This window comes from Manis pentadactyla, chromosome 4, assembly GCF_030020395.1.
Source record: "Manis pentadactyla isolate mManPen7 chromosome 4, mManPen7.hap1, whole genome shotgun sequence".
Taxonomy (NCBI): domain Eukaryota; kingdom Metazoa; phylum Chordata; class Mammalia; order Pholidota; family Manidae; genus Manis; species Manis pentadactyla.
In genome coordinates this window covers 106,852,878-106,924,966 of record NC_080022.1, presented here as the reverse complement: position 1 = coordinate 106,924,966, position 72,089 = coordinate 106,852,878, and positions in this window count along the sequence as shown.

Sequence of the window (72,089 nt, the reverse complement as noted above, 5' to 3'; positions counted from 1 at the left end):
ACCTGATGCATGCTCAACAGTTTGTATATTGAAAGCACTAAATATTCATTAAGCATTTTTCCTAGTTTTTGGGTCCTAAGGCTCCTCATTTTTAATTTCAACTCTGCAGCTGTTGATACAGAAGATATAGGAGATTGTCCTGAAAATTTGACTTTTTCCTAAAAATAGAGTATTAAGAATTATCACTTGAATTGAAAGACATAATTATTTGAATCCTGATTAAGTAAAGGATGATATTAGGTGGTATTTTACTATTTTGATTAACTAATTAATTAAATTACTGATTGTTGGAATTCAAGTTTTCTAGTGGTAAGGCACATAGGTTGTCATTCATTCATTTATTCATTCATTCCCTTCATAAATATTTAAGGCATGCTTGCCATGTGTCAGGTACCAGGGGTACATAATGGCTTTAATAAGTTCCCTGCCTCCAGGGGATTCCCAGTCAAGTGGGAGATGTGGACACATAGGATATTACAACACTGATGCCATTTCACTAGAAATGTATACTTCTATAAGACATCTATTTAGTATACTAAATCCACTCTAGTGATCCAGAATAAAACAAGATTTTAGACACAAGTGTGGTTAAATTGGTATGGATCATGATGCTGAAGTTCTTTAATTTCACTAACTTAAATTATTTATAAATTTACCAATGTAAGATTCTGTTATTTCAGGCTGATATTTATTTTGACTCTTAGTTTATAATAATATGATTTGCTCTGACACAGTCATTCAATTTTGTGACATGAAACTAGTATGCTTTGTAATGTCAGTTAATACTCTGTACAGTTCTTTTCTGGTTTAATTTCCCATTAAGTCCCTTAGTATACTCTTAATTTTAGAGACTGTTATTCTCTAAACACATTACACCCCCATGCCTTTGCCTACGCTCTTTGCTTACTCTGAAATTCCCTTCTCCATCCATCAAACTCTTGCTTACTCTCCAAGAGCCTGCTCAGATAATGCCACTCCTTTGTTTAGCTTTTTTCCAGTTCTTGAAGCAGAATTTCAAGCTTTCCCTCACTTTGAATTCCCAAGAATGTTGCTAATCCATTTACTATGGTGTTGTATAGTACAGTATTCATTTAATTGTACCTTATAGTTAATTATTTATAATCCAAGTTAATCCATTATTTTAGGTTTCTTGAAGGCAGGGACCATATCTTTTTTGTCTTAGTATCTCCTCAATCCTGGAAGGATCCTAACTCTAGAGGAGCTTGTTGAATTTCAGAGAGAGAAATAGCACAACCAACGCAGGGCTCTAATCTTATGCCCTGAGCAGTGGGGGCAGGAATGTGGGGTAGGGGAGGGCACAGGGCAGGGCAGAACACTCAGTGACACACCTGCCTGGGGGTTTTCCCTGGGAACACAGGGTTTTCTCAGATCTCTTCCTTCTCTAAATAGTCACAGCCTCATAGGTAACTTTTAGTGACGGGTATGTTCTTGTTTGTTTCATGTTGGTGTACCTGCCTTGACTCTTCTGTATGTTCCTTCATAGGTAGGTAACATGTCTTAAGAATTTTTACATTCACCGCAATGCCAAGTATGGTTCTAGGGGGCTCGCATTCATTTAAATACATACTTTAGTGCATGAGTAATTGGGTCTTATTGCACTCATTATTTAAACCATCCATTTGACATAATACCCAGCAGGCTTTAGTCATCTATTTGCCAACAAAATCTAAAGATCATTTGAGAATAGAGAAATCACTTAACTTTACCAAGGCTGAAAACAAACTTTCAAATGACTCCATAGGTCAGCAATCAGGGTATGATGTGGCCTCAAAGCCCAAATGCGCTTGGGTGAGTAATAGAGCAAGAAATATTAAACAATTGCATTATTGTTTAATTTCAAAAAAGATATTAGTACTTAAAGATAATTAGAGTAACTTAAGGGGCCCTGGTACTGCTCAAAATGTCTTCCTACATAACTTAAGAATGTCTTAAATTTTACTCCCTTGGAGTGAAGGAATTATTCACTGTTTAAATGCAAAATATCCTTAGAAGCAAAGAGCCACCTCTCATCTAGAAGACTGGAACTGCTTCCTGATAGGTAAATCCTTGTTCACATTTCTCCCTTTGCTCTGTTTTCCACTAGAATGATTTATTGAAATGTAAATATGATCTATCTCTACCACTCTCCCCAATTAAAACATTTTATCATCTCCTAATTGCTCTGCAGACAAAGATCATGAGGGATGAGGAAGGATGAGGAAAGATGAAGAAACAGAACAGTAAATCCACTTAATAGTCTGGCTGAGTCTGAGCCCTTCAGTTCAATCATTTGTTCTAAATTTGCTCTTTTGAATCACATCAGCACAGCAAGGGACTCCTAATGCAGGGATTCATAAGTGAATGTTAAAAAAAAGCTTCAAGGTATTCTACAATGGCTCTAAGATTCTGACAGAGAAAAATTAGATGGCAGAAGGACAGCTGTGAGATCCTGGGGTGCAAAGTCTAATTTCCAGCAGATTATACAGTCAGCCAAAAATTCTCTTTGCAATAACAAAGTTAAACTATTTCCCTTGCTTGTGTGCTGTTTTTCTATTGCATCATCCATGTGGGAACCCAGTGACCCACAGGAAGGTTCCCAGCACATGCTGACTTCACCCAGGTGATGAAACTAAATTCTAATAAGAAAAATAACTAGGGTCTTAAAAAATATTCTTCTTAACAATTTCTTGGTTTCTGGCAAAATATATATTGTGTAAATGCAGTATATATATTTAATTTTAAAACTTTCAGTTTTTTTAAATAATAGATTTTATTTTTTTAACGGGGAGCTTTAGTTTTACAGAAAAATTGAGCTGAAAGTTCAGAGAGTTCCTATATATCCTCTTTAGTTCCCTGCACAGTTTCTCCTATTATGAGCATCTTACATTAGTGTAGTACATTTGCTATAGTTGATGAATCAATATTGATACATTATACTGACTAAAGGGTTATAGTAGGGCACACTCTTTACTGTTGTATAGTTTTATGCATTTTGACAAATGTACAATGTCATGTATCTACCATTATAGTATCATACAGAATAGTTTCACTGCCCTAAAAGTAGTCTATGCTCCACCTAAGTACTCCTATTTGCTCCACCTGAACTCCTGGCAAAAATCTAATTGTTCATTATCTCCATATTTTTGCCTTTTCCGGAATGTCATATAGTTCACTTTCTCTAAAATCTTTGAACATTTCTTGTAGTGTAACTCTGTTAGTGGTAACTTCCCTCAATTTTTGTTTGTCTGAGGAAGTCTTTATTTTTCCTTCATTTTTGAAGGATAATTTCACAGGATACCAATTCTATTTTGGCAGCTTTTTTTCTCTTTCTACACTTTACGTATGTCACTCTACTCTCTTCTTGCTTACATATTTTCTGAAGTGATGGCAAATATAATTCTTATTTTTTTGCATTTTTAAATTAAAGTAGCATTGATATGCAATTTTATGTAGGTTTCAAATATACAACAGAGTGTTTCAACTGTTACCCATATTATTAAATCCTCACCCTCTCTAATGCGGTTACTATTTATCAATGTAGAAAGATGTTACGGAATCATTGACTAAATTCTCTGTGCCATACTATTGTCCCTGTGATCGCATATAATTCTTATTTTTATTCCTCTATAGGTAAGGTGTTTTCTTTCTTTGATTTCTTTTTAAGATTTTCTGTGTCTTCAATATTTTGCCATTTGAATATGACATGACTAGTTACAGATTTTTTTTTTCCAGTATTTTTTCCTGCTTGGTGTTTTCTAAGCTTTCTGTATCTGTGGTTTGGTGTCTGTCATTCACAAACAAACAAACAAACAAATAAATAAATAAACAACCCTCTGAGCCATTATTTCTTTGCATATTTCTTTTGTCTCTTTCTCTCTTTCCAAGGAATCCTAGGAGGTAAAGTTGTTTGAGAGTCAGAATTAATAGTAGTTTTGATAAATTTCTCTTGTTTTCCTTCCCTTCCATTTTGTTATTCCTTTCTGTATAAAGATAGGTTTTAAAATTTTTTTCAGTTTTTCTTTTAAAATAAATTTCAATACAGATTTGAACGAGAAGTTGGTTAAATGGAGGAACTCCTGAGGAGTGGTTGAGAGATCTGGGATGGAAGGTAGCATGCTGCTAGGGGACTGGGATAAAATGAGATTTAATTATATATGAGATTGGAGTTTTGGACTAGACCAGACTAAATTTTTAATGGCTGAAAGTAATTGGGAAGGTGTGGATTCTGCCTAACATGTCACTAAAAGACAGATAGTCGGGGGATTGGAAAAAATAAAATCATTCCATATTTTTTCTCCACCAAGATAAGGCTGATCAATACTGGATATATTAAAGAAGAAAAGGAACTTTGGACAAAAAATACTAATAGGTTTAAAAAGAGATATTATTATTATTATTATTTTATTAAGGTATTGATATACACTCTTATGAAGGTTTCACATGAAAATGTGGTTACTACATTCACCCATATTATTGAGTCCCCTCCATACCCCACTGCAGTCACTGTCCATCAGTGTAGTAAGATGCCACAGAGTCACTATTTGTCTAACTGTCTTCCCCATGACCCCCCACACCAGGGGTACTAATCATAACATCCCCACCCCTCCCCTTTGGTAACTGCTAGTCCCTTCTTGGAGTTTGTGAGACTGCTGCTGTTTTATTTTTTCAGTTTTTGCTTCATTGTTATAATCCACAAGTGAGGGAATTCATTTGGCATTTGTCTTTCTCTGCCTGACTTATTTCAATGAGCATAGTATCTTCTAGCTCCATCCATGTTGTTGCAAATGGTAGGATTTGTTTCCTTAAAAAGAGATATTATATAATGATAAAATGAAACATCCACCAACTAACATTAATTATTATGAATATGTGTGCATCTAAAAAAGCATTAACAAACAAAAAAGTGAGTTGATGAAATTACAGAAATTATAAAATTACTAGATGGAAATTATCATGCCTTTCTGATTAATCAACCTTAACAATACAACATACAAGCTGGATATAAATCCAAGGAATAGATATTATACATTGCTTTCAAAATTACATTATTTATAAAAACTTCACCAGATACTAATCCAGAAAGGAAGTTTCTTACAATTTTACACATTTGTTGGCCAGTAGGCAGTAAGATTAGAAATCAATAGTAAAATAGCCAAAAAGTGGTATGTTAAAAAATATCACGAGGGAAACTTAAAAGAATCACACATCTGAATAATTCATATATCTAGGAAATCATGGGGAACTGAAAAATATTTGGAAGCTAAATGACAATGAGAGCATTACTTACCAGAACTTTGTGGGATACACTTAAAATAGTATTTGGAGGGGGAATTAAGGGTAGTACACACTAGAAAACAAAAAGTTAAAAAAATGATAATCAATAAATTGCTTAGCTTATGAAGGTAAAAGAAAGAATGATAGAATTAAAGCACTAGGGAGGAAATGATAAGGTTTGAGGAAAATAGTAATGCACCAGACAACAAATAAACAGTAAAGGTGATCCAGAAAAATAAAAGCTGGTACTTGGAACAAATAAGCAACAAGCCTCAAAAGACAAAAATAATACTAAGAACGAGTAGGGTGACATGACTACACATGAAGTAGGTAATGTTAATGATTTAAAAAAATGTAATGTTACAAATGCTGTATGCCTCAAATTTTGAAGATGTGGATGAAACCAATTTATAGAAAATATAACAAAATTGATGCACAAAGGACAAAACCTTAATGATAAAGCAATCATTGCAAACTAAATCAGTCTTAATTAAATAGAAAAATTCTTCTCCTGAAATAAGGCTTTATATTCAGAGGCTTTATAAACATATCTTACCAAGCATTTAGTAGATTTAAGTTCAATTTTTTTATCTATATATCTTATTTCAGTAAATAAAAACAAAAGGTCTTGACAGAAAATACAGTCAAGGATATCTCAAGAAAATGAAATGATAGCCCATTTTCATTTAGAAACATGGATATTCAAAAGTCCTAAAGTAAATACCAGCAAAATAAATCACTACTTGTGTATAAATAATATACTGATACATGGTAGTATTTAATCTGTGAAATGCAAGGATGGTTTCACATCAGAAAACATACCAATTTAGAGCAACACTTTCACAGATTAAAGCAGGAAACTATATAATTAATTCATTATGTTTAGAAAAAAAAGATTAAAAAGTTCAGTTTATTTATAATGACAATTGGGATTAGAAGGGAACTTTTTTTATATTGTTATCATTAATCTATAATTACATGAAGAATATTATGTTTACTAGGGTCCCCCCTTTACCAAGTCCCCCCAACAAACCCCATTATAGTCACTGTCCATCAGCGTTGTAAGATGTTGTAGAATCACTACTTATCTTCTCTGTGTTGCACAGTGCTCCCCATTCCCCCTCCCCACATTATAATCGTAATGCCCCCTTTCTTCTTCACCGCCCTTATCTCTTCCTTCCCTCCCTTTCTCCCCAGTCCTAGAAAGGAACATTTTTAACGTGACAAGAAGTGTCTACTCCAAACTACAGCCAATATTTTACTTGGAAAAAAAACTTCTGAAGCATTTCCATGAAAGTTAGTGTGCTAGCTGTCTTCTGTTTGCACCTCCAGATCCCCTCTCCACTCTTCCCCACTTTGCTCTGTGCCCCTGGAGGCTGGAGTTCCACATCAATGGGCTCCACTGCCCTCTGGTTTCTTTGCCATCAGACAGAGGCAACCCCAGATCTGAGAGAGGAAAGAGAATCAGATCAGAGTATTTATTGCTGTTTTCTTCTATATGAAGAAATCCTAGGCTGGCTCACTACTCTTCTCAAGGTGATATGCTTTACATGGCACAATATTTTCTACATACATCATTTCATTTATTCAGACACATACATGTGTGTTGTATCTCACCACTACCCTACCTAAATTAAGTAATCCTCATTCTTAGCAAATTATTTAGAATTATGAAACCATTTGTGTTTCAGACATCCGTGGCCACCTCTGATATTTGCCATATTTCTAACTTGTATATATGAGTAACCTGAAAGTAGCCAAAGAGCTGAAGTAGAGACTATCTTCTCATTTTTGCTGTTATTCTTACCATGTCTGATTTACTACTTAATGCAGAGTAGAGTGTTAGTAAATGATATTCATATCAGCGTAGGAACTAGCTATTTTCTGTTTTGCCCATTCTGCAGTAAAATAACTTGCAAATTCAAAACTGCTGACATATTTACACCAAAATAATATTTCTTTTCTAATTTTGTAATTTTTTAGCTTTATATTCTCTATTTCTGACTTAATACTCTTTTTTCCCTTACTTTATATTTGTACACCATCTCAAATTTGTGCTCCTTGTCTTTTCTTTTTCTATTATTTTCTGTCCATTTTCTATCCATTCTATCCATTTTCTATTACTTATTTCATCTATTCCTACTTTCAGTTTTAATGTAGTCTTCCCAGCAAAATTCCTGGATTCTGAGTTTAGCTTCATGCTCCTCCTGGGAAATGCTCAACGTATTGCTCTGACAAGCCTTTGATACATATGGCTCAGCTGCCGATTTCTTGGGTAAGCACATACCTGCACTTGCAAATTCATTACTTTTGTGATTAAAAAATAATCCTGTACTTCCTCCCCTACCTCTAATCTCATTGCATATTGACTTTGAAGGCTGGAAGATCTCCAGCCAGAAGTTTCTGGGAGATTTTTTTTTCGTCTAGAACTTTACAAATCAGAACCGAGAAAACAAGCTCAATAGTTTAGAGCAAATGAATGGTTCTTGCAGGTTATCTCTTAAAAATTGTCTATTTTAAAAGCCAATTTGTTAGTCCTCAGATAGCAGTGTCTAAGTCTAGGATATAGGGTCACAGACTGTGTGTGGTACTGCCCAGTTCCGTTTTCTAGAACCATGTTGGTTTTCGATTCACCGACTCAGTCTTTCTTTACAGCTTTCGGTGACCCCTAAGGTCTCATGTAAACCGGAGCCATAGGGGATGTTCTGTCAGTCCCCAGATGGGTATTTACTCTTAACTGCTGGTGATCATACCAGCTACATTTTTTGTACTTGAAGCTTTGATAGTAACACAGCACTTCAGGGGTCCCTATTGCTCTGTTGTCTTTAAAGATCTCCATAAACTAATGTTAATTTCATCTACACTCATTTCCCATAAGACTCTGGTTTGAAAAATGATTTTAGACAAATTTAGTAATTTCTGATTTACCTATCCCAAGAATTTTCTCCACTGCATCTGATAACTTGACTAAACTTTCCTGTATATATATCCAGAATGCTCCAGATTTTCCACTGTGTGTGTGTTTATGTATGTGTGTACATATATATATATGTATATACACATATATGTATGTATATATATATGTATATTTTTCTTTCACATCCATATGAAAGGGCAATAAAACATACTGGGATTAACTCTATCCATTCTCCACTCTGCCACCAGAATATTGGATTATTTTTCCTTCAGCATAAATAATTTTGACCATCTTTACTATGTACAGTGTAATACAAGTGTGTGACATAGAAACAAGAGAAATTCCATCTGTATCACAGAGATTATAAACTAGTTGGTAAAATACAAAACTATGAAAATCTAGCATAAATTTAAGCGTTGTCATAAAGAAAATTTATATTTATACATTTCTTTTATTGAAAAAATTTAGTGATTTTTAAAATACAAAGTACATTTTGTGAAAAATTTCACACAAAAGTGTATGAAGAAAAATCATATATACACATAATTTTGTAAAGTATATAAACTTCATACAGCTTTAATTTGTTCTGTAATTTATTTGATGCACATCACAGACACTGTTTCATGTCAATACACAGATATCAGTGTTATAATATTTTTTTTTAAACTTTTTTTCAGGTTTGAGATATAATTGACAAAACTGTAAGACATTTAATGTAAAATGTGATGATTTGGTATCTGCATACACTATCAAAAGTCTTATCACAATTGAGTTAATTAAACATCCACGACCTCACATATTCATCTTTTTATTTCCTAGCTGAAAATGCTTAAGTTCTAATCTCTTAGGAAATTTCAATGATACAATATGGGGCTATCAACTGTGGTCACCAGGTTATACATTAGACCTACAAATTGTATTTGTCTTATACAGGTTTCCCTGCTATCCAAAAGTAGAGCATTCTTATGAAACCTACTGTGAGCCTAAATGGCATAAAATAAAGAAGCAATTACCTTTTAATTTATATGGAAAAAATTTTGAGCATTCTCAGATCCCCAAAATAATCTCTCTAGCCTTTTCTGATACCTTGCATCACATCTGGCTAACGGATGCCCAAAATAAACTGAGGTAAAGCACAGATGCTCACAGAAACAGTTCAAAGCTGTGGCGGCTTGAGGCTGAGATGCTGAGTGTGGTTCCATGGAACGGAGGGGGCAGGGCCATTCTTGCTGCTCCGGGGGCGCTCTGCTTCTATTGCTTCTATAAGCGCTTGTTGCCGAACAAACGCTGAACACTTTTTCACTTTCAGCCTTTTTTCTTAGAAGTGAAAATCCTCTGTACATTTTTTGGTTAGTAAAAACAGGTACTAATGTCGGTTTTTCCATAACAGCAAAGTGGCGTAATGTGAACTTCTGAAAAGCAGGGAATACTGTAACTAGAAGTTTGTACTCTTTTACCAGCTTCTCTTTATCTCCAGTCCCTGGCAACCACTTTTCTACTGTTTCTATGAATTCACCTTTTCTTAAATTCCACGTACAAGTGACACCATGCAGTATTTGTGTTTCTCTGGCTTAGTGCTTTCCAGGTTCATATACATTGCATCATAAATGACAGGATTTCCTTCTTTCTTAAAGGCTGAACAATTTGCATTACATATATATATACACATACATATACATACACACACATTACAGATATTCCATTCATATATATAATTAATAATATTCCATGGACAAATGTTTTCTTTATCCATTCATTTTTTGACATTTAGGTTGTTTCCATAACAGTTATGGTGAATAATGCTGTGATGTACATGGGAGTACAGATATCTTTTCAAGATAATGATTTCATGTCCTTTGGATATATACCCAGAAGTGGGATTGCTGGATCATATGGTAGTTCTATTTTTAATTTCTTGAGGAACCTCCATATTGTTTTCCATACTCACTGTACCAATTTACACTTCCACCAACACTGTATAAGGATTCCCTTTTCTCACATTCTTGCCAGTATTTGTTATCTCATCTTTTTGATAGTATAGACATTCTAACAGGTGCAAAGTGATATCTCACTGTGGCTTTGATTTGCATTTCCCTGATGCTTAGTGATGCTGAGCACCTTTTCATGTACTGGTTGACCACTTGTATGTCTTCTTTGGAAAAGTATCTGTACAGGTCATTTTTATTTATTTCTTGGTATTTTTATTTTATTTTTTTATATACAATCACATGAGCAACATTGTGGTTACTCGATTCCCCCATTATCAAGTGCGCACCACATACCCCATTACATGCTATAGAGTCACTACTTGTCTTCTCTGTGCTATACTGCCTTCCTCATGCCCCACACCTATTATGTGTGTTAATCGTAATGCCCCTTTTTCCTCTTCTCCCTCTGTTCCCACCCACCCTCCCCAGTCCCTTTCTCTTGGCAACTGTTAGTCCATTCTTGGGTTCTGTGAGTCTGCTGCTATTTTGTTCCTTCAATCTTTGTTTTGTTCTTATGCTCCACAGATGAGTGAAATCGTTTGGTGATTGTCTTTCTCTGCCTGGCTTATTTCACTGAGCATAATACCCTCTAGCTCCATCCACATTGTTGCAAATGGTAGGATTTGTTTTCTTCTTATGGCTGAATAATATTCCATTGTGTATATGTACCACATCTTCTTTATCCATTCATCTACTGATGGACACTTAGGTTGTTTCCATTTCTTGGCTATTGTAAATAGTGCTGCAATAAACATAGGGGTGCATCTGTCTTTTTCAAACTGGGCTGCTGCATTATTAGGGTAAATTCCTAGAAGTGGAATTCCTGGGTCAAATGGTATTTCTATTTTTAGTTTTTTGAGGAACCTCCATATTGGTTTCCATAATGGTTGAACTAGCTTACATTCCCACCAGCAGTGTTCTTGCCAGTATTTGTTGTTCCTCCTCTTTTCTATGTTGGTCATCCTAACTGGTGTGAGGTGATAGCTCATTGTGGTTTTAATTTGCATTACCCTGATAATTAGTGATGTAGAGCATCTTTTCATGTGCCTGTTGGCCATATGAATTTCTTCTCTGGAGAAGTGTCTCTTCAGATCCTCTGCCCATTTTTTAATAGGGTTATTTGCTTCTTGGGTGATGAGGCATGGGAGTTCTTTATATATTTTGGATGTTAACCCCTTGTCAGATATGTCATTTACAAATATATTCTCCCATACTGTAGGATGCCTTTTTGTTCTCCTGATGGTGTCCTTTGCTATATAGAAGCTTTTTAGCATGGTGTAGTCCCATTTGTTCATTTTTTATTTTGTTTCCTTTGCCCAAGGAGATGCATACAGGAAAATCTTGCTCATGGTTTATATTTAAGAGATTTTTGCCTATGTTTTCTTCTACAAGTTTTATGGTTTCATGACTTACATTCAGATCTTTGATCCATTTTGAGTTTACTTTTGTGTATGGGGTTAGACAATAATCCAGTTTCATTCTCTTGCATATAGCTGTCCAGTTTTGCCAACACCAGCTGTTGAAGAGGCTGTCATTTCCCCATTGTATATCCATGGCTTCTTTATTGTATATTAATTGACCATATGTGCTTGAGTTAATATCTGGGCTCTCTAGTCTGTTCCATTGGCCTATGGGTCTGTTCTTGTGCCAGTATGTTCAGGTCCTTTTTAATTGAGTTCTATTTTATTTTTCCACTTCTTTGAGTTTATGAGTTCCTTTTATATTTTGACTATTTTAAAACCCTTTGTCAGATATGTGGTTTGCAAATATTTTCTCCCATTCTTTAGGTTGCCTTTCATTTTGCTGGTTTCTTTTGCTGTGCAGAAACTTACTAGTTTGATAAACTGTCCCATTTGTTTATTTTTGCTTTTTTTGCCTTTGCTGTTGGTGTCAAATCCATATCAAAGTATTTTCTCCTGCATAAGGAGCTGCCATGATATATACATTTGGCCAAGTTTTTATTGTTAGTAGGACTCAAACTTAAACTCACTGTAACTTCAAATGTTATGCTCTTTTCTGTCACTCTGCCTCAAATTAACCATTTATTAATTTACCCACTATTTAGAAAGCCTTTACTGAATACTGCTATTGCTATATAATATGCTAGGTACTGGAGATTTAAAAAATTGAAGAAAATAAGCTCTGCCTTTGAGATGCTGTCATATTTCTGAGAATGATACAGAAATTAAAAATTATACTTTGGTCTGTAAAGTACAATGGTAAATACAGTTACAAAATGGCTTCTTGGAGGCTCCTAGAATGAGGGAAAAAGGCTTTCCTCTTGTCCAGTAACGTCCCTTCATTTTGGCCATTTGACCATGAGTTTGTGAACATGCACGTAGTGTTGAACAGAATTGAGACCTTTGTCAGGTACCAAACATAAGTTCTAGTTATTTTAGTCAGTGGAAGAAAGTAAAACAATTTTCCTCCCAACTAAACACTTTAATGAGTTTATAATCAATGCCAGATCTTGCAGTTGACTTGGTAAATATTTATTGACTGCTTACTATGTACCAGAAAGTGTTCTTGGTGGTTGGGATGCTATAATAGTGAACTAAAGATCCCTGATCTTTTAGAATTTACATTCTAGTGGAGAGGGGAAAAGTAAATAAACCTAAATAAAAAATAAGCAAACAATATAGCATGTTCTAAGGTAATAAGGACTAGCACAGAAGAAAAGAAAAAGTAGAACAGCTAAGGGGCACAAGTGCTGGAAGGGGAGTGTTAGGTGGCCTGCAATTTTTAATAATATGGTCATTGAAAAGATAACATTTGAAGGAGGTGAGAGAGTTGGCTAAGCAGAATATCTGAGGGAAAATTATTCCAAGCAGAGGGAACATCCAGGACAAAAGCCCTTAGGCTGGAGTATGACTGGGTGTGTTAGTGGAGCAGCCGTGATGCCAAGGTGTCTGCGAGAGGAACAAATGAAACGAGGAGTAGTCCAAGCATAGTAGTGCAGAATGGTAATGAGGAACCAGACAGTCTAAAGCCTTTTAGGCTATTTTAAGGACTTCAACTTTTATAGTGAGTTAAATAGGGAGCTAATTCAGAGTTTGAGAACAAATGTGGCATGAAGGAAGACCAAATAAAAGCTACTGCAATAATTCAGGAAAGAGATTATGGTAGCTTGCACCCAGGTGATAGCAACTGTGATGACAGCAATAGTGAGGAGAAGTGGTCAGATCCTGGATACAGTGTGGAGGTGAGACCAACAGGGTTTGATTGGTTGAAAATAGAATGTAAGAGAAAAAGAAAAGACAAAGGTGACTCCTTGTTTTTTTGGCCTCAGCCACTAGGAGGATAATGTTCTATCAACAGGTGTGTATGGCTAAAGGTAAGACACGTTTGGAGAAAAGATGTATCTGTCTGGAATGTCCACTGGTCATTCAAGAAGAGATGTTGAGTGGGTGCTTGTATACATGAGTGTGCAGTTCAGGGGAGAGGTCAAGGTTGAAGATGTGAAGATGTATGTTTGCGAGCCAACAGCATATAGATAAAATTTTTTAAAAACAAGGCTGGATTGGATCATCAAGAAACAATCATATTTAGGTTATGGCCAAATTAATTTGAGTAAATTAAATAGGATGAAACCAAAATATTTGAGCTATTTCATTTACCATAAACATGGAGGCATTGATTAGAAACTAGGAAAAAAATGTCCCATCATTGATAAAGTTCTCTTATGAATTCTCTAATAGGCACAATTCTTACATATTTATTAAGAAAGACCATTTATTTTACTAGGTTAAAAATACGGTGTTAATGAGTCTAAGGTCTGATCCTTATTCATTCCAGTTTGATTCCTTCAATGGAACAATTTTCTCATGCAGAGGAAAATGTTCTAATACCACAGGCTTTGCTCCCCTTCTATTTAGCTTTATAAACATGTGCTATTAGTTACAAGGAGGTGGGATATAGCTGTTGCAGTGGCAACTCATGAATAATCTTGCCTAATGAGAAAGACATTTATCAGTTGGACCATTTTTATAAGGTCTCCTGGAGAACTGAAACAATTATAATAATGATTACTAAAATTGCCTAATTTTTCTTTTTAGGTATAAAGTAGTTTGGGGATTGAATTATTTAGATAATTATGTGTGCATGCATACACTCTTTAACCATTTATAACCAAGGATCATCTACTTTTTGCTCAGTAAAATCTAAAGTAGCATGTCCACATCATAAAAAGATAAAATGGTTGTAAATTGCTTTTCCCAAGTTTCTCATTTTCTAAAATAAAAATGTCATCAAAAAGTATATTTTCTGATGATTTGTGAAAACATGTGAGTGGAACAGAGACTCTTAAAATTTTTTTCATGGCACCTACAAATCTAGTTGACTTTAGCCCATCTTTCCTGGTTAGCTTTTTAAAAACATTTATTGTAAACAGTTCAGGATTCATCAGATATTTTACAAATCTCTGCTTAAACATAACGCAATATTCTGTACAAGTATTTACTTTGCCAGTTATTCTTTCTCCTCTAAAGTAAAACTAACTTACTGAAGCTGATCATTGTTGGGAAAGTAAGGCTTTGTCTTTCTCTCTCTTCACATTTCCAGAGAATTTCCTCTGTTCCTCATGTTTTCAGGGGGAGGTAGAAGAATGAAAACTTCTGCTTTCTCTCCTCTTCCCTGTACTATGTCTTTCCAGTAGGAGAGGAATGTCTAATCTGACTGTTCAGACATTAGATTCACTGGCCACATTATAAGTAAGTAGGGTTACTGTCCTTCAAAAGTTAGAAACAGGTTCTACTCTACGTTTTCACTGGTATGTCTCATGGAGTAAGAAAGAAGCTGGCAATTGCTAGCTGATCTGTGCATCTATCAGCCAGAAACTTGGAGGTAAAGAGGAATAGTAGGGTTTGGCATCAAACCCCACCAAAACATGAGAGCCTCTGCCAGATTGTAAATTTTAAGAAACAATTTGGTAAATAATTTTTCTTCAGTGTTTTTCTTCCTGGACTATAAGGGACAGGCCATGAACCACGATATTTTATTGGAATACAAGGGCAATGAGTGAAGGGATTTGGCTTCATTCACTAATGAAGTCTTTGACCAAAAGAGAAGAATAAAAATGTAGATATGTCATGAACAATAGAGTTCTGATATCAAGGTTACCAGCAAGCTCTTTGCTGTTCTCATGGAGGGAACAGCATATCCAAGATAGGAAAGGTTCTCATGTCCAGAGTCAGAGGAGGTCTGGTCAGTGGATTACATTCCATCCTGAGTGATTTAAAATATGGCTGAATAATTAGAAATATGTATTTTTCTATTGGTTATTTGCTTGCATTGGCATATTACTAAATGAAAGACAGAATAAATTTTAATGTTTATCAGCTATAAAACTATTTTATTTATTTCATTTCTTCTTACTGACATTCTACTCATCTGATAAACGCCACTTCAGAAATTAAATCCTTCAGTGGCTTCTTATGTATTTTAAAATAAAATTAAAACTCCTCAATTTAGGAACTCTTGGCCCTTCATGGTCAGATTCCTGCATATTCTCTTTACATCCACCTACCGAGAGTATTAAAAAGCCAGCTCAGACAACATTATATGCCTCAGAAGTAATATTTTTCCATGTCCTCCCTTTAATTTACTAGCTCAGTATTTTTTCTTGTTCCATTTTTTCTCTGGGTTTCACATACATATGACTCCATGTCTTTGGCTTTGTAGTTGGGCATAGACAAATGCAAGATATCTGGTTAACCCCAAACCCAAAACATCCTCTTTTTTGTTCAGTATTTAAATTTGGACAGTAGTTAGATTTCAGTTACTTTTCTTTTTAAGTTCTTTAGTTTGACAAACTGGGCTTTGTAGTTGAGCATTTAACAAAATCTTACTCATTAGCCTCCTTTCACAAACCTTTCTGCTGACCAACTCCCAGATGTTAGCACCTTTATTTTTCATCAAAAAAGATACAACACAACTGATGAGGCTACAGTTTAGACATGATAATGCAGATCTCCTCTCCTGAAGTCATACACTGGTTACTCTAATAGTAATACAGAACATGGGTTTCTGGAAGGCTCCCTATCATTCATATATGGATTACCTTGTTGACAGTTGTTATTTTTTTCTTTTTGGCAATTTCATACCAAAGGAACCATCCTGTGGTAAGCTTTAGAAATTTTCGTTGTCTTCTTGGGTTCTCACTACTCACTGACTCTCAGTAAGTCTAACACCGCCATGCTAAAATACTTCCTAGAATCAGTATCATTCTGTGACTGCATAGTATTATGGCTAGACAGTAGTGGAATGAACATACTATTATTTAACATAAAAACAGAGGAAAAGCAGTAGTTTGCTTTGAGCAAAATATTCAGTGATTGAACTAACTTGCTGTTTTAGATAGTTTTGAGACTTGAAAATAAAATAGCCAACATTTGCTCTCAGCTTACTGTCTTCAGCAGCTCCTGCCTTGGCCCCATCCCATAACTGTTCAGAAGGGGCCTCATAAATAAGTGTTGTGTAATGGCACTGGTATGTGTTTTGGGACTCTAGGATACTGTTACTTAGCTTCTCATAGTATTTCATTGTGGACTTTGATTTTTAGAAAAGCAGTGACTCCAGTGAAGTAGCTCCCCAAACAGCTCTGATTATTCCAGACTTGGCAAAGTTCATGGCAAGATCTCAGTGTGAAAACTGAGAAGTGAGCTCACAGAATTGGCTAGCAGGTGGCTCTGGAGCTGCATGGGTAACAATAGCGATGCAGACTAAAGCCCGCGGCTGGGACAGGATGGCCAACATGAGAAGGAGGAACTCACTGCTAGAGGTGGAAGCTGCAATAAGCACATGTCTCTTACTGCAGCCCTGGTTTTCTGGAGCTCATGAAATCATGCTAAATGCAATACAAAATGAAGACTATAAAAGGCCCAAAGACATGAAGGAGCTGAACTAATTATCCAGTCACAAACAGGTCAATTTGAGTCAGTTGGCTTAGGCCTCAAGCAGTTCCTTGTAGCTCCAACAAACTGTTTCTCTATCCCAACTCTTAAAAGAGATCTACTAGCTTTTCTAAAAAGGCAGGACAAGGAAGAAAATAAAACTTTAAAATACAGTTCACTAAATGCTTGTTTATGAATTTTGTCTTCAAATTTCCATCTAAGGACAAGGCTAAGAGGCTGATTTAATTTCCTCATTTCCACTTCTCTCAGGTTAACAGATCCTACTTTTGAAGAGTAAGGATGGAGTATAGGGAAAGAAGTTTATATTTTCAGTTGCTTTTTTCTATCTATATCTTTCCTACAAAGTGATTATGAAAAATCAACAAAAGATTATTTAACTTTAGACCTATGTTGAGGCTTAGTGTAGTGTAAATCTGAAAGTGCCAGCAAAACTCAGTGAAGGCCAAACACACTAGCCTCATTACTAAGCAGAGCAGCACACTACTAGGCTCTCATTTTCTTGGCTCAGACTTCACCCGGCATCTAACACGTTGCCTTTGGCACATCAGTGGGGAGACTGTGAAATCTGACCATAATTGACTCTCAGTCTGTGAGTCTCATTTTCTTGGCTTTGTCCCATAGGCACCCCACTCTCATCTACTGCCCCTCCAATCACTCTACTCAGCTTAACCACCATCTCTCTGCATATTAGAGTTTCTATAAATTCACACTTTCCATCTTAACAGCCAGAAAATACAAATACTTTCCAACTGACAACAATCTAAAATAAAGAAGAAAGATTATTTTCTTTTAAAGAACTGGATGGAAGGAGTAAAAATTGCAAAGGTTGAAATTTAAGATTAAAGTTTAAATTTTAAATAAGATAAGTTTAAAATTTAAATAGGATAAGATGAATTTCCTTCCTAATTGTATAACTCTCACGGTTATCATGGTAGTGGCTGACTTTTTTATATACCCTATTTACATACTTCTGGAATGCACAGTTTGAAATTACCAGGCACTTGTTTGGGTGTTGGATCAATGTCTGAACCTGGTCTGAAATACTTGGATATATGAAGTAGTATTAGGAATTTCTTGGAGAACTCGATAATGAAAAAAAATTAAAACACTTTTTTGCCCCATTGAATTTCCATGTCCAGCTCTAGATAGATCAAAATACTTGCAAATGGTGCATTTTCTTTTTATCCATAGAGATAGCTATGGAATCTGGGATCTAGGTTATATTCGGGACCAACTCAAATGCACTTTGAGGTCTTATATTTTGGCTCAAGCTTCTACTCATCAACCTGAAAATTCCACCCCACTGTACCTTAGTATCTTACTTGGGAACATTGAATGGTGTAGAAAGAGATCAATTTGAATGAAAACAAAGATCAGCAGATACCATGAGATAATCAGTAAATAGAAGCCACAGTGTCTCACAGTGTGTACATTCCCCACTTGCTGGGTGATCCATAGAAAGTATTATCTGTTCCCTCAACTACAGTCACTAGAGGATAAATTCTCATATTTTGGGATTAACTAGATTCCTGGTTATGAGAAAGCCTTGCTTTCATACTTTATCCTTTTTGATGGAATTCTTCTGCTGTGATGGTTCCCACTGGAATTTCTGATGATGCCAACTCTACTGCCTACTTATCTTTCTCAAAGCTCCAGCAATGGGTGACTCCAGCGTTTTTGCCCAAGCAGCTTACACTCCCTATTATGAGGGCAGTTTTCTCTGGACACTCTTAATCTCACAAAGGAAATGTCCCTTTCTCTTCTAGTTGTCAGCAGTTCCCATTCTTTGTCCTTTTCTGCATGTTGCCAATACCTCAAAAGTAGACTTGCTAACCTCTTAGATCCTGCCCCTAAAGAGAGCTTTTCATCCTGTCAGGGACACTGCCTGGACTCCAGGCCACTGGTGTAACTGGCTTATATCTTTCTCTCTTCTCAGTTGACATTAGGAGATGTTATTTGACCAGCCCAGTATATTCCTGGTTTTGGAGGTATACATTTGGACAAGTCTTTACCAAAGATTTCCAAATTTATTTCTCTAAGCCAAATCTTTCCCTGAACTCCAGATCCATACATGTAGTGTGGCAGCTGCCATTACTGTCTCACTCATATCCCCTTGACACTCTTCCTTTATGTGCTGAAAGCTGCTTACAGGAAACACCGGCTGTTCTCCACCTGTGGGCACTTTTCTTTTACTGTAAGAGAATGTTCATCCTACACATAAGGCAAGCTAGTAGATCTGGGAGAGTTAATGACCCCAGAAACAGCTCTCAAACACTGATGGTGGAAATTTGGTGAATAAGAACTCTAGCACCTAACCCCCAGGTTCTAATAACTCTTAAGGTATGTTCTACATCATCTTCTAAAGTTTTACCAGTGGTGCTAAACTTTAATTCCCCCATCTTCAGTGGTTATAACTGGCTTGACAAAGCACATTTAATGAGCTCCCTTTCCAGCCCTATCTCATTTTCCCACTAACTGGTGTTTTCCAAGGCCACTCCCAAAATATACTACTTTCTTGAATTCTTGTCTCAGAGTCTGTTTATGAGCTAATCCAAAGTAAGTCATCAAGCAAACTACATGACTTTTTAGCCTAGTTATTTCCCTGACAGGTGCCTCAAGAATAATTACTCTAAAACAACTTTATTATCTTCTAGTTTCAATCTGCTCTTTCTCTCCTCTGCTCAATTCTCTACCCTCCAATTTACCCAAGCCCAAATTCTCTCTTTGTCACAAATCCTGTCTACCTTGAAAACATTTTTTTGAATCTGTCCCTTCTTCTTCATCCCCACTACTGCTGGACTCCAGGAGTCCATATATCTCTTACCTGTGCTGTTACATAATTAGCTGTTCTACCTGCTTCCAGTTTCATTTTTGGAAATGAAGCAGAGGTTAATTTAGAATGACTTCCAGGCATTTGGATTATGAATAAGGCCATAAGAATAGAGAGAAGGCTTAAAAGAAAAATCCTGACTTATTTTCATATATGTTAAGTTTAAAGAGTCTATAAGCCAGAAAACATGGAATGTCCAGTAATTCAGTAGATGATGGGACAGGAGATCATAGAAGTGGTCTTGTTTAGGAAATATATATATTTGAAGCCTAGAAGTGTAGGAGATCATCTAGGGAGAACATGCAGATTTAGTAAAGAGCTGAAGGCAGAATCTCGAATACTTTTAAGGGTAAACAAAAGAATAAGATCTTGCAAACAAAACTAAGAAAGACATGAGGGAAATCATGCTAAAAAAGGAAAAACAAGATATTATTAAGGCCAGAAGAAAGAGCTAGGAAATTTCATCCTGTGTGAATTTCCCAAAGAGACCTCTCCTATCTTATTTAAAATAGTATCTTCACCCCACTACCCAGAATTTCCCATGTCTCTTCTGTTTTATTTTTTCTAAAGTACTTTGCTATGAAATTTCTCAGTAATTGTATTTCTTCATTTCAAACAACTTCATTGAGCTATAATTGATATACAAAAAACTGCACTTGTTTAATGTATCCAATTTACTGAATCTGGAAATATGCACTCACCTGTGAAGCCATCACCACAATGTAAGTCATATCAATCACTTCCAAAAGTTCTTGTGTCCCTTTGGTTTTTGTTTTGTTTTATATCTGATAAGAGCACTTAAGATGTGGTTGCCACTCAACAAATTTTGAAGGGCACAGTGCAGTATTGCTAAGTATAGGCACTATGTTGTACAGCAGATCTCTAGAACTTAATCATCTGTCAACCCTGTTGAAATTTTACTGAAATATTTACCCACCAATGCCCTTTAACCAACCTCTAGCCCTGGAAACCACCATTGTATTCTCTGCCTCTACAACTTTGACATTTTAGATACCTCATACAAGTGAAATCATGCAGGATTTGTTCTTTTGTGATTGGCTTATGTCACTTAGCATAATGTCATTCAGGTTCATCTATGTTGCCACAAATGGTAGGATTTCCTTTTTAAAGGCATAATAATATTCCAATGTGCATACATACCACATAGATAAAAGAAGAGTAGGTTCAGTGACCAGCTTCTCCAGGCTGCAGGGCACTGTGCCAAGGTCCCCTTTGGTTTCACCCCATCCAGACTGGCAAAGCTGAGCCTGCTAGGAACAAGAAGGAAATGTAGAGGCCAGGATTAGCAGATGCACAGTGGGAATGATGGTAGCTGCCTGGAGGCTTGTCTGCCAGGGAAGGCCACTGCTCCTGGGTGGGCTGAAGGCCTGGAGTGATGGTAGCTTGCCTGGTGCTGGGATGGGTCAAACGGTCTAGTCCATGATAGACCATTGATTCACCTGCCTGGGAACCTGAGTTTGTGAGTTCCTGCCTGGAACCTGCATTCCCGGGGTCTGGTGGGAGCCTGGAGCTAAGGGAGCCACCCAGGGTCAACACAGCTGGCTGGAGCCCTATAATATGTGCCAGGAACTTGGATCAGTGCAAAGTTGCCAGGAACCTACTGCTTCGAAAGCCCCCCACCCCAGGGCTGAGGAAGCCTATGGGTGCTGAGATAAAACAGTAGTGTGGGGTCCAGGGCCTGACAGTAGCCTGTTCCCACAGGAAATGGCTGGCATGGAGCGGGCTGGGAGCCTGGGTTTGTGAGAGCCTAAGGCCTCAGGAGCTGCCTGGGTCCCAGGACGCTGGCAAGTTCCTGGGTGGATCCTGGCCTGGGTCTGTAGTAGCCTGCAGGAAGCCAGTCACAAGCACCATGGTCTGAGGCTGTGGCAGGCTGTGTGTGGGGTCCACATGAATTTGCAAGCTCACTTCATTCTCCTCCCATGGGAACAAGGGTGCCTTTCATGTGCTGGGCTGCCTGAGCTGGGGGAGTAGGGGTTGATGGCTGTAGTGTAAATCTTTATCCTCCTCAAGGCATCTTTTCTTATTTCTGTGTTTTCGCTCAGGCGCTGTAATCCCTTACTGGAATCCTTGGCTCTTATAAAGGTATTTTCCTATGCAGGTGTCCAAATAGAAGTTTCTAGGGGAGGACAAGCACTGGAAATTCCTCTGCTGTCATTTTTCTGTCTTCACTCCTACAGTAAAAGGTATCTTGATGTTCTAGGTAGCATAAATCCTTTAACCTTGTTTTTCTTTTGCAAAGGTACCTTGGATAATTTCTTTGGTTTCTCATATGAATTTTAAAATTGACTTACCAAATTTTTCAAAAAGGGTGGTGGGATTTTGATTGCGATTGCATTGAATCCACGTCAATTAGAGGATAACAGACAATTTATTCACCTGATTTTACTCTTCATTTATTTAGATGTTCTTTAATTTCTCTCAGCAATACATTTTAGTTTTCTATGTAGAAGTCTTGTATATCTTTTGTTAAATTTATTTTGTAGTATTTTATGTTTTTTTGGATATTATTATAAATTAAATTTTTATTATATTTTCAGTTGCCTATTGCTGGTATATAAACATGCAATTGATTTCTATAAATAAAGATAGTTTTACTCTCTAATTTTTGACATCTATGCCATTGTTTTTCTTGCCTTGTTGCAATAGCTGGGATCTCCAGTATCACACTGAATGGAAGTGATGAGATTGAGAATCTTGGAATTTTTTCAATGTCAGGGTGAAATTGTTCATAGTTCACCATTATGTATGATGTTAGCTGTAGTTTTTAGAAGATACTTGTTGGTTTAGGCATTTGACTTCTAGGCTTACTTCACTGAGATGCTTTGGTTTTGCTTTTTAAATTGTAAATGGGTATTGAAATATTTCAAGTGCCTTTTCTGCATTCCTTAAAATATTATTTTTCTTTTTTATTCTGTTAATATGGTGAATACACTGATTTTGAAAGCTTGCATTTCTGAGATAACCTCATTTGATATTTCATGGTAAATATTTTTATATTACAAGATTCAATTTGCTATTACTTTAGTAATTGGACATCTATATTTATTAGAGTTTATAATTTTTGTAAAAACAGTTTCAACTTTTGGTATATTTATTAGAGTTTATAATTTTTGTAAAAACAGTTTCAACTTTTGGTATAGGGTTATGCTGGCTTTTTAAAATAAGTTAAATGTTTCTTCTATCTGAAAGAGCTTTTGTAAGATTTCTGTTATTTTTTTTCCATAAATATAGGATTTACCAATTAAATAATTGGGGCTAGATTTTCTTTGTGGAAATCTTTTGATAATAAATTAGCTTTCTTTGATAGATGTAAGGCTCTTCTAATTTTCTACTTCTTTGTACTTTGTACCACTCTGTGAGTCTAGGTATTTTGATTTTGGATATCTATTTTACCTAAATTATATTTGTTGGCATAAGTTGTTTGTAACATTCTTATTTATTTATTTATTTATGTTGGAATAATATTGATATATAAGATCATATTGGCTTCAGGTGTACAACATAGTAACATGATAATTATGTACATTACTGGGTGCTTGCAAGTAACCATGTAAGTTTAGTTACCCCTTGTAACCACACCAAGATATTACAATATTATTGATTATATTCTCTATGTTATATTTCCATTCCTATGAATAACTTATTTTAGAATTTGTAGTTTGAACTTCTTTATCCCCTTCACCTATTTCACCCATCCTCCCAGTCCCTCACTATAATAACCAACAGGCTCTTGGCTGTATTTATGAGTCTATTTCTTTTTTATTTGTTTCATTTTTTAATCATACATATAAGTGAAAACATATGGTATTTGTCTTTCTCCACCTGGCTTATTTCACTTAGTATAATCTCCTCTAAGTCCATCCAAGTTGTCACAAGTGGCAGATTTTTTTTATAGCTGAATAATATTCCATTGTATATATATATATACACACCACATCTCCTTGATGCACTAGTTTATTGATGGACACTTTGGTTGCTTCCTTACCTTGGCTATTGTAAATAATGCAGCAGTAAACATAGGAGTGCATATATCTTTTCAAATCAGATATTTTGTTTTCTTTGGATAAGTTCCTAGGTGTAGAATTGGGTCATATGGTATTTATGTTTTTAGTTTTCTGAGGAACCTCCATACTGTTTTTCACAGTGGCTGCACCAATTTACATTTCCACAAACAGTGCAGGAGCATTCCTTTTTCTCCACATCCTCACTAACACTTGTTATTTCTTGTCTTTTGGATAGTGGCCATTCCGACTGGTGTGAGGTGATATTGTGGTTTTGATTTGCATTTCCCTGATGATTCGTGATGTGGAGCATTTGGCCATGTGTATGTCTTCTTTGGAAAAATGTGTTTTTAGGTCCTCTGTCTTATTTTTAAATTGGTTGTTTTTTGCTGTTGAGTTGTGAGTTCTTTACATATTTTGGATGTTAGCCCCTTATCTGATATATCATTTATGAATATATTCTCCCATATTCTAGGTTGCCTTTTTGTTTTGTTAATGGTGTCCCTTGCCATACAGATTTTTAGTTTGATGTAGTAGTCCCATTTATTTATTTTTGCTTTTGTTTCCCTTGCTCAGGGAGATATGTTCAGAAAAATATTATTAATGCTTATGCTCAACAGATTTTTGCCTGTGTTATCTTCTGAGAGTTTTATGGTTTCATGTCTTATATTTAGATCTTTAATTCATTTTGAGTTTACTTCTGTGTATGGTATTAGGGAGTAATTCAGTTTCATTCTCTTGCATGTAGTTGTCCAGTTTTCCCAACATCATTTATTGGAGAGACTGTCTTTTCCCCATTGTATATTCATGACTCCTTTGTCATATAGTAATTAACTATGTATGTGTGGGTTTATTTCTGGGCTCTCTGTTCTGTTCCATTAATCTGTTTTCTCTTCTGCCATTATCATACTCTTAATTACTGTAGCTTTGTAGTACAGCTTGAACTCAGGGAACGTGGTACCCCAGCTTTGTTCTTTTTTTCTCAAGATTGCTTTGGCTATTCTGGGCCCTTTGTCATTCTATATACAGTTCAGGATTCTTTGGTCTAGTTTATTGAAAAATGCCTTTAGTGTTTTGATAAGGATTTCATTGAATTTGTAAATTGCTTTGGGTAGGATGGCCATGTTGACAATATTAATTCTTCTTGTGCATAAGCATGGGATAGATTTCCACTTATGTGTATCTTCTTCACTTTCTTTTATCAGTATCTTATAATTTTCAGAGAACAAGTCTTTAACCACCTTGGTTAAGTTTATTCCTACATATTTTCTTCTTCTGATTCAATTATGAATGGAGTTGTTTTCTTGATTTTTCTTTCTGATAATTTGTTGTTAGTATATAGGAATGCTTTCTGCACATTGATTTTGTATCCTGCAACTTTGCTGAATCAGTTTATTAGTTCCTGTAGTTTTTTGGTGGAATCTTTAGGGTTTTCTATATATATTGTATCATGTCATCTGCAAATAGTGAGTTTATTACTTGTTTACCAGTTTGGATATCTTCTATTTCATTTTTCTATCTGACTGCTGTGTCTAGGACTTCTAGGACTAGTTGAATAAGAGTGGTGAGAGTGGGCATCGTTGTCTTGTTCTTGATCTTAGAGGAAAAGCTTTCAGCTTTTTACCATTGAGTATGATAGCTGTGGGTTTGTTACATATAGCTTTTATTATGTTGAGGTATTTCCTGTTATATCCACTCTGTTGAGAGTTTTTTTCATGAATGAATGTTGAATTTTGTCAAATTCTTTTTCAGCATCTATTGAGGTGATCATATGTTTTTCATCCTTTTGTTGATGTGGTAGATCATTACTTATTGATTTATGAATATTGTACCATCCTTGCATCCCTGGAATAAATCCCACTTGGTATTGATGGATGATCCTTTTGATATATTTTTGGATTTTGTTTCATTTTTTTTGAGGATTTTTGCGTCTATGTTCATCAGGGATATTGGTCTATAGTTTTCTTTTTTTTTTGTAGTGTTTCTGTCTGGTTTTGGTATTAGAATGATGCTGGCCTCATAGAACAAGTCTGGAAATATTCCCTCTTCTGATTTTTGGAATACTTTAAGAAGGATGTGTATTGGCTCTTCTTTAGATATTTGGGTGAATTCATCTGTGAATCCATCTGGTCCTGGAATTTCATTTGTTGGGAGTTTTATGATTACCAATTTAATTTCATTACTAGTAATTGATCTGTTCAGATTTTCTGTTTCTTCCTGCATCAGTCTTGAAAGATTATACATTTCTAGGAACTTGTCAATTTCTTCTAGGCCGTCCAATTTATTGGTATATAATTTTTCACAGAATTCTTTTATAATTCTTTAAGTTTCTGCAGTGTCAGCTGTAACTTCTTTTTTTATTTCTGATTTTTTTTGTGTGTGTGTGTTCTCTTTTCTTGATAAGTCTGGCTAGGGGCTTGTCTATTTTGTTTATTTCTTTAAGAACCAGCTCTTTCACTGATTTTTTTCTATTGTTATCTTATTCTCTATTTTATTTATTTCCACTCTAATCTTAATTATGTCCCTCCTTCTACTAACTTTGGGTTTTGTTTGTTCTTTTTTCTAGTCCCTTTATTTGTGAAGTTAGATTGTTTATTTAGGATTGTTCTTGTTTCTTGAGATAGGCCTGTATTACTATGTAATTCCCTCTTGGAACCACTTTTGCTGCATCCCACATATTTTGAACAATTGCATTTCTGTATTCATTTGTCTCCTTGTAGTGTATGATTTTATGTTTGGTCTGTACCTTGATCCTTGATCCACTGATTACTTAGAAGGATGGTGTTAAGCTTCCACATGTTTGTGTGTTTTCCAGTTTTTTTCTGGTAATTTATTTCTAGTTTCATACCACTGTGAAAGATCCTTGATAAAATTTCAGTCTTCTTAAATTTATTGAGACTTGTTTTCTGTCATAATGGATAATCTACTTTTGAGAAAATTCCTTGTGCTCTTCAGAAAAATGTGTATTCTGTTGCTTTTGCATAGAATATTCTGTATATATTTGTTCCATCCATCTGATATAATATGTCATTCAACATATGTTTCATTTAAAATTTTTCTGTCTGGATGTTTTATCCATTGATGTAAGTGTAATGTTAAAGTCCCCTAGTATTATTGTTCTGCTGTCAATTTCTCCCTTAGTATTTGGTTTATATATTAAATGCTAATATGTTGGTGCATAGTTATTTGTGATTATTATATCCTCTTATAGGATTGAACCCTTTATCATTATGTAATGTCCTTGTCTCTTGTTACTTTCTTTGTTTTGAAGTCTATTTTGACTAATGTAAGTAGTACAACTCCAGCGTTTTTTATGCCTATTTATATGGTATATCTTTTCCATCCTTTCAGTTTCAATCTCTGTGTGTCTTTAGGTCTGATGTGAATCTCTTGTAGGCAGAAAAAAGATGGGTCCTGTTTTCTTTTCCTTTTTTTGCCATTCAGCCACCCTCTGTATTTTGTTGGAGCATTTTGGACATTTACATTTAAAATAAGTATTGACATATATGTACTTACTGCCACATTTAAGAAATATTTCCTGGTTGTTTTTGTTTCTCTTCTTTGATGACTTCTTTCTCTTTTGCCCTCTTTTCTTGTGTTCTGTGACTTTCTTTAGTGTTATGGTTGAGTTACCTTCTCTTTCTATTTTGTCTTCTATTATAAGTTTGTTGTTTGTGGTTGCCATGAGGCTTTTAAATGACATCCTATGAATATAACAATCTACAGTAAGCTGATGGTCATTTAAATTTGATGGCATTCTAATGGCACTGCATTTCTTGCTCCCCCTCCTCTATATTTTGTGTATAAACTATCTTCTTTTATAACTTTTTACTAAGTGATTCCCTTAACTAAGTTTTAGATGTAATTGCTTTTGCTACTTTTGTCTTTTTGACCTTCATATTAACTCTTAAGCAATTGATCTACTTCCTCCAGTACGTGTTTGCTTTACAAGCTGAAAATTTTTCCTTTCTTAAATTTCTTGCTTGTGTTTTGGGTCATTATTTTCCTCTTAAGAAATATCTCTAACACTTCTTGTAAGGCTTATTTAGTAGTGGTGAACTTTTTTCTTTAAGGTATCATTGATATATACTCTTATGAAGGTTTCATATGAAAAACATTGTGGTTACTACAGTCACCCATATTATCAAATCCCCCCACACCCCATTGCAGCTACTGTCCATCAGCATAGTAAGACGCCACAAAGTTGCTACTTGTCTACTCTGTGCTACACTGTCTTCCCCATGACCCACACCACACCATGTGTTCCAATTATAATAAACATCAATGCCCTTATTCCTCACCCCATCCACTCTCCCCCATCCATCCCATTTGGTAACCTATAGTCCCCTCTTGGAGTCTGTGATTCTGCTGCTGTTTAATTTCTTCAGTTTTACTTCACTGTTATACTCCACAAATGAGGGAAATCATTCAGTACTTGTCTTTCTCTGACTGACTTATTTCATTAAGCATAATACCCTCTAGCTCCATCCATGTTGTTGCAAACAGTAGGATTTGTTTTCTTCTTATGGCTGAATAATATTCCATTGTGTATATGTACCACATCTTTATCCATTCATCTACTGATGGACACTTAGGTTGTTTCCATTTTTTGGCTAGTGTAAATAGTGTTGCAATAAACATAGGGGTGCATATGTCTTTTTCAAACTGGGCTCCTGCATTCTTAGGGTAAATTCCTGGAAGTGGAATTCCTGGGTCAAGTGGTATTTCTATTTTTAGTTTTTTGAGGAACCTCCATACTGCTTTCCACAATGTTTGAACTATTTTACATTCCCACCAGCAGTGTAGGAGGGTTCCCCTTTCTCCACATCCTCGCCAACATTTGTTGTTGTTTGTCTTTGGGATGGTGCCCATCCTAACTGATGTGACGTGATATCTCATTGTGGTTTTAATTTGCATTTCTCTGATGATTAGCGATGTGGAGCATCTTTTCATGTGCCTGTTGGCCATCTGAATTTCTTCTTCAGAGAAGTGTCTGTTCAGCTCCTCTGTGCAATTTTTAATTGGCTTATTTGCTTTTTGTTTGTTGAGGTGTGTGAGCTGTTTATATATTTTGGATGTCAACCCTTTATCGGATATGTCATTTATGAATATATTCTCCCATACTGTAGGATACCTTTTTGTTCTCCTAATGGTGTCCTTTGTTGTACAGTAGCTTTTTAGTTTGATATAGACCCACTTGTTCATTTTTGTTTTTGTTTCTCTTGCCCATGGAGATATGTCCATGAAGAAGTTGTTCATGTTTATATTCAAGAGAGTTTTGCCTATGTTTTCTTCTACAAGTTTTATGGTTTCATGACTTACATTCATGTCTTTGATCCATTTCAAGTTTACTTTTGTGTATTGAGTTATACAGTAATCCAGTTTCATTCTCTTACATGTAGCTGTCCAGTTTTGCCAACACCAGCTGTTGAAGAGGCTGTCATTTCCCCATTGTACATCCATGGCTCCTTTATCGTATATTAATTGACCATATATGATTGGGTTAATATCTGGACTCTCAATTCTGTTCCACTGGTCTATGGGTCTCTTCCTGTGCCAGTACTAAATTATCTGATTACTTTGGCTTTGTAGTAGAGCTTGAAGTTGGGAAGCGAGATCCCCCCCACTTTTTTCTTCCTTCTCAGGATGGATTGCTTTGGCTATTTGTGGTCTTTTGTTGTTCCATATGAATTTTATAACTATTTGTTCCAGTTCATTGAAGAATGCTGTCGGTACTTTGATTGGGATTGCATTGAATCTGTAGATTGCTTTAGGCAGGATGGCCATTTTGACAATATTAATTCTTCTTATCCAAGAGCATGAGATGAATTTCTGTTTATTACTATCCTCTTTAATTTCTCTTAAGAGTATTTTGTAGTTTTCAGCATACAGGTCTTTCACTTTCTTGGTTAGGTCTATTCCTAGGTACTTAATTCTTTTTGAAGCAATTGTGAATAGAATTGTTTTCCTGATTTCTCTTTCTGCTAGCTCATCATTAGTGTATAGGAATGCAACATATTTCTGTGTATTAATTTTGTATCCTGCAACTTTGCTGTGTTCAGATATTAGATCTGGTAGTCTTGGGGTGGATTCTTTAGGGTTTCTTATGGACAATATCATGTCATCTGCAAACAGTGACAGTTTGACTTCTTCCTTACTAATCTGGATGCCTTTCATTCTTTGTGGTGTCTGATTGCCATGGCTAGGACCTCCAATACTATGTTGAATAAAAACAGGAGACTGGGCATCCCTGTCTTGTTCCTGATCTTAGAGGAAAAGCTTTCAGCTTCTCACTGTTAAGTCCGATGTTTGCTGTGGGTTTATCATATATGGCCTTTATTCTGTTGAGCTACTTGCACTCTGTACCCATTTTGTTGAGAGTTTTTATCATGAATGGATGTTGAATTTGGTTAAATGCTCTTTCAGGATCTATGTTGATGATCATGTGATTTTTGTCCTTCTTTTTGTTGGTGTGGTGTATGATGTTGATAGATTTTCGAATGTTGTACCATGCTTGCATTCCTGGAATAAATCCTACTTGATCATAACGGATGATCTTTTTGATATATTTTTGAATTTGGTTTGCTATTATTTTGTCGAGGATTTTTGCATCTATGTTCTTCAGGGATATCAGTCTTTAATTTTCTTTTTTTGTGGTGTCTTTGCCTGGTTTTGGTTTTAGAGAGATGTTGGTTTGATAAAATGAACTTGAAAGTATTCATCCTCTTCTACTTTTTGGAAAACTTTAAGGAGGATAGGTATTAGGTCTTCACTAAGTGTTTGATAAAATTCAGCGGTGAAACTATCTGGTCCAGAGTTTTTGTTCTTAGGCAGTTTTTTGATTATCAGTTCAATTTCTTTGATGGTAATTGATCTGTTCAGATTATCTGTTTCTTTCTGGTTCAGTCTTGGAAGGTTGTATTTTTCTAGAAAGTTGTCCATTTCTTCTAGGTTATCCAGTTTGTTAGTGCATAATTTTTCATAGTATTCTTTAAAAACTATTTGTATTTCTGTGATGTCCATAGTGGTTTTTCCTTTCTCATTTCTGATTCTGTTTATGTGTATAGACTCTCTTTTTTCTTGAAAAGTCTGGCTAAGGGTTTATCTATTTTGTTTATTTTCTCAAAGAACCAGCTCCTCCTTTCATTGATTCTTTCTATTGTTTTATTCTTCTCAATTTTATTTATTTCTGCTATGATCTTTATTATGTCCTCCCTTCTACTGACTTTAGGCCTCATTTTTTCTTCCTTTTCTAGTTTCATTAGTTGTGACTTTAGTCTTTTCATATGGGACTGTTCTTCTTTCCTGAGGTAAGCCTGTATTGCAGTATACTTCCCTTCTAGCATGGCCTTCACTGCAACCCACAGATTTTACGTTGTTGAGTTTTTTTCATTTGTCTCCCTCTATTGATTTATCTCTGTTTTTATTTGGCCATTGATCCATTGATTATTTAGGAGCATGTTGTTAAGCCTCCATGTGTTTGTGGGCTTCTTTGTTTTCTTTGCATAATTTATTTATAGTTTCATACCTTTGTGGTCTGAGAAACTGGTTGTTACAATTTCAATCCTTCTGAATTTACTGAGGCTCTTTTTGTGGCCTAGTATATGATCTCTTCTTAAAAATGTTTCATGTGCATTTGAGAAGAATGTGTACTCTTTTCCTTTTGGGTGGAGTGTTTTCTAGATATCCATTGGGTCCATCTGTTCTAATGCATTGTTCAGTACCTCTGTCTCCTTACTTATTTTCTGTCTGGCTGTTCTGTCCCCTAGGAGTGTGTAGTGTGTTGAAATCTCCTAAAATAAATGCATTCATTCTATTTCCCCCTTTAATTCTGTTAGTATTTGTTTCACAAATATAGGTGCTCCTATATTGGGTGCATAGATATTTATTATGTTTATATCCTCTTGTTGGACTGACCTCCTTTATCATTATGTAATGTCCTTCTTCATCTCATGCTACTTTCTTCATTTTAAAGTCTATTTTGTCTGATACATGTACTGCAACTCCTGTTTTTTTCTCCCTATTGCATGAAATATCTTTTTTCTATCCCTTCACTTTTAGTCTGTGTATGTATTTGGGTTTGAAGGGAGTCTGTTGTAGGCAGCATATAGATATATCTTGTTTTTTTTTATCCATTCAGTGATGCTATGTCTTTTTATTGATGCATTCAGACCATTTATATTTAGGGTGATTATTAATAGATATGTAATTATTGCCATTGCAGGCTTTAGATTTGTGGTTACCAAACGTTCAGGGGTGGCTTCTTTACTAACAGTCTAACTTAACTCATTTAGTATGCTATTACAAATACAATCTAATGGTTCTTTTTCTTCCCTCCTTTTTCTTCTTCCTCCATTCTTTATATGTTAAATATTATATTCTGTACTCTTTTTGTATCCCTTGACTGACTTCAGGGGTAGTTGATATAACTTTGCATTTGCTTTGTAATTAATTGGTCCACTTCTTTTACTGTGGTTTTATTTTCTCTTGTGACAGCTATTTAGCCTTAGGAACACTTCCATCTATAACAGTCCCTCCAAAATGCACTGTTGAGATGGTTTGTGGGAGGTAAATTCTCTCAACCTTTGCTTCTCTGGAAATTGATCCCTCCTTCAAATTTAAATGATAATTTTGCTGGGTAGAGCATTCTTGGTTCAAGGCTGTTCTCTTTCGTTCTATTAAATTTATCATGAGACTCCATTGTGGCCTGTAATGTTTCTGTTGAGAAGTCTGATGATAGCCTGATGGGTTTTCCTTTGTATGTGAAGTTTTTTCTCTCTTTTATTGCTTTTAATACTCTGTTCTTATCCTTGACCTTTGCCATTTTAATTGTTATATATGTTAGTATTGTCTTCCTTGGGTCCCTTGTGTTGGGAGATCTGTGTACCTCCATTGCCTGAGAAGTATCTCCTTCCCAATATTGGGGAAGTTTTCAGCAATTACCTCCTCAAAGACACTTTCTATCCATTTTTCTCTCTCTTCTTCTAGTACCCATATAATGGTAATGTTATTCTGTTTGGATTGGTCGCACAGTTCTCTTAATATTCTTTCATTCCTCAAGATCCTTTTTTTCACTCAGTGTCTCAGCTTCTTTGTATTCCTGTTCTCCAATTTCTTTTTCATTTGTTATCTCCTCTATGTCACTTAATCTGCTTTTAAATCCCTCCATTGTATCTTTCATTTCAGATACTGTATTTTTCAAAGTTTCTATCTCATTCTTGAATTCCTTCCTGATGTCCTGAATATTTTCTGTAGCTTTGTGAGCATGTGTATGATATTTATTTTGTAATCTTTTTCAGGAAGTTTGGCCAGTGCAGTTTCACTTGGACCTCTTTATGGTCTTTGTTGGATTTTGGTTTATACCAGGTTACTTTGACATGTCATATTTGTAAAAATAACTTTGTGTAGGTGGCGTCCTCTAGTGCCCAGAGGCTCTACTCTCTGGTGCTGCTCAGTACCTGGCACGATGGTGGAGGTTGCAGGCTAGTGGTGCTGGTTTCTGCTGGGAGGAAAGAGTTCTTTCCTGTTTCCTGGCTGCAGTGCCTGCCTCCAATGCCAGTGCTAGTAGGCTGAGCACACAGGGAGGAGTCTCCGTGCTATGCCCTTGTACTTGACACTTGCTGGCCTGGGGCAATTGTGGGATCAACACGTCTGTGAACTGGTGCTGGCCAGAGGAAGGAGCAGCAGGCCAAGTGTCACAGTGGGGGGCCTCAGAGCTCTGTTGTCAGCCAAGGGGATGGAGCCCCTGAAGCTCCTGAAAGTTCCTAACCTGCTGGGATGAGTGTGCTGGGATAATTTTGTCCACCTTTCCTTTCTCCTGAGCAGAAACTCTGTGCAATCCTTGCTCCTTTAACAGACATCTCACTGTTGGGAGGTCTCTCAGAGTGTCTGCCTTTCCTTTGTTCCAGAGCAGCCAGCTGTGGGTACCCATTCTCCACAAGTGGCTAGAATCTCAGTCTCTCCAAGTATTCTTCCTGTATTGGCTTTCCAATCCCAGTAAATTCCAGAGCACCATGAAATGTAGGTTCATGCTCTCAGAGCAGATCTCCAGGCCTGGGTTTTCAGCAGTTCTAGGCCACCACCCCTTCCTTGATCCATTTCTCTTCCTCCTGCTGGTGAGTTTTGGTTGGGGAAGGGCTTGGGTCCTGCTGGATTGTGGCTTTGGTACTTTACCCTTTTCCATGAGGTCTGTTCTTTTCCCCAAATGTAGGCAGTCTGTCTCAGCCTTCTTTCTTGTTGCTCTTTCAGGATTAGTTGTATTTGACATATTTTCATATTATATGTGGTTCTGGCAGGAGGTTTCTGTCTCATCTCTCACACTGCCATCTTTAAGCCAATCCCAGAAGATACTGTGGTGAACTCTTTAAACTTATGTTTATCTGTGAAGCTCTTTATTTATGCTTCAATTCTGAATGATAACCTTGCTTGACAGAGTATTCTTGGTTGGAGTTTTTTTCTGTTCAGCTCTTTGAATATATCCTTCTAGTCCCTTCTGGCCTGTAGTGTTTCTGCAGAAAAATCAGCTGATAACCTTATGGGGTTTCCCTTATAGGTAATTCATTGCTTTCCTCTGGCTGCTTTTTAGATTCTCTCTTTGTCTTTGATCTTTGACATTTTGATCATGATGTGTCTTTGTATAGACATTCTTTGAGCTCATCCTGTTTGGAGATTTCTGTGCTTTCTGGATCAGGTAGACTGTTTCCTTCCTCAGGTTAAGGATGTTTTCAGTTATTATCTGTCAAATAAATTGTCTGATCCTTTCTCTCTCTCTCCTGGAAGGCCTGTCATGTGGCTGTTAGGATGTCTGATGTTGTCCCAGAGCTCTCTTACCCTGTTCTCATTTCTTTTAATTCTTCCTTCTGCTCTTTAGCTTGAGTGCTTTCCATTACGTTATCTTCCAAGTCACTTGTTTGTTCTTCTGCATCCTTTGATGTGCTGTTCATCCCATCCAGTGTATTTTTTATTTCATTTATTAAATTATTCATGTCTGATCTGTTCTTTATCAGACTTTCTATCTCTTTGCTGAAGTTTGCAATTGTTTTCTTAAGTCCAGAGAGTATCTTTATAAACATTGCTTTAAACTCTTTATCAGGTAGGTTGGTTAACTCTGTTTCATTTAGTTTTTCTTCTAGGTTTTTCTCTTCTGTCATCTGGAGTTTTTCTTTTGTTTCCTCATTTTGTATGGCTTTATGTGCTTAGTTCTATAAATTTGTTGAAAAGGCTTTCTCTCCCAGTCTTGAAGGATTGGCCTTGTGTAGGACAGTACCCTGTGTAGACTGCACGTGCCTTGTGATTTTGGAAAGCTCTAGGCGGAGCAAGTATGAGATATGCTTTTCCTGGTGCTGGGATGCCCAGGCTGTGGTCCTGAGGGTATGAACTTTGGGACCTCTTGGAAGGTTTCCTAGATGAATACCTCTGGGCTCTGCCCTGGCTGGGAGAGGGTGGTGGGCTAGTGGAAGTTTAGGGGTACAGCCCATGTAACTTCCAGTTTGGTACCAGCTGAGGCCCCTCTGCCTCTTCACCCATATGCCTGTGCATGCTCTGGACCACTCGAGATTATTCTGGGGAATTCCCTTGTCAGGAGCTCACTGTGTCCCACTGAAGGTATGGTGCAAGCTCTGTGCACATTCCCCTTAGCCCCTGCACACTCTGGGCTACTTCAGGGAATTCCCGCAAAGGCACCTTCCACTCCCACTGGCAGCTGGGATCAGACACCACATACATGCGCATTCTCTCACAGCTCCTGTGCACTCTGGGCTGCTCCAGGGAATTCCCACATTGGTACTTACTTGTCCTGCTGGCCAGGTCTCTCTGCAGGTTGCTTTGCTAAGGGTGGTGTTCCCATGGTTACTTTGTCTCTGTTTCTCTTGCTGTTTTTTTTTTTAATGTGGTCTTTTTGTCCCTCTTTGTATAGATGTTCACTTCAGTCTCCGTTCTTCTTCAGGGTGAAATACTCAGTGTGTAGGTATAGATTTGATGTGTAGGTGGGAGAAGGTGGATTCAGGCTTTCTCTACTCCCTCATTATCCCAGAATCCCTACATAAAAATCTCTTATATTCTCTCTGTTATTTCTCATATTGTTAATTTGTGTTTTCGCTCAAGTTTATTTCCTTGATCAGTCTATCTAGGGGTTTTTAATCTTCCTGATGATTTTAAAGAACTAATTTTTGTCTTTGTCGATTTTCATGTTATTTGTTTTCTATTTTGTTGATTTATGCCTTTTACTATTCCCTTCTATTTCCTTATTTTGTTTAACTTTGCTCTTTTTTCCCCTAGATTCTTGAGTAGAAACTTTGATTATTGATTTTATGCCTTTCTTATATTTAATATAAAATTTAAAGATAAAATTTCCACTAAGCACTGCTTCAGCTATAACCCACAAATTCTAATACATTTTCCATTATTTGGTTTGAACTATTTTCTACTTTTCCTTGTGATTTATTTTTGATCCACAGTCTATTTAGAAATGTGTTGTTCATTTCCAAATATTTGGTATTTTACTAGCTATATTATTGTTAATTGCTTTCTAACTAAATTCTGTCTTGGCCAGAAAACATATTCTGGATTATTGCATCCTTTTAAACTTATTTAGACTTATTTAGATCATAGCACATGATCTATTTTGATGAACATACTGTTCACAATTGAAAATAATATGTGTTCTGTAGTTGTTGGGAGTGGCCTTTTACAAATATCTAACAGGTCAAGGTGATTAGTAGTACTCTTTAGATCATCTGTACCTTTGTTAATTGTCTATTAATCTATAAATTGCTGGAAGAGTTGTGTCAATGTTCTTAGCTATGGTGAAATTGTCTTTCTCCCCTCAATTCTGTGAATTTTTTCATGTATTTTAAAACCTCATTAATAGCTGTGTACAAATTTATGAGTGTTATGTGTTTGAATTCACCCTTTTATCATTATGAAATGTTTTTATGTCTGATTACACTCTTTATCTTGATGTCTAGTTTTAGCTGATATTAATATGGTGACTTCAGTCTTCTTATGCTTTTCTTTTTGCATGGTCTATCTTTCTTTCTTCATTTACTTGCTTAGTGTTTCCATGTTTCTGCTAACATTACCAATCTATTATTCCATGTCTACTTTTTCCATTAGACCCTTTAACTTATTAATCATAGTTACTTTAAATACCCTGATTGATAATTCCAACAGTTATGTCATATCTAAGTCTGGTTCTGCTGATTGCTTTGTCTCTTTAGACTGTGTTTGTTCTTGCATTCTGGTATGACATAAATTTTTTATTGAATAATAGAAAATTTTAGTTGTTTTGAGGTAATAAGAACTCAGGCAAATAGGCCTTCAATGTGAGGATTTATGTTTATATGGCTAGGAGTTGTGATGTTTAATCTTTTCTGTAGATGTTGGTGTCAGAGGCTTCAGATTCCTCTAGTGTCCTTGTATTTGTCTTCCCTTCTGACTTCTCTAAGTATTACTTCTCAGAAAAAGTCTGTGTCTTGCATGTGTTTCACCCGTAACCATACTATTGTACTAGAGCCCTATTGATGTGGTGTTTAAGTTGTAGGGGAGGAGAAGTGCTCTATAATTTTCTCATTAAATCCTTGTATTTTAGTGACTCTGTTTGGGACTGTGACCTTTGCAAGTGTTTATCTAGTGATGTAACTCCCCAACTCTTTTTTGCAGTCTCCTTCCTCTAACAGTATGCCCTGCGAATTTCTTCTATGCTAGCAATACTGAATTCTTAATCTCTGTCTCTTAGCATCGGTAAGATCTCTGTACTTTCTTTGGGATGTATTTTCCTAGACATTGTCTGGAAAATGATTGTAGGCAGAAACCTGGCATGATTTGAGGTTCACCTCATTTAGTTCCTTTCTTTCTGAAATCACATTCCTACACTGCATGTTTTCCAGTATCTGAAAAGTGTTTCACTTTTATGGTTATTTATAGTGGAGAGACAGTTTGATACCATTTCTTCTGCTATAGCTGGAAATGGGAGTTCCTGTTTCCACAAAGCTGAACAAATGTAATGATCAAGACAAACCTCCAAGGACTCTGACTAAATATATTTGTGCAGAGACCCAAGAGCTCTCCCCTTTGTGGTAATTTTGATGTACATAGATAGAGTGTCATACTGGGATAAATTTAGGATAAAGGAAACAATATTATCTGAAATTTATGTTTACTGTAATTAAAGTCAGATAGGAGGCCAAATGTCAGTATGGCTATAACTTGAGCAATTTAGATAAAGTCAAGAAAACAGGCTAGCAATAAGAGACACCAAACCCTTTCAGACATTGGCAACGGTCTGATTGGGATCTGGACTACAGAAATAAAAATGCTATTTGAAATATTAACTGGGAGTAACTGAAAACAGAAGAGGAGAATCTTCCTGCCAGATGGGGAAGATGCTAGTAGATGCACAGATTAGGAAAGCTTTGTTCTAGCTTTGGCCTCTGGTCACTCACAGAATAGTCCTTGAGTGCAAACTAAAAGCCAGAGGGACACATATCTCCTCTGATCTATGATGCCACATTTCTTACCATAAAACTTTGCAGCCAAGTATTCCCCAGGCACTCCACGTTCTTCTAAGCAGAGCTGCCATGCTTCCTGAAGATATTACTATTTATGTCAACCTGGTCTCAAGAGCTGTCTGAAAGAGTGAAGGGATTTACTGCTCAGAGGAGATGAAAGATTGGAAGATGCCAAAGATCTTAACTCAGAAAGAACCCATTAAAGATATTTTGCCCTGCCAGAGACTGTCCAAATGCCAGCTCTATAAAAAGGAATAACTAAAGATAGACATTTATAAAAAGAATGGCAGGTAAGGCAAAATTTTGTTTTCCCCTAAAGATACAGATAGAATTCACACACTATGTTCATTGCCCTGCAATAATTGATTTTCTTTCATGCTCTATCTTTACCATTTCTTATTCTATTAATTTTTCTTAGTAACTGATTTCCCAAATGCTTGATTTTGTTGAGAATTTCACCTTCTTGCGAAGTCACTGTACCCAACCTTAACTTACATTTAGAAGACAAAATTGAAAAGGCAGACATTAAGTAATTTTTACTATACTCTAAAATAGCAAACGAGGTCTACTCTTGCTTATCTAAAGCTCCAGAGGTTATTCTCAGGCTCTAGCTCTTAAGTCCTTCTGGTCTATTTCAGGATATTTTAGTGCCCACAAGAGCCATTTCCCTATGCATCATTGTCCCATTAAGTGCCAGTATCACATACCAGAAATACTGGCATTTTAGTTCCCTTGCAGCACCCCACCACCAACCCTGTGTTAAAATATGTTCTAGCTGCCAAACTTCACAACAGGAGATGAAGCAGTAAAATGGTGTGTGTGTGTGTGTGTGTGTGTGTGTGTGTGTGTGTGTGTAGGGGGAGTGCTGCCATGCAGAATCGCAAATGAAAATATCAGCCAGCTTTAAGGCATCAGATTATCTCCCTAGTTCAAATTGCCAGCCTCTGTCAAGGAGTGACATGGTGTTTCCTGATGTGTTGAAAGCAGATTGTGATGAAAAGAAGATAGTGCCCTTATCCAGCTGAAATTCTGAACTGGATACCCCATGGGAGTCTTGTATACAGCCTTTGACTCATCACGATAAAGATTGGCTGCTGACAGCTCATCAACTTTGATTTCTGGCCAAAACACCAACACTTGGCTTCTCCCTTCTCTGCCCTCAAACTTCTCCATCTCTCTTTCTTTAAACTTGCTCCATCCACCATTTAGAAATTGAAGGTTTCCCTGGGTCTGAAGCAGCCCTGACCCTAAAACAGCTCACTTGTCAAAGAATTTTGGATGTTTTTGGTCCTAATATTTGTAACGCAGATAATATTTATTGATTACTCTTCTAGGTGCTAGAGATGCAGAGGTAAAGAAACATGGTTGCTGCCCTCACAGAGAACATTTTTTTGTTTTTAAATAATTATTTTTTATTGAAGGGTAGTTGATGCACAGTATTACATTACATTAGTTTCAAGTGTACAACACAGTGGTAGAACATTTATATACATAATTCTAGGTTCCAGCTATCACCCTACCAAGCTGTTACAATATCTTGACTATATTCCTTATGCTATACATTACATCCCGGTTACTTATTTATTTTACCATTGGAAGTCTGTCCTTTTTTTTTTTTTTTTTTTTTTGTGAGGGCATCTCTCATATTTATTGATCAAATGGTTGTTAACGACAATAAAATTCTGTATAGGGGAGTCAATGCTCAATGCACAATCATTAATCCACCCCAAGCCTAATTTTCGTCAGTCTCCAATCTTCTGAGGCATAACAAACAAGTTCTTACATGGAGAACAAATTCTTACATAATGAATAAGTTACATGGTGAACAGTACAAGGGCAGTCATCACAGAAACTTTCGGTTTTGCTCATGCATTATGAACTCTAAACAGTCAGTTCAAATATGAATACTCATTTGGTTTTTATACTTGATTTATATGTGGATACCACATTTCTCTCTTTATTATTATTATTTTTAATAAAATGCTTAAGTGGTAGGTAGATGCAAGATAAAGGTAGAAAACATAGTTTAGTGTTGTAAGAGAGCACATGTAGATGATCAGGTGTGTGCCTGTAGACTATGTGTTAATCCAAGCTAGACAAGGGCAATAAAACATCCACGTATGCAGAAGATTTCTCTCAGAACAGGGGAGGTGAGGTTCTAAGCCTCACCTCTGTTGATCCCCAATTTCTCACCTGATGGCCCCCCTGCGACTGTGCCTGTCTTAGGTTGTTCCTCCCTTGAGGAATCTTACCCATCTCTGGCTAACCAGTCATCTTCTGGGGCCATACAGGGAAATGTGAAGTTGGTAAGTGAGAGGGAAGCCTTATTCTTTGAAAAGGTTAGCTTTTTACTTCTTTGCATATTTATGCCCTGTGGCTTCTATGCCCAGCATTTGTCTTGAGGTATCTTTACCACTTGGAAGAATTATGATACTCTGTAAATTTGATATGAGGCACGAATTCTATTTAAGGGTTGTAATTAGGAAGGAAGAAAAAAAGCTATAGAAGTAGCAGATGGAAGAAAACATGGGAAGATTGATTATTTCTTTGACATATCTCCTTGTAGAGTAACTTCAGCATGTATAGGTTTTAAACTACTACTTAAATTGCGCACACACATTAACATAATAGGAGTATAGTTACACAACCAAAGCATATCTGTAATTACCAGCCATCTCCAGTGAAACCAAGAAAACCAGTTAGGCACCTTAGGCATTTGTGAAAACTTATCTATGATATGGTGGATATTGTCCAACTGAACTTGAACAGTCTGAGAGAAATCAGACAAATTAAAACAACCCATTCCTGGGGAATGTTCACATCCCTTATGTTCTTTTAACAGTAAATAGTCTGTAGTTGTAAGATTTTGGAGCGCTACAATTTGCACTTCTCCTAATTCTTGGTTGAGTTCCAACAGTATAGATCCAGTCAAATTTGTTGTTTTACTGTATGCACAGGCCAGCTTAGATATCTCCTTCCTCATTCCCATGGCAAGTCCAGGAACTGGTGGGATGAGTGCATCTACAGCTGTAGCAGTGCGTGGATCTTTGTTGGGGTTTTTTGATGATCATCTTCTGGCATGAGTCTTCCAGAGAGTGCTGATGTTGGAAGTTCTCTTTCATATTGTATCTTAGTTCATTTTTTGGGTAGCCCAATTAGGCTTTGATCCTCTGTATAAACACAAACAGACCCTTTGCCTACACTTTTATATGTCCTTTATACCCTTGTGTAGAACTCATTGGAGGTTACCACACAGGAACTGCCCTTTTTGTTTTGTTTTGCTTTCTTTTTGGTATCACTAATCTACACTTACATGATGAACATTATGTTTACTAGGCTCTCCCCTATACCATGTCTCCCCTATAAACCCCTTTACACTCACTGTCCATCAGCATAGCAAAATGTTGTAGAATCACTACTTGCCTTCTCTGTGTTGTACAGCCCTCCCTTTTCTCCTACCCCCCCATGCATGTTAATCTTAATACCCCCCCTACTTCTCCCCCCCTTCTCCCTCCCTACCCACCCATCCTCCCCAGTCCCTTTCCCTTTGGTACCTGTTAGTCCATTCTTGAGTTCTGTGATTCTGCTGCTGTTTTGTTCCTTCAGTTTTTCCTTTGTTCTTATATTCCACAGATAAGTGAAATCATTTGGTATTTCTCTTTCTCCTCTTGGCTTGTTTCACTGAGCATAATACCCTCCAGCTCCATCCATGTTGCTGCAAATGATTGGATTTGCCCTTTTCTTATGGCTGAGTAGTATTCCATTGTGTATATGTACCACATCCTCTTTATCCATTCATCTATCGATGGACATTTAGGTTGCTTCCAATTCTTGGCTATTGTAAATAGTGCTGCGATAAACATAGGGGTGCATCTGTCTTTCTCAAACTTGATTGCTGTGTTCTTAGGGTAAATTCCTAGGAGTGGAATTCCTGGGTCAAATGGTAAGTCTGTTTTGAGCATTTTGATGTACCTCCATACTGCTTTCCACAATGGTTGAACTAACTTACATTCCCACCAGCAGTGTAGGAGGGTTCCCCTTTCTCCACAGCCTCGCCAACATTTGTTGCTGTTTGTCTTTTGGATGGCAGCCATCCTTACTGGTGTGAGGTGAAACCTCATTGTAGTTTTAATTTGCATTTCTCTGATAATTAGCGATGTGGAGCATCTTTTCATGTGTCTGTTGGCCATCTGTATTTCTTTTTTGGAGAACTGTCTGTTCAGTTCCTCTGCCCATTTTTTAATTGGGTTATTTGTTTTTTGTTTGTTGAGGCGTGTGAGCTCTTTATATATTCTGGATGTCAAGCCTTTATCGGATGTGTCATTTTCAAATATATTCTCCCATACTGTAGGGATCCTTTTTGTTCTATTGATGGTGTCTTTTGCTGTACAGAAGCTTTTCAGCTTAGTATAGTCCCACTTACTCATTTTTGCTGTTGTTTTCCTTGCCCGGGGAGATATGTTCAAGAAGAGGTCACTCATGTTTATGTCTAAGAGGTTTTTGCCTATGTTTTCTTCCAAGAGTTTAATGGTTTCATGGCTTACATTCAGGTCTTAGATCCATTTTGAGTTTACTTTTGTATATGGGGTTAGACAGTGGTCCAGTTTCATTCTCCTACATGTAGCTGTCCAGTTTTGCCAGCAGCATCTGTTGAAGAGACTGTCATTTTGCCATTGTATGTCCATGGCTCCTTTATCAAATATTAATTGACCATATATGTCTGGGTTAATGTCTGGATTGTCTAGTCTGTTCCATTGGTCTGTGGCTCTGCTCTTGTGCCAGTACCAAATTGTCTTGATTACTATGGCTTTATAGTAGAGCTTGAAGTTGGGGAGTGAGATCCCCCCTACTTTATTCTTCTTTCTCAGGATTGCTTTGGCTATTCGGGGTCTTTGGTGTTTCCATATGAATTTTTGAATTATTTGTTCCAGTTCATTGAAGAATGTTGCTGGTAGTTTCATAGGGATTGCATCAAATCTGTATATTGCTTTGGGCAGGATGGCCATTTTGACGATGTTAATTCTTCCTAACCACGAGCATGGGATGAGTTTCCATCTGTTAGTGTCCCCTTTAATTTCTCTTAAGAGTGACTTGTAGTTTTCAGAGTATATGTCTTTCACTTCTTTGGTTAGGTTTATTCCTAGGTATTTTATTTTTTTTGATGCAATTGTGAATGGAGTTGTTTTCCTGATTTCTCTTTCTGTTGGTTCATTGTTAGTATATAGGAAAGCCACAGATTTCTGTGTGTTGATTTTGTATCCTGCAACTTTGCTGTATTCCGATATCAGTTGTAGTAGTTTTGGGGTGGAGTCTTTTGGGTTTTTTATGTACAGTATCATATCATCTGCAAATAGTGACAGTTTAACTTCTTCTTTACCAATCTGGATTCCTTGTATTTCTTTATTTTGTCTGATTGCCGTGGCTAGGACCTCCAGTACTATGTTAAATAACAGTGGAGAGAGTGGGCATCCCTGTCTAGTTCCCGATCTCAGAGGAAATGCTTTCAGCTTCTCGCTGTTCAATATAATGTTAGCTGTGGGTTTATCATAGATGGCCTTTATTATGTTGAGGTACTTGCCCTCTATTCCCATTTTGATGAGAGTTTTTAACATGAATGGATGTTGAACTTTGTCAAATGCTTTTTCAGCATCTATGGAGATGATCATGTGGTTTTTGTCTTTCTTTTTGTTGATGTGGTGGATGATGTTGATGGACTTTCGAATGTTGTACCATCCTTGCATCCCTGGGATGAATCCCACTTGGTCATGGTGTATGATCCTTTTGATGTATTTTGAATTCGGTTTGCTAATATTTTGTTGAGTATTTTTGCATCTATGTTCATCAGGGATATTGGTCTGTAGTTTCCTTTTTTTGGTGGGGTGTTTGCCTGGTTTTGGTATTAGGGTGATGTTAGCTTCATAGAATGAGTTTGGGAGTATCCCCTCCTCCTCTATTTTTTGGAAAACTTTAAGGAGAATGGGTATTATGTCTTCCCAGTATGTCTGATAAAATTCCAAGGTAAATCAATCTGTCCCGGGGGTTTTGTTCTTTGGTAGTTTTTTGATTACCGCTTCAATTTTGTTGCTGGTAATTGGTCTGTTTAGATTTTCTTTTTCTTCGTGGGTCAATCTTGGAAGGTTGTATTTTTCTAGGAAGTTGTCCATTTCTCCTAGGTTTCCCAGCTTGTTAGCATATAGGTTTTCATAGTATTCTCCAATAATTCTTTGTATTTCCGTGGGGTCCGTCGTGATTTTTCCTTTCTCGTTTCTGATACTGTTGATTTGTGTTGACTCTCTTTTCTTCTTAATAAGTCTGGCTAGAGGCGTATCGATTTTGTTTATTTTCTCGAAGAACCAGCTCTTGGTTTCATTGATTTTTGCTATTGTTTTATTCTTCTCAATTTTATTTATTTCTTCTCTGATCTTTATTATGTCCCTCCTTCTGCTGACCTTAGGCCTCATCTGTTCTTCTTTTTCCAATTTTGATAATTGTGACATTAGACCATTCATTTGGGATTGCTCTTCCTTTTTTAAATATGCTTGGATTGCTATATACTTTCCTCTTAAGACTGCTTTTGCTGTGTCCCACAGAAGTTGGGGCTTAGTGTTGTTGTTGTCATTTGTTTCCATATATTGCTGGATCTCCATTTTGATTTGGTCATTGATCCATTGATTATTTAGTAGTGTGTTGTTAAGCCTCCATGTGTTTGTGAGCCTCTTTGCTTTCTTTGTACAGTTTATTTCTAGTTTTATGCCTTTGTGGTCTGAAAAGTTGGTTGGTAGGATTTCAATCTTTTGGAATTTTCTGAGGCTCTTTTTGTGGCCTTGTATGTGGTCTATTCTGGAGAATGTTCCATGTGCACTTGAGAAGAATGTATATCCTGTTGCTTTTGGATGTAGAGTTCTATAGATGTCTATTAGGTCCATCTGCTCTACTGTGTTGTTCAGTGCTTCCGTGTCCTTACTTATTTTCTGCCCAGTGGATCTATCCTTTGGGGTGAGTGGTGTATTGAAGTCTCCTAGAATGAATGCATTGCAGTCTATATCCCCCTTTAGTTCTGTTAGTATTTGTTTCACATATGCTGGTGCTCCTGTGTTGGGTGCATATATATTTAGAATGGTTATATCCTCTTGTTGGACTGAGCCCTTTATCATTATGTAGTGTCCTTCTTTATCTCTTGTTACTTTCTTTGTTTTGAAGTCTATTTTGTCTGCTATTAGTACTGCAACCCCTGCTTTCTTCTCACTGTTGTTTGCTTGAAATATGTTTTTCCATCCCTTGACTTTTAGTCTGTACATGTCTTTGGGTTTGAGGTGAGTTTCTTGTAAGCAGCATATAGACGGGTCTTGCTTTTTTATCCATTCTGTTACTCTGTGTCTTTTGATTGGTGCATTCAACCCATTAACATTTAGGGTGACTATTGAAAGATATGTACTTATTGCCATTGCAGGCTTTAAATTCGTGGTTACCAAAGGTTCAAGGTTAGCCTCTTTAGTATCTTACTGCCTAACTTAGCTCACTTATTGAGCTGTTATATACACTGTCTGGAGATTCTTTTCTTCTCTCCCTTCTTGTTCCTCCTCCTCGATTCTTCATATGTTGGGTGTTTTGTGCTGTGCTCTTTCTAGGAGTGCTCCCATCTAGAGCAGTCCCTGTAAGATGTTCTGTAGAGGTGGTTTGTGGAAAGCAAATTCCCTCAGCTTTTGTTTGTCTGGGAATTGTTTAATCCCACCGTCATATTTGAATGATAGTCGTGCTGGATACAGTATCCTTGGTTCAAGGCCCTTCTGTTTCATTGTATTAAATATATCATGCCATTCTCTTCTGGCCTGTAGGGTTTCTGTCAAGAAGTCTGATGTTAGCCTGATGAGTTTCCCTTTATAGGTGACCTTTTTCTCTCTAGCTGCCTTTAACACTCTTTCCTTGTCCTTGATCTTTGCCATTTTAATTATTATGTGTCTTGGTGTTGTCCTTCTTGGATCCTTTCTGTTGGGGGTTCTGTGTATTTCCGTGGTCTGTTCGATTATTTCCTCCCCCAGTGTGGGGAAGTTTTCAGCAATTATTTCTTCTAAGATACTTTCCATCTCTTTTCCTCTCTCTTCTTCTTCTGGGACCCCTATAATATGGATATTGTTCCTTTTGGATTGGTCACACAGTTCTCTTAATATTGTTTCATTCCTGGAGATCCTTTTGTCTCTCTCTATGTCAGCTTCTATGCGTTCCTGTTCTCTGATTTCAATTCCATCAATATCCTCTTGCATCCTATCCATTCTGCTTATAAACCCTTCCAGAGTTTGTTTCATTTCTGCGATCTCCTTTCTGGCATCTGTGATCTCCTTCCGGACTTCATCCCATTTCTCTTGCGTATTTCTCTGCATCTCTGTCAGCATGTTTATGATTCTTATTTTGAATTCTTTTTCAGGAAGACTGGTTAGGTCTGTCTCCTTCTCTGGTGTTGTCTCTGTGATCTTTGACTGCCTGTAGCTTTGCCTTTTCATGGTGATAGGAATAGTCTGCAGAGCTGGGACGAGTGACGGCTGGAAGTACTTCCTTCTTGTTGGTTTGTGGCCCTCCTCTCCTGGGAGAACAGCGACCTCTAGTGGCTTGTGCTGCGCAGCTGCGCACAGACAGGGTTTCTGCTTCCTGCCCAACTGCTATGGAGTTAATCTCCACTGTTTCTGTGGGTGTGGCCTGGCTCGGGCAGCTACTCCAAAGTGGTGGAGTCGCGTTGGAGCGGGAGCGGCTGGGAGGCTATTTATCTCCGTAAGGGGCCTCCCTGCTCCCTGCAGCCCAGGGGTTAGGGTGCCCAGAGATCCCCAGATTCCCTACCTCTGGATTAAGTGACCCGCCCTGCCCCTTTAAGACTTCCAAAAAGCACCCACCAAAACAAAAGAACGACCACCAAAAAAAAAAAAAAAAAAATTTTTAAATTAAAAAAAAAAAAAAGGTGGTCGCTCGTTTTTCTTTATTCTCCGGTGCCAGCCTCAGGCCTCTGCTCACCGGTCTTTCTTCCCTGTTTCCCTAGTATTGGGCTCCCTATCCCTTTAAGACTTCCAAAAAGCGCTCGCCATAACAAAACAGCAAAAAAATAAATAAATAAAATAAAAGTGGTCGCGCGCTTTTCTTATGTCCTCCGGCGCCCGGCCTCCAGTGCCCGCTCACTGTTCTTGCTGCCCTGTTTCCCTAGCATCCAGGGCCCTGCACTCTGACCCGGATGGCGGGGGCTGGGTGTTCGGCAGTCCTGGGCTCCGTCTCCCTCCCCCTCTGCCTGCTCTTCTCCCGCCAGGAGCTGGGGGGAGGGGCGCTCGGCTCTCGCGGGGCCGGGGCTTGTATCTTACCCCCTTCGCGAGGCGCTGGGTTCTCTCAGGTGCGGATGTGGTCTGGATATTGTCCTGTGTCCTCTGGTCTTTATTCTAGGAAGGGTTGTCTTTGTTATATTTTCATAGATATATGTTGTTTTGGGAGGAGATTTCCGCTGCTCTACTCACGCCACCATCTTCCGCCCCTCTTGTATTTTATTCTTTTTGATGCAATTGTGAATGGAATTGTTTTCCTGATTTCTCCTTCTGCTAGTTCATTGTTAGTGTATAGGAATGCAACAGATTTCCGGGTATTAATTTGTTATCTTGCAACTTTCCTGAATTCAGATATTAGTTCTAGTAGTTTTGGAGTGGATTCTTTAGGGTTTTTTATGTACAGTATCATTTCATCTGCAAATATTGACAGTTAGACTTCTTCCTTACAAATCTGTGTGCCTTTTATTTCTTTGTTTTGTGTGATTGCTGTGGCTAAGACCTCCAGTACTATGTTGAATAAAAGTGGGGAGAGTGGGCATCCTTGTCTTGTTCCCAATTTTAGATGAAACACTTTCAGCTTCTCAGTGTTAAGTATGATGTTGGCCATGGCTTTGTCATTTATGGTCTTTATTATGTTGAGGTACTTGCCCTCTATACCCATTTTGTTGAGTTTTTATCACGAATGGATGTTGCATTTTATTTTATGCTTTTTCAGCATCTATGGAGATGATCATGTAGTTTTTGTCCTCCTTTTGGTTGATGTGGTGGATGATGTTGATGGATTTTCAAATGTTTTACCATCTTTGCATCCCTGGGATGAATCCCACTTGATCATCGTCTATGATCCTCTTGATGTATTTTTGGTTTGCTAATATTTTGTTGAGTATTTTTGCATCTGTGTTCATCAGGGATACTGGTTTGTAATTTCTTTTCTGGTGGGGTCTTTGCCTGGTTTTTGTATTAGAGTGATGCTGGCTTCACAGAATGAGTTTGAAAGTATTTCCTCCTCTTCCATTTTTTTGGAAAACTTTAAGGAGAATGGGTAATATGTCTTCTCTAAATATCTGATAAAATTCAGCAGTGAATCCATCTGGTTTGGGAGTTTTGTTCTTGGTTAGTTTTTGATTACTGATTCAATTTCATTGCTTGTAATCGGTTTGTTTAGATTTTTTGTTTTTTCCTGGGTCAGTCTTGGAAGGTTTTATTTTCCTAGAAAGTTGTCCATTTCTTCTAGATTATCCAGTTTGTTAGCATGTAGTTTTTCATAGTGTTCTCTAATAATTCTTTGTATTTCTGTGCTGTCCGCAGTGATTTTTCCTTTCTCATTTCTGATTCTGTTTATGCGTGTAGATACTCGTTTTCTCTTAATCGGTCTGGGTCAGAGTTTATCTATTTTGTTTATTTTCTCAAGAACCAGCTCTTGGTTTCATTAATTTTTTCTATTGTTTTATTCTTCTCAGTTTTATTTATTCCTTCTCTGATCTTTATTAGTCCCTCCATTTGCTGACTTTGGGTCTCATTTGTTCTTCTTATTCCATTTTCAACAATTGTGAATTTAGACTATTCATTTGGGATTGTTCTTCCATCTTTAAATAGGCCTGGATTGCTATATACTTTCCTCTTAGAACTGCCTTCACTGTGTCCCATAGAAGTTGGGGCACTGTGCTGTTGTTTTCATTTGTCTCAATATATTGCTTGATCTCTGATTTAATTTGGTCATTGATCCATTGATTATTTAGGAGCATGTTGTTAAGCCTCCATATGTTTGTGAGCCTTTTTATTTTCTTTGTAGAATTTATTTCTAGTTTTATACCTTTGTGATCTGAGAATTCGTTTGGTAGAATTTCAGTCTTTTTGAATTTACTGTGGCTCTTTTTTGTGGCCTAGTGTGTGGTCTATTCTGGAGAATGTTCCATGTGCACTTGAGAAGAATGTGTATCCTGCTGATTTTGGGTGGAGTGTTCTATAGATGTCTGTTAGGTCCATCTCTTCTTATGTGTTGTTCAGTTACTCTTTGTCCTTACTTATTTTCTGTCTGGTTGATCTGTTCTTTTGAGTGAGTACTGTGTTGAAGTCTCCTAAGATGAATGCATTGCATTCTATTCCTCTTTTAATTCTGTTAGTATTTGTTTCACACATGTAGGTACTACTGTGTTGGGTGCATAGATATTTATAATGGTTATATCCTCTTGTTGGACTGATCCCTTTATCATTATGTAATGTCCTTCTTTATCTTTTGTGATTTTCTTTGTTTTGAAGTCTATTTTGTCTGATATAAGTACTGCAACACCTGCTTTTTCCCCTCCCTATTGTTTACATGAAATATCCTTTTCCATCCCTTCACTTTTAGTCTGTGTATGTCTTTGGGTTTGAGGTGTGTCTCCTGTAGGTAGCATATAGATGGGTCTTGCTGTTTTATCCATTCTATTACTCTCTGTCTTCTGATTGGTGCATTCAGTCCATTTACATTTAGGGTGATTATTGATAGATATGTACTTATTGTTATTGCAGTCTTTGGATTCATGGTTACCACAGGTTCAAGGGGAGCTTCTTTATTATCTCACCATCTAACTTAACTCACTTATTATGCTGTTATAAACACAGTCTGATGATTCTTTATTTATCTGCCTTCTTTTTCTTCCTCCTCCATGCTTTATATGGTAGGTGTTTTATTCTGTACTCTTTGTGTTTCCCTTGACTGATTTTGTGGATAGCTGATTTTATTTTGCGTTTAGTTAGTATTTGGTTGGTATGCTTTCTTTGGTGTCATTTTATTTTCTGTGGTGACAGCTATTTAGCCTCAATCATACTTCCCTCTATAGAAGTCCCTTTAAAATATCCTGTAGAGATGGTTTGTGGGAGGTAAATTCCCTCAATTTTTGCTTCTCTGAGAATTGTTTAATACCTCCTTCAAATTTAAATGATAGTCTTGCTAGATGCATTATTCTTGGTTTGAGGCCCTTCTATTTCATTGCATTGAATATATTATGCCATTCCCTTTTGGTCTGTAAGGTTTCTGCTGAGAAGTCTGATGAGAGCCTGATGAGGTTTCCTTTGTAGGTGATCTTGTTTCTCTCTCTGCCTGCTTTTAATACTCTTTCTTGTCTTTGATCTTTTCTATTCTAATTATTATATGTCTTGGTGTTGTCCTCCTTGGGTCCCTTGTGTTGGGAGATCTGTGGACTTCCATGGTCTGAGAGACTGTTTCCTTACCCAGACTGGGAAAGTTTTCAGCAATTATTTCTTCAAAGACATTTTCTATCCCTATTTCTTTCTCTTCCTCTTCTGGTACCCATATAATGTGAATATTGTTCCTGTTGAATTGGTCACACAGTTCTCTTAATATTCTTTCATTCCTGTAGATCCTTTTATCTCTCTCTTCCTCTGCTTGTCTGTATTCCTGTTCTCTGATTTCTATTCCATTAACAGTCTCTTCCACCTCATCCAGTCTGCTGTTAAATCCTTCCATTGTTTGTTTCATTTCTGTAGTCTCCCTCATGAATTCATCCCTTAGCTCTTGAATATTTCTCTGTAGCTGCATCAGCATGCTTATGACTTTTATTTTGAATTCTTTTTCAGGAAGATTTGATTTTAGTCTCAACAAGCCTTCTCTCTTGTGTTTGATGGATTTTGTACTGAACAAGATTCTTCTGCCTTTTCATGGCAATGGGAGCAGTAGCTGGCTAGTGGCTCATGTGTCAGCTAGGAGTACAAAGTTCCTTCTTGCTTGCCAGTCACCTTGCCTGTTTCTGCTGTCTGTGTCACTTAACCCTACACAGGGAGCAGCCTCTGGGTTAATCTCTTAGGCTTCTGTGGGCAGGGCAGCCCTCGGGATGGCCTGGGGCACTGGCGGGTGCTGCATGCCAGCTGTGCGTGTGTCAGTTGCAAGGACAAGGCCCCTTCGTGCCTTCCAAACTCTGCCTCTGTCTTCTCTGTCTGTGCTGGTCAGCAGCACACAGGGAGCAGCCTCTGGGTTAATCCTGTAAACTGCTGTGGGTGGGGCAGTCCTTGGGATGGTCTAGGGCACTGGCGGGGATTGCAGGCAAGCGGCATGTCTTCTGCCACAAGCACAGAGCCCCTTTGTACCTTCCAGTCTCTGTACCCATCTCCACTGTGCTGGTGAACCATGCGAGGGAGTAGCCTCTGGGTTAATTCCCTAAGCTGCCATGGGGTGGCCCTTGGGATGGCCTATGGCACTGGTGGGGGTTGCAGGCGAATGGTGCATGTTCTACCATAAGAACAGAGCCCCTTTTTGCTTTCCAGTCTCTGCTCCTATCTCCACTGTCTGGGCCCGTTAGCCATGTGTGGGGAGAAGCCTCTCTGTTAAGCTGTATGGTTGCTGTAGAGGGGACTTCTCCCCAGCTATTCTGCAGCAATGGTATGTCAGCCAGTTTGCTTGCAGTGCCAGTTCAGGGGGAAGGAACTACAGGCTGCTTATTGCCATGAGGGACCTCGGAGCTATGTTGCCACCTGGGGGGTTAGGGGGCCTGAAGTTCCTTAAATTTCCCAGCCTGCTTGGATGAGTGTGCTAGGACAATTTTGTCCACCTGTTAAACCCTTGTCCCTTTAAGACTTTTAAAGAGGCTGCTTTTATTTTGTCCTAGGGCAGCCGGCTGTGGGAACCAGTTCACAGTCTTAGTCTCAGATTTTGCTTTTCCACTCCTCTAATATCCAGAGCACCATGCAATGTGTGTCTGTGCTCCCATGACAGATTACTAGGGATGGTTGTTTAGATTACTAGTGCTTCCTCTCCCTCCCCACTCTGATTCTTTTCCTCCCACTGGTGAGCTGGGGTGGGGGTAGCGCTTTGTATCTTACCCTTTTCCATGAGATGCTGGTTCTCACAGATTTGTACTGTTTCTTCTGGTCACTCTTTTAGAAATAGTTGTATTTCCTGTATTTTCAAAATATACATGGTTTTGGGAGATTTCTGCTACCCTACTCATGCTTCCATCTTTTCCTCCTCTCAGCCAGTATTGTTTTAAGAAGAGTTCCACCCAGGTCCTGAGGCAGAAGGAAACAGAAGAGCAAAACCTAGAGAAGAGGGAAGCAGGAGAGCAGAGTCTAGAGAAAACAGCAGGAGGGAGTGGAGACAGAGCCACAAGTGGAGGCAGTGCCTGGGTAGCAGAAACTGGAGTTGGGGCGAGATGGAGACAGGCTCACTGCTTGTAGACAGCAGGGTGACCACTGGAGAATAAAGCTTGGTATGAGACCCTTTTTACCCCCAATGTTCTGTTGTTGTTATTTGGTCTCATTGAATCCATAGTGAAATTGACCTAAGCTGGGAACCCCCTCTACTCGGGGCTACAGTGCATTACTTCAGAACAAGCCCAGATGTAAAGCGAGCCATATTGCCTTACATATTTAAGTATTTCCTATATTCTTTCATGCAGCTGAGAATATTCATTCATTAGGCACAAAAGAGATATCCTTCCACTTCATGGTGTGGCTTAGACTTAAAGTCTAGTGTTAATATCAAAAAGACATACAATATCTCATTTAGCAGCTCATTGGCTCTCAGTTGACTGTGTGGAAATTCTCTGGATTGGAACAGACAAATGGGAAGAAATCAGAGAGGTTCTTCTAATCATAGAAGGGAAGCTAAATAACCTCCTGGTGCAAGTACATATAAACTCTCTTGTGGGTGTTTAAAGGCATTCTTTCTCAGATCTTAGGAGAGAAATACATTAGCTTATCATGGTACCAGTGGTAACCATGTTTATGGTATAGCAGTAAAAACAACCATAATCCCAACTATAGATTAGGGAGTGGACTAGCCCCAGGTCCCTAAATTCTGACAACTATGCAGTAAATTCTCAGATAGATAGATCAGTGCAGTGATGAGATGGTTGTATAAGACTTAGGTAAGGTTTCTTCTGGGCTTGCATCCAACAGCCAGGAATTGTGGAGAGGCTTTGTCTTTGGTAATTAAGTCCTAATTCAATAATTATTTGTGTAGGAAAGGGTTAAAATCAATGTCTGGCTTTACATACTGCAGGTTTTCTATTTTCAGAACCTATCATTTTGAAAAAAAAGAAAGGCAACAACACACAACTCTAATGCCCTTAGCAGATGGATCTGTGTTATTGCAGAACAGGGACCTGGAAAGTCTCCATATACCAAGCTATAAATATTCCTCTGACATTTATTATCCTCACTTGAGTTCAGGTGCTTAAACACTTGGGCTGAAGTCATGTTTGTAGCAGAAAAAATTTGATCTTTAGGCATACCTTGTCATTGGCTAAATTATTAGCAACAGACAAAGATGGAGGGTAAGTATGCTGGAGCAAGGGAGTCTCCCACTTAAGAGAGGTCACAGAACCTTTAAGTCAAATTAGCTGAAGTTTAGATTTGTTTGTAGTACAAATTTCCAAACACATCAGCCCAGACAATTTGATGGATCACATCCCAGCAATACCCCACCAACCCCCAATTTTCAAAATGTGTATCTACTAGTGCAGTGTTCTGTGGTCTTGAATTTGAGTCCCAGCACTTCCAGCTGAATAGGATTGTAAATTCATACAATGAATCTCAATTCACATTGCCTTAAGGGAAGTGCAGGATTATGTAAACCAGGGGATAATAACTGTTATAAAATCCTTCTAATAAAATAAAATCAAGCTAAAGGTGTCAGCATAGATTAACAATCCTTCTTTATTTAGAGGTGGTGAGTCAAGCGTGGTTATTTTGTGGTTCAGGCTAGGACTTAGTAATATTGTTCTTAATTAGGGACTACTTAATTCCCTTGGGGATGATTACTAGGATAGGTTTCATTCTGAGAGAAAAAGAATCCGTGCATGACTTTGCCTGGGATATTGCATAACAAAGCCTTGTGAATATATCCATCCCAAAGCTATTCCAAACCCTTGTCCAGAGTACCCAAAACAGTGTGAAGCTGAAGAGCCATAGACCTCCTCCTTCATCCTGTCCTTTCCCAGCATGAATGACCCCTTTGTGGCTGTCAAAAAAAGCTGATCCAGTATGACACCACATCAGTACATTTACAGTGTCTAGAACTTGGCAAAAAATTTTAAAGGAGCATTGTCAAACTCCATGTCTAGAAGAGAATGAGGGGCTAGAAGTTATGAAGTATAAACACAAAGAAGTTGCATATTGCAGTTTTTCCACACTATCAAGAGGTTAACTGGCCAAGACAAACTAAGAGAAAATAGGGAAAATTTACAAAGACTCATTTTTTAGGATTTCAGAGTGTGTATTCTGATGAGTGGGAGTAAATTAGTGAATATATTTCTATTTCTCCTATTTTGTTAGAAGAGTTCTTGAATTTAAAGTGAAAAACAAAATAAAACATCCAACCACCTCTGCTGTATCAGAAAATTGTTTTGAAGATTTTGTTATTAAATGTTGAGTTTGATTGAAAGTGTTCTTTTTGTAGAACTGACACTATAGCATGCACAGCAAAATAACATTTGACTAATTGCTGACATTACTATAATCTTGTTAGGTGGCCTGTTGCACTTAATTTAGCAATATGAAACCAAATATATGGCAGGGAATATATACAAAATGAACAGTGAGTTTGTTTTTCCTCAAGATTCTAATTATAACTGATTCTGTGTTTCAAATATAAGAAAAGTGCTAAGGAATTTTATTTGTAAATATGACTTGTGGTTTTAGGAGCATTTAGTACAGCTCATGAAGATGAATTTAGCTACAATCTTGTACAGACTCTAGATGGATATTCTTTCATTGTCAATTCGTGAAACATTCATTGACATGTTCACAAAGTTTATTTCCATAGTAATTTTGGTTTACTTTAAATCTCCATCACATATGTGAAGGGAGAGTCTGACCTATTGGATCCAGAAACACCCACATCAAATAACGTCTGATTTGTTTGACATTATCTATTTAAAATGTTGCTACTCAAAAAGGACTATAAAATATTTTGCTCTCCTATAAATTGGAAAAATAAAAAGTTTTAAATGTATTTTTAAAAGACTTTAATCATATGCACAGAAGTGAACTTTATACTTACTAATAGATCATTTATAGTAGAGTGATGGAGAATTTGGAAATAAAAGAGAATTTCAAAAATATCAAAATGTTATAGTGTCAAGGGATATAGCAAGTCTCTTTATGATAAAGATATAAGTCTACAATGTTTATTATATCAGTTTCTCTCATTATATCTAATTCATATTGAACAAATAATTAAAGGATATTAATTTGAAGGAGTATCTGAATAGTAGCCTGCCCAATGTTGGTTAGACTGGGAAAAGCCAGTTTTTAAAGAGAGATGATGACATGCCAAGCTAGAGATACTCAAGGGAGCTCAAATGAGATATTAAATATTGATATAATATTATGGTAGGGTAATATCATGGTTGACAACATGGATTTTGTAGCCAGAATGTTGGAGCTCAAATCCTGGCCTTGCCAATTGCAAGTGACCTTAAGCATGTAACCTGTCGGTGCCTCAGTTTTCCTCTTCCAAACCTACCTTACAGTGTTGTTATGCGGCTAAATGAATTAACCTTTATAAAGTTCAATGCCTAGAACATAGACTATTTAAGTATTTGTTAAATAAATATGTGGGATCTAGAACTTGGAAATGATGTCTGGGTGGGAGGCAGGCATTTGAAATCCATCAGCATTTGATGGTGGCTGAATTTCTCAGATAATGAAGGATAAAATTGACAAGGAGTATCAAGTCAAGTAACATAACTGCCCCATGGACAGAATCTTCAGGAGCACTAACATTTAAGGAGTAGCTATAGCTGGTAGATTCAGAAAAGGAAACCAAGAAAGAAAAGCCATAGATAAGAATCAGCTAAGGAGAGAGTGTTATGTCAGAAGCCATAAAAGCAAAGAATGGAAATGGAAATATCCAACAATGCCAAAAGCCACACAAAGACACAGGAAAATACAGGATTTAGCATTCTGGAAATCATTAGAGTTACTTTACAGAGTGGGCTGAGTGAGTGATTTGGCCTAAGACAGATTGCAGAAGGTTAACTAATGGGAGAGAGTGTGAGAAAGTAGAGATAGAAGTGTAGGTTTTTGGGAGGGACTTACTAAGAGATGCAGGATAGCAACTAGAGGAGACCATTGGAGCAAGGGAATTATTCATTTCCTTATTTTTTAAATGAGAGGGTCTTGAACCTGCAGATGGCCTATGAGGAAGGTGATTGTAGAAAGGAGGAGAATATTAACTGATGGAGCAATTTCTTGAAAGAGACAGGAAGGCATCAGAACTAGAGTGCAGGTAGATTAGTCTCAACAGGAGAAGGAACCTATTTTGAAACTGAAGGAAGAAGGGAGAATGGATGCAGATAAGTTTGAGAATGGGGAGCTGAGGGAGTTCATGTCTCATTGATAACCTATTTCCCCTGTGCTAGCAAGGGCAATACTACCTGGTGTGAAGGGCTGTGATTAGTAACTTACCACAGGTTCACTGAAGTCGGGCATTGATACATGCTGATATTAAGGTGTTATGCAAACTTTGAGGGTAGGTTGCCAGAGTGTCATCTAGATACACAGTGAAATTGCCTACAATGATGGCAAGAGTTTTGGTGGAAAGTGAGACAGGTAGATGACAACACTGAGGAGTGGTAGATGGTAGCACAGTCAGCTAACATGAACATGAAAGGAGGAAAGGTTTTTATATGGAGGTGGGAACATCAGGACTTTAGGGATGTGCTCACTATTCTGTTTGCTCCTTCCCTCATAAAACCAGTTGTCACTCCCATGGAACAAGTTTGGAGGCCCGGAAGGCTGACATCTAAGGTCTACTCCACCTGGATGTTCTTCTGATGATTGGCTTATTGTTGGATTTGGCCAAGAAATGCATGAACAGGAGATTGGAGGGCAAGAGAAGAAGCATGTTGTCCTGTTTCTTTCCTGCTCACTCCTTTATTTCAGCACTACTTATGGTAGCAGCTGAGACCTTCTAAAATTACAGCTCTAGAGAGTAGCCCTCTTCCCACACTCTCACTAGGTTCTGTAAAGTGTTCTTTTCCCATGCCTCTTTATCCTAAAGGTGGTAATACCTTACTATTTTTGCTAATCTTTACATGTCTTAATGTTCCTTATTTCATCATGTAACCTGTTTAATTCTCTGTAAGTATTTATTTCATTTGGCTAAAACAAGTTTGTTGTCTTGCCTGCTGAGCCTCTTATTGATACAAGAGACAGTCTGGAATTGCAAGAAAACATTACTTAGTGGTTGCAGGTAAGGGAGAATCAGAATCTGCGACTCCTGCAGTGTGCATGAGAAGTGAAGTCAGCATGTTTCAGAAAAAATCAGAGAAAGACTTCACACTAATTTGGACGTCACTTGCTGAGGAGTACCAAGATCATGGTTTTAGATGCTTGTCTAAATTTGGGGATGAGAGAGGAAGGAATGTGTTAGCAGTGTCAATTCTAAATGTAGAAAGCCAAGGAAAAGCAAATAGAGCTGCATGGGTTAAAATAAAAATGAAGAGTAATGACATAACTTGAAAATGTGAAAGACTAAGCACTATCGAATATTTGAAGAGAATTAATGACAGGTGGTCTTAATCTGCTGTGGGGTGGGAACTGGAAATTGTCTATTTTGTTTATCATAAGCAAATTATTTTGTCCAGAAACCAGAGTTAATTTTCTCCTTTCTTTGTTTGCTCAGGTTGCCTAGCCAATGGTTTATTGTAAAAGGCTGTTCTAGTGCTTGCAGGCTTCTTTTACTCCAGAATGATAACAGAGTCAAGCTTTTGGACACCAAATGACAGCAGATGACAAAACAATAGAATGGCCTCCTTCCTGTAAAGTGTTGGTGCCAGATCGTAGAAGTTAGTGAGTGTAGTAAAAGAGGGAAAGGAATAATTGAGTTACTAGTTTATTTACCTTCTCTTCCTTACTTTTTTTAATTTTTTAAATTTAAAAAAATTTTTTTATGGGGATACACTGATTTGGCAAAAGCCACATATTTAGGAGGGACACAATGGACTGTTTCCAAAGCATACACCAATAAAAGAAACTTCCCTGTCATTGGGTATCAGGGTGCAAAGTTATTGTTAAAATGACCAGTTTTGCTAAATGTTAGGTTAGTAACATCTGGACTGTTACAGAAAGGTTGTAGGGTTTGAAGGAAACTTAGAACCAACAACAAAATGTTTGCTACCACAGCTAAACCACAGGAAATATGCTGAAGCTTCAACATAACCTCTGCTGCTTAAAGCTGGACACAGATGACTTTACTATACAGCACAGAACTGTCCTAAGAAAAGGTATGAATCCTTCCTATGTCAGAAACCTCACGACACTGACTTGTCCATCAAGTACAAATGCCTTTAAAAAATACCTTGTTGTCAGATCTGACTCCTGTTACCCTTATTTTACCCCCAACTCCCTCTCTATACACTTCGGTGCACACTATCATTTTCTATCAAACTCACAGTTAATTCATCATTGTCTCAGTGGTAGTGATGAATATTCTCTTCCTTACTTTTTATAAAAGCTGTAGGCAAAGTTTTAATTTCTTCATTTCTTTGAGAAAAGTTAAATAAATATGGAAGTGCTATGAAACATCTGTGTATCTAATACCCAGAATTAATGAATGTTACTGTTTTGGCATTGTTGCTTGAGATATAATATTTTGACATTGTTGCTTAGATATACTTTATATATGAAAGAAATAAAATATTACTTTATACATAAAAGAAAGAAAATATTACTTTAAAGTTGAATTCTGCTCTCATACTCATTTCCTCTTTTCTTTTGTCCAAATACTAGTTTCATTAGTGTGTATCATTTGTTTTTAAAATATTTTTTACTGTATCTTTAAGTTACGTCCAACAATGATATGTAACACTGTGTTATGTTTTAAAATTTTACATGAATGTTTTCATTATATCCATCTAGCTGCATCTTAGTTTTTTAAATGTGTTCTTTCTCACATTTTTGTGGGATTTGTCCAAGCTTGTACCTAGAGTTAAGTTCAATGAATTTACTTTCTGTATAGCAGCCTTTCTCAAGCAGGGTTCAACTTAGCCCCAAAACCCAGGCAATGATTTGAATGACTCTTTTATGAATTCTCCAAAGTATGATGCATAACTGGTTATATTCTAGATGTGTAGGAAGATGTTGACTCATTACATATAATGGATGCTTTAGGCCACTTAGGGCTTAAGTCTCTCCTTGACCTGTGCTTGAGAGAACCTACTCTATTGTATTACTATGCTAAATTTTGTCTATTCCTCATATTGACTACATTTAAATGCTTCCAAAATGTTACTTGAACAGAAACTTCCCTCATGGATTCTTGCCTGAAACATTTGATATTTGTTAAATGATAATTTTCTATTCCCATCATTTTTTCTACATTTATTGGTCAAAGTTCTAATGTAATGCAAGGCTATTCCTTCAGCCTCACATATATTTAGTTATTTATATAAGTATGGACTGATGGATTCTCATCTTATTTTGTGAGCTAAAGTCCAATACTAACTTTATTATTTTGTTGTTCAAATTGTCCCATATTTGCTAATCAGGACAGGTCTTCAAGTTGGTTCATGTGTCCTTTTGACAAGATCCTATAAATTTTTTTTTTTTTTTTAGTATTTTCTTACTTCCTGACACCTTAAGATGTTCTAAGCTCATCTTTTACTTTCCTTGACCCTGTGCTTCAATCAGCTTTTTCTCTAAGGATTCCTGTTGTCTTTTACTGGAGAATGATATTTCAAACCTAATATCTGGGTGTTAGCAGTGCTCATTGGCTGCTAGAGTGTTATCACTTCGGTGCCTCTCAGAAGACAGGTTTACCAGAGGGGGAAAAGAAAAAAAAAAATATATGTATACACACACATACACTGTATGTCAATGTCTTCCAGAGACCACCAGGACCATACCTGTAGCTGAACAAATTATTTCTGCTATTGCCATGAGGGAGGCTGCACACTATGAAGAATCAGTTATTTTAGTAAGAGAGTGTTAGAATGAACTTACTACAATTTTGGGGTTCATATCAGGTGTTTTGGGGAAGGATTTGAGGAAGTGGGACATTGCTTAGGAATGGATGATGTTAGTAAGTGGGCTAATTCTCATTGGGAATCTTCATACATGTTTTCTAGAAGGAGAGAAGGGAGGTAAAAGCTGTAATTCGAAAGGAAGCAGTCAACCTACTAGCCAAAATAGGGGGAATATTTAGTTACTTTTGTGGTTTTCACAGTGATCTCATTTTTTTGTCTGTGTTTGAAGTCATGATGTGTCTTGTTTTTTCCATCATTTCCAGAACATTCCTATTCTTGAATGCCATCCTGGGTCGTAGAATGGACTGGCCTGATGTTGTTGTTCTGTGAGATCATTTATATTCACAAGGAGAACACAAGGTCAAGTTATGAGTGCCAGAGAGTTTCTGGGTATCATGGGCCACTTTTTTATTTGTCTGTGTATACATACACATTGTCTATCTCCCTATCTAATCTATTACCTGGTCTAAATTAAAACCATGACTTTATATTGATACCTCCAACGACATATTTTAATTTCATATTTCAAAAGCTGACTGGTGTTCAGTTCTGACTTTCCAGAAAAAGTACAGAAAATTTATATGTAAGTGGACAATTATGAAGTGGTGGGTTACTGAATAGCTGGCCATAACAAAATGCAACTCCGCCTCATCAATGGACATTACATCACCAGTTACTGAAATAATGTCAACTCTTTGAAGCCAGGAGCCTGAGTTTTCCCTTTTAGAGACAAATGTGTACTCCAGTAGGTCTTTTGCCAGGTTTTGATAAGGGGTATAGTAAGCCATACTTGAAGTGTCTGCCCCGTGTAACGTGGTCCCTTTCGCTCTGGTCTCCGTTCGCAGTAGTCAGCTTCTAGGAGCCCTGTTGATGACCCTGACATACTGTCCATAGTTGATAAGACTGGAAATGGGCAACTGAGCCAATTTAGGTCTTCTCCCATGCAATTTGAAATTGGATCTGGGAAAGAGATTTAGATATCCTTTGAGAGCGTAACTGTAGCATTGAACTTGGGAGACATCAGCAGTCATTTTATGTCTGTGATGTGGATCAAAGAAAAAGAGGAGGCCAGTTTATACAGAGAGAGAGAAAAGGAAAGAAGGAAGCAGATCTCTGGGAAAAAAGCAGACAGACAGATTTCCACAGCTTTCTACACCGATTCAATTGCCTCTTCCAGACTCTGGAATATTCCCATCCTTGAATGCCATGAGACAGGTCTGTACTTTCTTTATGGTTTTAATTGGTGCATCTACACTGGTTTCTGATACTTGCAACCAAAAGTTTCCTAATGAAAACAATTAAAATGAGATTGCAGCAGTTACAGTGTACCAGAGATAAAATTATAAAACAATTTTGAAGTTATTGAGATCATATACTTTAACCCTCAGTGACTTCTCTGGATATAAAGTTCCTGTGTGTTTATTTTTTCTGAAGCCAGAAGGCAGCTTATCTCTTCACCCAGGACCAACATCCCAAGGGCATTATCTTCTGCTTTGCTTATGTGGAGAAAGTGAAGGTTCCTATGGCCAGGATTCTCACCTGGCCCTTGTCGGCTTACTCACTACACACATGTGGGCAATACGTTGCTATTGACACTATATAAAGACCTCTGCCCAGTGCTCTGAGCTGCTGCACAGCTTCAGGGCTTCAAGGTTGCAGGAGAGCAGAGACTGGAATGGCGGCAGTGCCGAGGACAGAGACTAAGATGGCTGCAGCTGTGGGGTCGAAGAAACCCAGAGACAGAGACCAGCTTGCTGCATGCAAACTCACTCTGAGTGGACAGGATTCTAGTGATTGACCTGCCACCGTGGAAAATAAAGTTGGGTATAAACGCTCTCACCCCAAGAATGTTTCATTGTCATTCCTCAGTCTCACTGAATCCATAGTGAAGTTATTCAGGCTGAAAACCATTGGCAAGACAGCTTGGTTCTTTGTAAATAGCACTTATTGTTTGATAAAATTACAAAATACATTCTCATTATAGAAAATATGTTATTTATAGAAAACAACAAGGAAAGAAAGTCTCCCAAATATCTCAGTCTTATTTTGTGGCATTTTAACTTCTAGTCATACATTTATTTAATTATTAATTATTATTATTATTATTGCTGTTTTTTTCTGTAACATTAACCTACAATTACATGAGGAACATTATGTTTACTAGAAAACATCCATCACCAAGTCTCTCCCACAAATCCCGTTAGGGTCTCTGTCCATCAGCATAATAAGATGCAATAGAGTCACTACTAGTCTTCTCTGTGTTGTACAGCTGTCCCCATGCCCCCCCTCATTACACATGCTAATCATTATGCCCCCTTTCTTTCCCCCCACCATTATCCCTCCCTTCCTACCCATCCTCCCCAGTCCCTTTCTCTTTGGTAACTATTAGTCCGTTCTTGGGTTCTGTGAGTCTGCTGCTGTTTTGCTCCTCCAGTTTTTTCTTTGTTCTTATACTCCACAGATGAGTGAAATCGTTTGATACTTGTCTTTCTCTGCCTGGCTTATTTCACTGAGCATAATACCCTCTAGCTCCATCCGTGTTGTTGCAAATGGTAAGATTTGTTTTCTTCTTATGGCTGAATAATATTCCATTGTGCATATGTACCACATCTTCTCAATCCATTCATCTACTGATGGACATTTAGGTTGCTTCCAATTCTTGGCTATTGTAAATAGTGCTGCGATAAACATAGGGGTGCATCTGTCTTTTTCAAACTGTGCTGCTGCATTCTTAGGGTAAATTCCTAGGAGTGGAATTTCTGGGTCAAATGGTATTTCTATTTTGAGCTTTTTGAGGAACCTCCATACTGCTTTCCACAATGATTGAACTAATTTACATTCCCACCAGCAGTGTAGGAGGGTTCCCCTTTCTCCACATCCTCACCAACATTTGTTGTTGTTTGTCTTTTGGATGGTGGTGATCCTTACTGGTGTGAGGTGAAATCTCATTGTGGTTTTAATTTGCATTTCTCTGATGAATAGTGATGTGGAGCATCTTTCATGTTGGCCATCTGAAATTCTTTGGAGAACAGTCTGTTCAGCTCCTCTGATGATTTTTTTTATTGGATTATTTGCCTTTTGTTTGTTGAGGTGCATGAACTCTTTATATATTTTGGATATCAACCCTTTATCAGATCTGTCATTTATGAATATATTCTCCCATATTGTAGGATGCCTTTTTTTTTCTATTGGTGGTGTCCTTTGCTGTACAGAAGCTTTTCAGCTTGATATAGTCCCACTTGTTCATTTTTGCTTTTGTTTCACTTGCCCAGGGAGATATGTTCATAAAGAAGTTGCTCATGTTTATGTACAAGAGATTTTTGCCTATGTTTTTCTCTAAGAGTTTTATGGTTTTATGACTTACATTCAGGTCTTTGATCCATTTTTGTGTGTGGGGTTAGACAATGATGCAATTTCATTCTCCTACATGTAGCTGTCCAGTTTTGCCAACACCAGCTGTTCAAGAGGCTGTCATTTCTCCATTGTATGTCATGATTCCTTTACCGTATATTAATTAACCATAATGTTTGGGTTAATAACTGAACTCTCTATCCTGTTACACTGGTCTGTGAGTCTGTTCTTGTGCCAGTACTAAATTGTCTTGATTACTGTGGCTTTGTAGTAGAGTTTGAAGTTGGGATGCGAGATCCCACCTGCTTTATTCTTCCTTCTCAGGATTGCTTTGGCTATTCGGGGTCTTTTGTGGTTCCATATGAATTTTAAAACTATTTGTTCCTGTTCATTGAAGAATGATGTTGGTGTTTTGATAAGGATTTCATTGAATCTGTAGATTGCTATAGGCAGGATGGCCATTTTGACAATATTAATTCTTCCTAGCCAAGAGCATGGGATGAGTTTCCATTTGTTAGTGTCCTCTTTAATTTCTCTCATGAGTGTCTTGTAGTTTTCAGGATATAGGTATTTTACTTGGTTAGGTTTATTCCTAGGTATTTTATTCTTTTTGATGCAATTGTGAATGGAATTGTTTTCCTGATTTCTCTTTCTGCTAGTTCATCGTTAGTGTATAGGAAAGCAACAGATTTCTGTGTTTTAATTTTGTACCCTGCAACTTTGCTGAATTCAGATACTTGTTCTAGTAGTTTTGGAATGGATTCTTTAGGTTTTTTTATGTACAATATCATGTTATCTGCAAATAGTGACAGTTCGACTTCTTCTTTACCAATCTGGATGCCTTGTATTTCTTTGTTTTGTCTGTTTACTGTGGCTAGGACCTCCAGTACTATGCTGAATAACAGTGGGGAAAGTGGGCATCCCTGTCTTGTTCCCGATCTTAGAGGAAAAGTTTTCAGCTTTTCTCTGTTAAGGATGATGTTGGCTCCGGGTTTGTCATATATGGCCTTTATTATGTTGAGGTACTTGCCCTCTATACCCATTTTGTTGAGAGTTTTTATCATGAATGGGTGTTGAATTTTGTTAAATGCTTTTTCAGCATCTATGGAGATGATCATGTGGTTTCTGTCCTTCTTTTTGTTGATTTGGTGGATGATATTGATGTATTTTCAAATGATGTACCATCCTTGCATCCCTGAGATGAATCCCACTTGGTCATGGTGTATGATCTTCCTGATGTATTTTTGAATTCGGTTAGCTAATATTTTGTTGAGTGTTTTTGCGTCTATGTTTATCAGGGATACTGGTCTGTAATTTCTTTTTTGGTTTGGTCTTTGCCTGGTTTTTGTATTAGAGTGATGCTGGCTTCATGAAATGAGTTTGGAAGTATTCCCTCCTCTTCTATTTTTTGGAAAACTTTAAGGAGAATGGGTATTATCTCTTCTCTATATGTTTAATAAAATTTAGTGGTAAATCCATCTGGCCTGGGGATTTTGTTCTTGGGTAGTTTTTTGATTACCAATTCAATTTTTTTCCTGGTAATTGGTCTGTTTAGACTTTCTGTTTCTTTCTTGGTCTGTCTTGGAAGGTTTTATTTTTCTAGGAAGTTGTCCATTTCTCCTAGGTTTCCAGTTTGTTAGTAGATTCTCATAGTATTCTCTAATACTTTTTTGTATTTCTGTGGTGTCTGTCATGATTTTCCCTATCTCATTTCTGATTCTGTTTATGTTTGTAGATTCTCTTTTTCTTTTAATAAGTCTAGCTAAGGGCTTATCTATTTTGTTTATTTTCTTAAAGAAGCAGCTCTTGGTTTCCTTGATTTTTTTCTATTGTTCTCAATTTTATTTATTTCTTCTCTGATTTTTATTATGGCCCTCCTTCTGCTGACTTTAGGCCTCATATTTGTGACTGTAGACTATTCATTTGGGATTGTTTGTCCTTCTTTAAATAGGCCTGGATGGCTGTATACTTTCCTCTTAGAACTGCCTTCATTGTGTCCCACAGAAGTTGAGGCTTTGTGCTGTTGTTCTCATTTGTCTCCATATATTGCTTGATCTCTATTTTAATTTGATCATTGATCCATTGATTATTTAGGAGCATGTTTTCAAGTCTCCATGTGTTTGTGAGCCTTTTTGTTTTCTTTTTACAATTTATTTCAAGTTATATACCGTTGTGTCCGAGAAGTTGGTTGGTAGAATTTCGATCTTTTTGAATTTACTGTGGCTCTTTTTGTGGCTTAGTATGTGGTCTATTCTGGAAAATGTTCCATGTGCACTTGAGAAGAATGTGTATCCTACTGCTTTTGGGTGTAGAGTTCTATAGATGTCTATTATGTCCATCTGTTCTAGTGTGTTGTTCAGTGCCTCTGTGTCCTTATTTATTTTCTGTCTGGTGGATCTGTCCTTTGAAGTGAGTTGTATGTTGAAGTATCCTAGAAAGAATGCATTACATTCTATTTCCTCCTTTAATTCTGTTAGTATTTCTTTCACATATGTTGGTGCTCCTGTTATTGCATGCATATGTATTTATAATGGTTATATCCTCTTGTTGTACTGACACCTTTATCATTATCTAATGTCCTTCTTTATCTCTTTTAACTTTCTTTCTTTTGAAGTCTATTTTGTCTGATAGAAGTACTGCAACACCTGCTTTTTTCTCCCTATTGCTTGCATGAAATATCTTTATCCATCCCTTCACTTTTAGTCTGTGTGTCTTTGGGTTTGAGATGAGTCTCTTGTAAGCAGCATATTGATGGGTCTTGCTTTTTTGTCCATTCTATTACTCTCTGTCTTTTGATTGATGCATTCAGTCCACTTACATTTAGGGTGATTATTTAAATATATGTACTTATTACCATTGCAAGCTTTAGATTCGTGGTTACCAAAGGTTCAAGGGTAACTTCTTTACTCTCTAATCATTTATCTTAACTCACTTATTAAGCTATTATAAACACAGGCTGATGATTCTTTATTTTTCTCCCTTCTTATTCCTCCTCCTCCATTCTTTATATTGGTTGGGTGTTTTAATATGTACTCTTTGTGTTTCCTTTTGACTGCTTTTGTGCATAGTTAATTTTATTTTTTGCCTTTAATTAGTATTTGGTTGGTCTGCTTTCTTTGTTATGATTTTATTTTCTCTGGTGGCATCTATTTAGCCTTAGGAGTCCTTCCATCTAGAGCAGTCCCTCTAGAATACCCTGTAGAGGTGGTTTGTGGGAGGCAAATTCCCTCAACTTTTGCTTGTCTGGGAATTGTTTAATCCCTCCTTCATATTTAAATGATAATCTTGCTGGATACAGTATTCTTGGTTCAAGGTCCTTCTGTTACTTTGCATTAAATATATCATGCCATTCTCTTCTGGTCTGTAGGGTTTCTGTTGAGAAGTCTGATGATAGCCTGATTGTTTTTCCTTTGTAGGTGACTTTTTTTCTCTCTCTGGCTGCCTTTAATGCTCTGTCTTTGTCTTTGATCTTTGCCATTTTAATTATTATATGTCTTTCTGTTGTCCTCCTTTTGTCCCTTGTGTGGGGAGATCTGTGGGCTTCCATGGTCTGAGAGACTATTTCTTCCCCCAGTTTGGGGAAGTTTTCAGCAGTTATTTCTTCAAAGACACTTTCTATCCCATTTTCTCTCTCTTCTTCTTCTGGTACCCCTATAATGTGAATATTGTTGTGTTTGGATTGGTCACACAGTTCTCTTAATGTTCTTTCATTCTTGGAGATCCTTTTATCTCTCTCTGCCTCAGCTTCTCTGTGTTACTGTTCTCTGATTTCTATTCAATTAACAGCCTCTTGCACCTCTTCCAGTCTGCTCTTAAATCCTGCCAGAGATTGTTTTATTTCTGTATTCTCCTTCCCAACTTGATCCTTTAGCTCTTGAATATTTCTCTGCTTGTCCTTCAGCATGGTTATGACCTTTATTTTGAATTCTTTTGCAGGAAGATTGGTTAAATCTATTTCCCCAGGCCCTCTCACAGGGATTGTCTGGGTAATTCTGTGCTGGACCAAATTCTTCTCCCTTCTCATGGCAATAAAGATTGGCATAGGCAGGTAACACATGTCAGCTGGGCAAACAACATCCCTTCCTGCTTGCTGGTCACCTTGCCCTTCTCCGCTGCCTGTGCCAGTTACCCACACACCTGGGAGCAGGCTCCAGGTTAATTTCCTGAGCCGCGGTGGGTGGGGCAGCCCAGAGCCCTGCAGGGTAGGCCGGCGCGCCTGGTGTGCTCTCCTGCAAGAACGATGTCCCTTTGCACCTCTGCCTGTTTCAGGCAAGCTGCTCACCAGCGGCCTTTGGTTCTGGCCAGGGTGGCTGCCCACTGGGAGGAGACTCTGGGAGGCCACTGGTGTAGGGGCCACTCCCAGGCTGCTCGATTGCTATAGTGGGGCCATGCCAGAGGGGCAATGAACAGCAGGCTGTTTATCGCCATGAGGAGCTTCAGAGCTGTATTGCCACCCAGGGGTTAGGGCTCCTGACGTTCCCTGGGATTCCCAGCTGCTGGGCTGAGTGTGCTGGGATGATTCTGTTCAGCTGTGAAGCCCCTGTCCCTTTAAGACTTTCAAAAAGCACTTGCTTTTCTTTTTCCTGGGGGAGCTGGCTGAGGGAACCCACTCACAGATTTTAATTTTCCATTTCCCTAATATCCAGCACACCATGCAATGTGTCTGCACTCCTTGTGCAGATTACTAGGACTGGGTATTTAGCAGTCTTGTTCTTCCACTCCCTCCCTGCTCCAGCTCCTCTCCTCCCACCTGTGAGCTCAGGTTGGGGGAGCGCTTGGGTCCTGCCAGGCCAACACTTGTATCTTACCCTCTTTGTGAGGTGCTGAGTTCTCGCAGGTGTAGCTGTAGCCTGGCTGTTGTACTGTATCCTCTGGACTCTCTGTTAGGTGTAGTTTTATTTGTTGTATTTTCAAAAATATATATGGTTTTGGGAGGAGATTTCCATTGCCCTACTCACGCCACCATTCTCCCCTCCCTCTCTAGTCATGTATATATTTTAAACAAAGGAGAGATCATACTAAATTTAAACGTTTGAATATTCCTTTTCCTCTTGCTAACACTGCATCATGAGCTTCGGAATGTGATTCTAGTGGCTACACAGCATTCCACTGTGTGGTTGCTCCATGAATTGTGTAATAATCCTCTTATTATTGAGTATTTATCTCTATCTTAGTTTTCTCTATTTTTACCTCTGATTATTTCCTATGAATAGATTCCTAAAGGTGGGATTACTGAATCAAAGAGTAAGAAACTTAAAACTTCTTGTGTTATGTATTGCCAAATTGCTCTCCAGAAAAGTAGTACCTATTTACGCTTTTACCAGAAATGTTTGGAGGATGCTTATTTGATTATATTCTCAAATATATAAAATAAACATATCAAATTGTTATCATTTATATAAATCTTTACCAACATGATAGAATAACAATCATAAATAAAATTATTGTTTTAGTTTACATTTATTCAATCTTTACTTTTATCTGGTCATATTTTTTGTGAGCCTATTTTTTTCCTTAGGTAGTATGGCAGAACCTTACTTAAAATCTATTTTCCCTTTTGCCTGGGTACACGATCTCCTACTTGTCCATTTTCCATTTTCCCTTGTAGTGAGCATGGCTGTGTGACCAAATTATCACCAGTGGAAATGGAGTGGAAGATAGGTGTTTTCTTTCTTTTTGCTTAAAAGGTAATCTATTTCTCTGTCTTCTTTCCCTTTCCATTTGCCACTGTTTAGGAGCCTGATAAAGTGGCAACCAAGCCTCACTATGCAGATAAAGACAATGACAATGCCTGGAGAAAGCTGAGCAGAAAGATGGCAGAAACATCAATGACTCTAATGAGTAGGGCTGATCTGCCTATATGAGAGAGAAATACAGTCTGTCTTAGTGAACCCATTTGTTTTGTTGTCTTTGTAATAGCAGCTTAGTCTTCTAATTTCTATTAGACGGTGTGGGGAAAATGGAAGTTCCTATGGCCAGGATCCTCACCTGAACCTATACTACTTGTTGATATAATTGGCCTACTGCTAGGCTACTGCTTCCACACCTATAGGCAATAAGCTATTATTGACTGAGTCACTATAAAAAAGAGCTCTGCCCAGTTCTCTGGATGGAGGAAGCAGAGGTAGATTACAGACATGCAGACTGTTGGATGGAGAAGTGATTCTAGTGGTCTACCTACTGCTGTGAGAATAAAGCTGGTATAAATCCTTTTATCTGAAGAATGTTCCATTGTTATTCCTCAGTCTCACTGAATCCATAGTGAACTTGCCTGGGGCTGAAACCCTTAGCCAAGCTGTCCATAAATTAGTGTGCATTACTTAAAATCAGCATGAAAACAATTAAAAATATACAACCACAGATTTTATATAAGTAATGTGGTGCTGTTGGTTAGGGAGTGGTGTTCACACAGAGGAAACTCTCCTATGGAAAAATATCCAAAGGTTGATAATAAGAGGGAAAGACAAATACAAAAGGGAGATTCATTGTATTATGAATATTTCTAAATATACCTTTGAGGAGGAATAATCTTGGGGAAAGAGACTAAAAGAAAGGATGTTCTTGGAGGGACTGATTATGAACTGAGAATTGAAAGAGTGATTTCCAGCTACTTTAGCTTTGTAACTCAGAACTGCTGTTCAGGAAAATATTTCTCTGTATTTTATATTTATTGTTAATTAGGAAACTTAGAAAAAACAATATAAAAAAGAAAAAATTTGAGTTAATAAAGACTTTTCTCTTTGGAGGGAATCATAGGCACTTTAATCAATATCCTTTTATATCTTTTACTAAATAAATAAAAATGAACGGTAAAATTTCAACTATTTAATTTTTGAGTGTCTTGTCAATGGGTTTCAGCCATGGGCAAGTTAACTATAGATTCAGTGTGACTGAGGAATGACAGTGGAATGTTTTTGGGGTGAAAGGGTATGGGGAAGTTGGGCTTCCTATGGCCAGGATCCTCACTGAACTTAAACCACTTGATGATGTACTGGCCTGTTGCTAGGCTACTGCTTCCACATCCATGGGCATTAAGCTCTTCTTACACTAAAGAGAGAGCTAGGCTCCGTCCCCTGGGAGGAAGCAGAGACTCTAATGCTTGACGTACCACTGGGAGAAAAAGCTGGGTAATAAACCCTTTCACCCCAAAGAAACATTCTACTGTCATTTTGTTGGTCACACTGAATCCGTAGTGAACTTGCCAGGGGCTGAAACCCATTGGCAAGATAACTGGTGAAAGTTGGCAGGGTTCATTGTTGACCAAGGAAAAAGACAGGTTGCCCTTATGGGAGGGGTGCTTCAGCAGGCTGCCCCCTTGAGTGGGAGACAGTGGATTGTCCCCCAGTGGGTATGTGGTCCAAGGTAGCTTGCCTAATAGAGGGCTTGGCCCCACCTCAGGACTGGAGGCAAGTGGGGGTGATATCTGAGGCTGTAGGGGTGACCTTTAGTATAGTAAGTAGGCCTTTTGACAGACAGAGTGCCCATGAGGCAGTTAGGACTGTGGATTGGCTGCTTCTCACAGTGTTAAAGAAGCAGAAGAGAAGGACATGCTCCTGAAAAAATCCAAGAAATGGAGGAACGAGAACATGAGCTGCAAACTGCTGTGGATTCCCTGAAGAAGGAAATAGCATTGATGTGAGAGGAAGTAGAATGAGAATGCTGTCAGTGAGGTGTCATTGAAGAGGTAAGAGATTCCTTACAGAATGAGACAGCAGTGCTGCCAGGTGCTCTGAAGGAGGAAAAGGACAAACTCCTGAGGGAAGCACAGGCAGAAGTGGCACAAGAACACCAGCTGTGAAGCATTGAGGTAAAGGTAAGAAAGAGCGCTGCTGAAGACTGAACTAGTATTGCTGCAAGGCACGGTAGAAAAGGTAAAGGTTGTAGTAGAGGAGGCACTTGGGGAAGAGGGGAGAAAGGTGCCATCAGCCTCAGAAATGGAGGAGCTGGGGAAGGATGAAGAAGTGTTGCCAGGGGCACTGAGCCCTCCTCTATTGAAAGCATGCCCAGTGGTTGTAAAGAAAATAA